Source organism: Trichosurus vulpecula, chromosome 7 (assembly GCF_011100635.1).
Source record: "Trichosurus vulpecula isolate mTriVul1 chromosome 7, mTriVul1.pri, whole genome shotgun sequence".
Lineage (NCBI taxonomy): Eukaryota > Metazoa > Chordata > Mammalia > Diprotodontia > Phalangeridae > Trichosurus > Trichosurus vulpecula.
The window spans coordinates 99,191,973-99,264,061 of NC_050579.1; positions in this window are offsets into that span (position 1 = coordinate 99,191,973).

Below are 72,089 nucleotides of genomic sequence, written 5' to 3' on the forward strand. Positions count from 1 at the left end.
CCAGTTGGCATAAAAGGCATAAAATATTTTTGTAGTAAGTCAATAAGTATAAACCTTAAATATTCTTTATCTTGATTTCAAATTTAACAGCTCTGTTAAAAAATAAGCTAGCATATTTTTGTGTGATAAATATTTGACGGAATTCCAGTTTAGCATATATCCCACTACCCAATATGGATCACAGGTGGTGTTAATGTACCATGATGCATTTTTTATCAGCCAAAGCACCAAAGAGAGTGGCATTTTGAAATTCAATGCTAATGAGGCTTACAAATTACAGAAAAGCTATTCTCATACTTTTCTGGGATTGTCCTCAAATTATGTCAACTTTGGTTACAAATGAGCGAAACAAAACAGGAATTGTCTCAGGGGCAGATCAGAATGAATACAATCAATGCTGTATGAAAGGAGCAACCCCAAGAGTGTAGTTTGCATTTCATTCAGGTGCCTTTTATTTGCAATGACCTTTGAAAAGAGGAAGCTTCTCTCCTTGCTCAGACCTTGACTAGAGCCTAGATTTAGGAAACTTCTATAACCCCTCCCTGCTCCAACACGCCTCTTCTCAGTCCCTGCTTTTTAAAGAGAAATCTTCAAGCTCCATGGTATGAGTACCTTTCCGTCCACCAAGCTACTCAGAAAGTACCCTGAGGCTTTGAAACCAAATGAAATAAGAAACATTTGAAAGAAAGGGTAAGTATTTCTGGGAGAAAAACACATCCCCACTATTTAGTTTTAGAAACACTTAGTAAATAAACATTGAAGGAAAAGGGATGGTAAATAATCTATTTATTAATAGCTTTTGTTTTGACATAATAGATTGTCTCCAACAAACATCCAAGCAATGTCCCCAGAAAGTGCATTACTCCAAAACGATTAGGCAAAACTGCCTAAAAGTGATTGGGACCTCAATCCAAGATTGTGGGAGCCTACCAGTTCTCAACAGAAAGATAGGATGTGCCTTAACTTTAACAATTTGGTCCCAATATTTTCTCTCTGGTAAATTATATTTAAAGACAGCTGAGTATAAAAGAGTTGTTTTGGGAAAATACTAATGTTATATTGGTACAACATTCTAGTTAAACATATTCTGTACTTTTTCTATTGTGGATAGAAATGACTCAGACTCTTGTAAAGTTCATAGAAAAGTGGTTAATGAAAATCATATCTTTTAATAAAATCTTAACTAAAATGGACCATTATTTTTTCTTATTATCCCCATTTCATGGACTATTTAAATCTGAGCTCTCTCTCTGTTGTATTTAGCTGAGCTCTGAGTGGGCTTCTGAACACAGCGAAATAAAGGCATTGCAGCCTCCACATGCATGTACTCACTGTAAGTATAAACATGCATGCCCAAACCATTTTTGCTAGGGTCAGTATTTCTTCTTTTGACATAATCAAGCTAGGATCACATGATCCTAGGCCTAGAACTGTAAGGGAGTATACAGAATTCATTTTACAGATGAGGAAACTGAAATTTGAATGAGGTCACCCAGGCAGTAAGTATGGGAAGGATTCGATTCCAGGTCCTCTGACTTCAGTCGGGAATCTTTCTATGCTCATTATGCTTAGATATGGAGATATGGATCGTAATTTCTAGTCATCAAATGTGAGAGCTCTATTGTGATGAGTGAAAACGTTTCATTCTGTAATTTTGTAACTGGTTTTGTACCTGTAGAGAGGAAAATAAATACACCTTTTCTGTAGACATTTTGCTTTCTCGTTAAGCAATTATTGAATAATGGCCATGTGTCACATACTATACTATGTGCAGTGGGAGTTATGGAATAAACATAAGCTTAATATGCTCCTTGACTTCAGCCCTAAGAGCAGAATAACATAAATGGACCAGCAGGGGAAAAAAAGATGGTATATAGGCTGTTCAAAAAGTCTTAGCACAGGTATGAGCTTTAATCCTTAAATCTAAGATTTTTGGAACACCCTGTATATGGAGATACTTGGATAGTATTAATTGTTCAACTGTGTGCTATGGAATGTAAATACAGGAGGAGTTCAGAGAAGATCAATAAGTGAGGGAAAATTTCTTGGTTTAGTTGGGCTTAGGTTGAGACTTGAAGGATGCTTAAGACTTGACTAGGTAGAGAAAACTGGAGAAGGAAATGGTAGTCTGCTGCAGTATCTTTGCCAAGAAAACCCCATATGGGGTCACAAAGAGTTGGACTTGACTGAAGAAGAATGATAACAAGTAAAGAAAAGGGTATTCTAGGAAAAGGGGGCAACATGAGTGAAAACTGAAATTACATCCCCATGAAATAAATTAAAGAATGAAAAAGCACTTATTAAGTACTATGTTTAAAGCACTATGTTAAGCATTGGAGATAAAAACAAGAAAGTAACAGTCCTTGCTCTGAAGAAACTCACATTCTAATGGGGAAGACAACAAACACATATGCAAAGTTTTAGCTGCCAAGTTAGATGGAAACGTCCCGTGGTCCTCAGGGTGTGGCAGCAAAGCAGAGGATAATGCCACTTCTTTGATAAAATTCTTTTATGATCTTTCAGATATTATTTGCAATGGCTCAGCAAGCTTATTTGCCAATTATTTTTAGGACCTGATGATATGGTTCATCTAGACCAGTTGATGTGAATTCATCAAGCACAGAGAGATGTTTTCTTATCTTTCCAGTTATTTTGGGTTTCAACTCTATTAGTGGCTTTCATTGCCTTTTCAAGTGTAGTGATTATCCTCCTTAGCAAAGAAAACAGAAAAAAAAAATCCATGCTCCTGCTGAGCAGATCTGCCTTCTCTCCATTGTCACTGGTGGGAGAAACAGTAATGACTGTTCTTTGCTAGTTTCCCCTTGCCACATTTTCCCAGTAATATTGTTTCCCTGGGGAAATAGAGCTTCCATCTAGATAGAAAGATCTTGGAGGTTCCTATTTTACCTAGTAAAGGAATGGAAATGGACCCAAGAGAATTCCTGTGCTTGAGGACCAATGTACACCTGAAGAGTTTAAAAGGGACATTTATTATTCCAATCTTTGAAATGCTTTCTCTCCAGTTACATGCAAGGCAGCTATTTCATCATGCTCTTCTTGTCTTTCTCTGTTCTATCCTAAGAGCATAGTCTTGCTTCTCATTATTTTTTTCCAGTTCTTTAGGGGATTGAGCACTGTCAGTTGGCTTTTCACCTATCCTTTTATTCTCATTCTACTTAATTTATACAAATGTGTATTTAATGACAAAGAATGGAGGGATTTCCCTCCTTGTTTAAGCCTTTTCCTTTTTCTTTTTTCCCTTGGATTTAGCTTTTATCCTGAACCTGTGAGATGGAGTGGGGTTGGGGGTGGGGGAGAAGAAGACCATCTATAGAAAAATTGGTGGCAGATGCCTTAGTTGACCTTTAGCACATGTTAACTTCACATGTCTATGCCTCAGATTCAAGGTCCTTTGTATTCGCTCTACCTCAGTCCCCCAGTATGACCAACATTTGGTCCCTATGATGTTAGTCCACTTCTGTGGTATTTCTAGGGTATTTCTGGAATCCATTTCCATTGTTGCCACCCTAGATGAAGCCCCCATTTAACTCTAACTTGGATGATTCCAATAGGCTCTTCATTGAACTTCTAGTCTCTCCTTTCTATTTATCCTGTGCATGACCACGAGGTTAATCTCTCTCTTGTTCAAAATGGTTCTCCATTGCCTACCAATACAATTCAGTTACATTAGTTTTATTAAATGCCATTGTGTGTCCAGCATTGTGCTAGACTCTGGGGATAGAAAGGCAAAAACGATTAGTCCCACAGGGAAAGATGGAGAGATGAGTGTATAAAAATATGTACCAAATAAAATACAAACGCCTTATCTTCTATTAAATGTAAATATAAGCCCTGAAAGAACTAACATTCTACTGGGAAGGTGGGAAACAATATATACACAGAAAAGTAAACAAAATATATGCTGTTAGAAACATACTTAGTCTAGGAATAAACAAGACTCATTGGAAAGCCAGGAAGGTTTTAATTATATTTTACATTTATTCTTTCTGAAAAAATGGGTACATCCCCTGAACAGAGTACAGGAGAGTACAAAGACTCAGACATTGGCTCGCAATTTGAATTTCCCACCTGGCTCTTCGTTGGCCAGATGCAGTGCCTTGAACTGTCTGCATCATGTCCTCCTCAAACAGCTCATTAAGCATGTCTGCAAGCCCCTAACCTTTCACTGGATCAGAAGTCTAGTTTCTGCTAGATCACAGCTGTGATTAGAACCAGTCACCTGACTTACATTCTCCTTATGGGGGTGGGGGGAAGTGCTTTTAATCCTGTGGAAACAAAACTCCTTCCATCTGTTTCCCCTGCCCCAATCTAAATTCCTTAGTCTCCATGATATGACCCAAATTATATTTCTATTTGCCACCACTTACCTTTACAAACCTAACCTTTTTGCTTAATGTGACTAATCATTGTCCTCTGAATATAGCCTTCACTTTTCTACCTCTAGGTTTTTACTTAATGTCATTCCTTTCATCAAGATACCTTCTAATCTCTACCTGTTCAAACCTTCTCATTCTCCAAGGTCCATCTCAAATGCCATACTTTTCATAAATAAATTCCTGATGCTTCAGCTACAAGGGCTCTATCTCCCCACTTAACTCATAGGATGATGGATGTCTTCATCATATTTGTATTCACTTTTTATTTCCTCTCTTAGACCACAAATTTTTGGGGACAGGGGCCTCGGTTTTGTTCATCTTGGTAATCATCCAGGGTGTCTAGTCCAGTGTTTGCACAGAGTAAGTGCTCAAGGGGCAACTGTTCAGTGCAGTGGATAAGGCATCAGCAAGATCTGAGTTAAAATCTGGCTTCAGATACTTGCTAGCTGTGCGACCCTGGGCAAGTCCCTTAACCCCTATTTGCCTCGGCTCCTCATCCATAAAATGGGAACACACCAGAGAAGGAAATGGCAAACCACTCTCTAGTATCGTTGCCAAGAAAACATGGAGAAATGTCCATGGGGTTGCATAGAGTCAGACATGACTGAAAAACAAGAAGAGTTCAATAACTATTGGATGAATAAATTAATTGAGTATTTTCACGAAGAAGAATTTTTAAAAAGTCACGTTGGTTAAATGCTTACTTCTCCACCTTTCCAAGCTAGGAGTGTTAGTGGATGTACTCAGAAGACTGACCAGGAATTGGCCAAAATGGTATAATTTTAAAATTGGCTTCTAGTCTAATACTTTTCTCCATGAAAACAATCAAACAGTCAAGTGGAACAGTTTATAAGCCTACTTGAAACAAATGAATTTGATTTGATTCACTGGGGGTCAAGGTATAAATATGCAAATAAAATGGTAGCTAGACAGGTGCTCTGTATTTCTGGGTTGACGTGGAAAGCTATATTTGTACTTTTGATCATACCACATGTGAATGGATAATCCAAAGGAGAGCAGCAGAAATTCAGCACTTTTAAAAAATTTTTTTTATTTAATATATTTAGTTTTCAGCATTGATTTTCACAACAGTTTGAATTACAAATTTTCTCCCCATTTCTACCTTCCCCCCCACTCCAAGATGGCATATATTCTGGTTGCCCTGTTCCCCAGTCAGCCCTCCCTTCTGTCACCCCACTCGCCTCCCATTCCCTTTTCCCTTCCTTTCTTGTAGGGCAAGATAAATTTCTATGCCCCATTGCCTGTGTACCTTATTTTCTAGTTGCATGCAAAAACTTCTTTTTTTGTTTTTGAACATCTGTTTTTAAAACTTTGAGTTCCAAATTCTCTCCCCTCTTCCCTTCCCACCCACCCTCCCTAAGAAGTCACGCAATTCAACATAGGCCACATGTGTATTCTTTTGTATAACTCTTCCACAATACTCATGTTGTGAAAGACTCACTATATTTTGCTCCTTCCTAACCTATCCCCCTTTATTGAATTTTCTCCCTTGACCCTGTCCCCTTTCAAAAGTGTTTGTTTTTGATTACCTCCACCCCCATCTTCCCTCCCTTCTATCATCTCCCCTTTTTTTTAATCTTCTTTTTCCTCCTTTTTTTTCTGTAGGGTAAGTTACCCAATTGAGTATGCATGGTATTCCCTCTTCAGGTCAAATTTGATGAGAGCAAGATTCACTCATTCCCCCTCACCTGCCTTCTCTTCTCTTCCTACAGAACTGCTTTTTCTTGCCACTTTTATGCGAGATAATTTACCCCATTCTATCTTTCCCTATCTCCCTCTCTCAATATATTCCTCTCTCATCCCTTAAGTTGATTTTATTTCTTTTAGATATCTTCCCTTCATCTTCACCTCACCCTGTGCTCTCTCTGTCTCTCTCTATATATATATATACACATATATACATACATACATACACATTCACATATATATATGTATATGTGAATATATGTATATGTATGTATATGTATATGAATATTCCCTTCAGCTATCCTAATATTGAGGTCTCATGAATCATACACATCACCTTTCCATGTAGGAATGTAAACAAAACAGTTCGACTTTAGTAAGTCCCTTGCAATTTCTTTTTCTTGATTACCTTTTCATGCTTCTCTTGATTCTTGTGTTTGAAAGTCAAATTTTCTATTCAGCTCTGGTCTTTTCACTGAGAAAGCTTGAAAGTCCTCTATTTTATTGAAAATCCACATTTTGCCTTGGAGCGTAATACTCAGTTTTGCTGGGTAGATGATTCTTGGTTTTAGTCCTAGCTCCATTGACCTCCGGAATATTGTATTCTAAGCCATTTGATCTCTTAATGTAGAAGCTGCTAGATCTTGGATTATTCTGATTGGGTTTCCACAATACTCAAATTGTTTCTTTCTGGCTGCTTGCAGTATTTTCTCCTTGATCTGGGAGCTCTGGAATTTGGCAACAATATTCCTAGGAGATTTCTTTTTGGGATCTATTTGAGGAGGCGATCGATGGATTCTTTAAATTTCTATTTTGCCCTGTGGCTCTAGAATATCAGGGCAGTTCTACTTGATAATTTCTTGAAAGATGATATCTAGGTTCTTTTTTTGATCATGGCTTTCAGGTAGTCCAATAATTTTTAAATTCTCTCTCCCGGATCTATTTTCCAGGTCAGTGGTTTTTCCAATGAGATATTTTACATTGTCTCCCATTTTTTAATTCCTTTGATTTCTCATAAAGTCACTAGCTTCCACTTGCTCCAATCTAATTTTTAAGGTAGTATTTTCTTCAATGGTCTTTTGGACCTCCTTTTCCATTTGGTTAATTCTGCCTTTCAAGGCATTCTTCTCCTCATTGGCTTTTTGGAGCTCTTTTGCCATTTGAGTTAGTCTATTTTTTAAGGTGTTATTTTCTTCAGTGTATTTTTCATCATTTTTTTGGGTCTCCTTTAGCAAGTCATTGACTTGTTTTTCATGGTTTTCTTGCATCCTTCTCATTTCTCTTCCCAATTTTTCCTCTGATTCTCTAACTTGCTTTTCCAAATACTTTTTGAGCTCTTCCAAGGCCTGAGACCAGTTCATGTTTTTCTTGGAGGCTTTTGTTGTAGGCTCTATGACTTTGTTGACTTCTTTAGGCTGTATGTTTTGGTCTTCTTTGTCACCAAACAAGGATTCCAGAGTCTGAGACTGAATCTGGGTGTGTTTTCACTGCCTGGCCATTTTCCCAACCAACTAACTTGACCCTTGAGTTTTTCAGTGGGGTATGACTGCTTGTAGACTAAAGAGGTCTATGTTCCACGTTTGGGGGGGGATGCGCCAGCTCTGCCACACAAGCACTCCTCCTTCCCCAAGAACTCCCAACCCGGACTGGGCTTAGATCTTCAGCAGGCTGTGCACTCCTGCTCTGATCTGCCACTTAATTCCTCCCACCAGGTGGACCTGGGGCCGGAAGCAACTGCAGCTGTAGCTGCCCCACCTCTGTTGCCAAAAGAGGTAGCCAAACTGGGAACTCCTTCCACTCTCGCAGCTTTTCCCACTAACATTCTCTGTTGTCTTTGGTGTTTGTGGGTTGAAAAGTCTGGTAAGTGCCGCAGCTCACTGATTCAGGGCACTAGGGATCGCTCCACCCGGCTCCTGGTCTGGTTGGTCCACACCGCTCATGCTGGTCTCTGCTCCGCTCCACTCTGCTCCCAGCTCCATGCAGGATAGACCTCACCCAGAGACCATCCAGGCTGTCCTGGGCTAGAGCCCTGCTTCCCTCTGCTCTTTTGTGGGTTCTGCAGTTCAAAATTGGTTCAGAGCCATTTTTTATAGGTTTTTGGAGGGACTCGGCAGGGAGCTCACGCTAGTTCCTGCTTTACAGCCGCCCCAGCACTTTCATTAAGATGATAGTCATGAAGTCTTAATGCCCTCACATTCTATTTCTTTGCCAACTCCTCTTTGAAAACCTAAACTGATCAGCCCTTCCCCCACAATCCCTCTTGTTCTGGACCTGACTCTTCTGTCTTGTCTTCCCAGGATGGATGCTATGTGTCCTCTCCTCAAATAAAGTATGTGTAATATATAGTATGTGTAAATGTACATGTGCATGTATGTGTGTAAGCAAACAACAAGCATGCCAACAACCAATTGTGTTGGTAAACAAAATGGGCTCTTAGCACTCAGTTCTACCAAGTGCCCTTGAAGAGTTTGGCCTTTGTTTCCTTGATTAGATTTGGGAGTCCTCGGTGACCTCCTTGCCTCAGGGGAGGGCCTAGTTTACACATGAGTTTGAGTGGCATGTTTGGGACATCACAGGCTTTTAGACTACATGGGTTTAAGTCACCTCTTTGTGATGATTCTAGGTCACATGGGTGAGTTGCATGTGTGACTCACCTTTGACCCTGAAAAAGATATAAAACCAGGGGTTGGCTTTCTCTTTTTCAGAGCTCTTACCCACAGCCATGGTGGCACGGGTGATTCTGGGCCAGCCCTTGTTATGAGCTCCCGGGCTGAACCTAGATGTTGGTAACTATGAATTGTATTTGGTCTGTCTGTCGATGTTTGTAATTTGTTTGTATTTGCTCTGAAGTTCAGGGTGCTGGCTTTTTCCCCTGAACTAAATGAATGGTATTTGTATGCTGAATTAAAGTAAACTTGTCAGCCCCTTAACGTTGCTTTCCTTAGTAAAGCAGATCAAAAGAACTTGGGCTTTGGCAGCATTCTTGTTGTTGGGCTTGTGTTGGTGTTTCACCCCCACAACAGCTGGTAGCCGGATTGTTGAAACACCAATCAACAAACATTTAAGTGCTTATTATATTGAGGCTCTGGCCTAAGTGCTGGGGCTACAGAGACAAAAGTGAAATAGTCCCTGTCCTTAAGGTACTTATTTTCTGATGGAGGATACAAAAACCACACATATGGTATATATGGAACACATACAAAATGTGAGTGTAAGGTATCAATCAAGACGTGCAAGAGGAGCAGAGTATAACTAGAAAAAAAGATGGATGAGTGGCAAAATAATAATAATCATAATGACAGCAACAACAATAAGGAGTGAGAAATAACCAATGGGTAGCAGTGGTGTCCACACAATATCAAGAGAACTCTAAATGGGTCCCCTTCACCAACATATTAGCTAGAAAGGAGGATTTAGGGGAGGACAAGAACAGGTATTAAACTGGAGCAGATGACATGTTGACTTGTGATCTGCTGTATTGGTGGTGGGGGTGTGCTGGAACCAGTTCTGAATGACTAGCAAGAGCTGATTGTTAAATTTTCAGTGTCATCATTTACAGCTTGGAAATTTGCAAACAAATCAAGACTTGATTAACGGTTTTGTTGATTGTCTGGACTTAAGAAAGTGATGGAGAAAATTATAATAGTGCAGAATAAATTTAAAAATTCCTCTTCCCCCTCTCCAGTTGTTAAGCATTCACTCATATACCACTGGGTGCAGACAGTACTAACTCTAACACAATCTCAGATCCAGGAAAGTATTTATATGTGAGATATATATGTATATACACACATACAGACAAACATATATACATATATGTATACACATATGTATTGTATGACAGTGCCTATATATTACAATATGCACACATATGCATATACAAAGTATATATGCATATAATATACATACACATGCTAATACAAAGTATTTATATATATATATATAATATACATACATATGCAGTATACTTTGATATTTTAAGAATACTGAGGGACAACTTGTCAAAGTGGATAGAAAACTAAACTTGGAGCCAAAAACATTTTGGATCAAGTCCTGCCTTTGACGTATACTGGATGTTTCCACCTGGGGAAGTCACTTAACCTCTTAGTGCTCTGATTTAGGCAACTAAGATTAAATTGGAGTGAGCAGTAATAGCTTCTTCACCAGGAGTTCCCTATACTTAAGCAAGTACAGTTCATTCCTTATCCCCTATATTAAAGTATATCAAGGTATCTGTATGTGTAAGTACGTATCTATGTGTGTATATAAAATATACAGATGGGTGTGTATACACACACACAGAGCTCCAGCTACTTACCTCCCCATAAATAAGTTAAATTATGCGATTTTTGGTAGCGTGTGTGCCCTCATATTTCTTTTTAGCTACTAGGCAGTTTTCCTGTGTTTGCTTTGTTTAGAATGGGATTCCTGAGGTTTTTATTCAACTGAAATAGTATAATCAAGAATAGTAAATCTAATTCCCATTGAATGAGAAATGGGTACACACTACAGTATAGATTAGGCTATAGCTGTGGGGTGCTTAGAAAGCATATTGTTGACTAGGAAATAAAAGCCATTCTATTTGTTCCCATTTTTCATGGCCTATTTCTGACAGTTACAAGGAAAAATACTCATAGACCAAGGTAATGGGGCAGATTCCTATATTCAGCTCTTTATGTCCAGCAATATAATTCAATTGGTAAATATATTTTGCATGATTTTCCCATAGAGCATGCTGCATTTAATAGTGTCTGGCACATCTGAGTGCCACATTGCATGCCACATTACGTATCATGAGATGTTTAAATCCTATTGAATACTTTGTAAAAGCAATTTCCATTCTGTTGTGTGCTTTTTTACAGATGGTGATCTGAAACAGTTAACACAGAGAGCACTCCTCATTTTACTTATCTCTGACTTATCTCTGTCGCACATGAAAAAACAATGTTTATGGATCAGTGTTTCTATTCATTCTTCTTGAGGCTGAGTCCTTTTCAGACAACATCTCAGATATCCTATTTGGATCTTGAGTGTCAGGTAGGAAATATGCTCTGTGTGTATGAAGAGGTGTGTTTATATACTTACTTGATTTGTGTCTTCAATAGTAAAATACTATTATATGCTTCAGTTGCTAATAGCTGCCACCTACAGGGGCCAATGGATTCCTTTTTTTTTTTTGTAATGGATCCAATATAAATAACATTTAAAAACTATGTCTGCTTTGCCCTATTTTAAGATCTATCTGGGAAACCAAGGCAGCCATGCCCATCTGCCTGCTTAAATCTATGCTATCTATTGGGTATCACCTAGAAAGTGGGGAAATTGGTGACTTTTTCTATTAGAATATGGAGATTTTATCTGCAGAAAAAGAGGTGATTAGAAGAATATTGAAAGAATTTGGAGTCAAAGTGGATATATAGATTGAATCTCTCTTCCCATGGTGATTCAGATCTCAGTGTGGAAGTGTAGGTATAAACCACTTGTCTTCTCTTCGTAGCATCAAATGTCTTCTTATTCTGGGCTACAATGAAGATATTTTTTCCAGTTTCCCATAATGCCTGAAGGAGGACTAGAATGAAAGATGATGAGCCATGAGTGAAAGCAATTGTTTCTTCTCTCAGACTTTATATGTAGCTGGTTTGACCGGAAAAGATAGGAGTTTCCAGTCCTACTCTATCATTTCATATTTAGTCTTCCTTCTCTTCGGGCCTCCTAATCTGTATTCTGACTTTCACTTAACTGCTATTCAGAGTCCAAGAATACAGGCCCCTCTATGAACACTAACTTCTTGATTCCATTTTTCCTTCCCAGAAATGGATTGGAATATGTTCTACAAGCCCTTGGGTGGTATTTAGTTTTCATCTCCTGTGGCACTCAGATGTGCCAGACACTATTAAAGGCAGCATGCTCTATGGGAAAATCATGCAAAATGTATTTACCAATTGAATTATATTGCTGGACATAAAGAGCTGAATATAGGAATCTGCCCTGTTACCTTTGTAACTGTCAGAAATAGGCCATGAAAAATGGGAATAGTCTTTTCAGTTGTTGCCCTCTATGTGTGAGCAATATTTGGAGTCAACTCCTGCCTTTAATGTATATGAGCTGTGTGACTTCGTTGTGAACCAAGCATCTCCCTAGGATTTGACAGTTGGATACAATTGGTACTGGAGTCAGAATTGGGATTAGAATTCTAGCTCTTCTACTTGCTGCTTATGGGATCTTGAACAAGCTATTTCTCTGGGTTTCAGTATCCTGATCTACAAATGAAGGGTCAAAGGTCCCTTCCAACTCTAAACCTAGGATCCTATCTCTACTCTCCCTTTCATTACCAACCTTCTAGTAGTCTACATTTCCTGTCTTTATGTCCTTATTACCCAGTCTGGCTTCTGGCTTATCATCCAACTAACAATGCTTTTTCCAAGTTGACTAATAATCCCCTTATTGCTGAATTCAACTGGCTCCTGGACCTCTCTGTGGCATCCGACACTATAGGCTCTCCTCTTTCTTTATACCCACCTTGGCACTACACTGTCCCCCTTTCCCTCTTGTTTCTCTGATCCCTGCTCTGTCTCTTCAGTACCCTCCTACCTTTATATGGGGGTCTTCTCTAAGGGTTGGTATTAACCCTCTTTCCTTTGTCCTCTATTCTTTTTCCCTTGGTAATTCCAAGCCCTTTCATGTGTTTAATTATTACCTCTATTCAGATGATTCATAAATCTTTAGCACCAGCCCCAATATCTCCTCAGAACCCCAGTTCTTGATTGTGAACTACCTGGGAGTTATCTTGACATGATTGGTCCCCTTGCCCCTCGAACTCTTACCTGTCCCAAACTGGACTCATTCCTCCACTAAGTCTGTTCCTCTATTTCTGCTGATAGTACAAACATTCTCCCAGTCACTTGGGCTTGTCATGTTGGTGTCAGCTCTGGCTTCTTTCCCCCACATTCTTTACATCTAAATAATTCCAAATCCTTTTAATTCTCTGTTTCAAAACCATCTCCTTCTTCAAATTCTCAGGGCAATCACCCAAGTTCAGGCCCCCATCTCTTCTTGCTTGGGATCATGATAGATTCTCAGTTTTCCAGTCTCCAGTCTTCTCTCTATATAATCCATTTTTCATACTGTTTCTCAAGTAATCTTTTAATGAACTGAACTGGTCCTATCTCTTTTCTACTATGCCTTCAGTGACTCCCCATTGCCTGCCAAATAGCATAAAATCCTGAACTGAGTGTTTGATAGCCTCTACAATGTGGCTCCAACCTACCTTTCTAGCCTGATTTCATGCTACAGTTCTTCACATAGTGACATTCTAACCAAACCAGCCTACTCTTGATTTCTTGTTCTTGCCCTGTTCTTTCTGTCCTTGTGCCTTTGCTAGTTTTTTCTACCATATTAAGAATGGACTCTCATCTCTCACATCAAACTCCATCTGTTGGTTTTTCTTTTCCTTTGATAACCAATTCATTGGCATTAACCAATTAACCCAGGAACTCAGCTGTTAAGGTTGTAGTCTTTCTTAAACTCACCTTCCCCCAACTGAAAGCACTTTCTCAAATTTCTCAGGATATTTTTCTTGTACCTCTCCCTTTCACTTAGTTTACAATAGAAGGTAAGCTCCTAGAGGTAGGACTGTAGGGTTTTTTTTGGGTGGGGGGGCGGGGTCTTTGCCTTTGGGTATTTATAAACATCATAGCTATGGAGGTTTCAGACAGGGACTCACCAGTCATTGAGTTGGCCTCAAGGTAGTCATCCCAGTTAGCCAAGCTGCTGGTATGGAGGTGGAGCAGGTGGGAGAATAAGTGGGAAGTGGAGAGTTAGCAGAATCATTGTTCCACCCGAAACTTACCCATCAATGAGCAGGCCCCAGGGTGGAGTCTTGAGCTGACCTAAAGCCTTGAAGGAAAATTAAGACCCTGATAGACAAAAATGAGGAAGGATAGTTTAAGTAAATGCAGAGAGGCCAGAGATGGAATGTAAAGTTTGAAAGAACAATGGACATTGTATTTGTTTTGACTTGAATAAGTTGTGTGTAAAAGAGAATAAATGTGGAAAGAGCCTGGAAAGGTAAGTCGAATGTGGCATTCTCCCTGGCTTCATAGTTGTTTGTGTTATATGTCTTTCTCCATTAATAGCTTGTAAATTTGTTAAATGTGAGGTTGGTGTTGTTTTTACCTTTGTATTCCTGCCACTTAGAAAAATGTTTTCGGTGGCAGTAGGGGCTTAATTAATATTTGCAGGATAGATGGATGAATGGGTGAATAAATGAAAGGACATAAATATAAAGTATTGTTCTTATTTAGTATAAAGTGCTTTGGAAATCTTTAAGCACTATGTTAATGCTAGCTATTATTGTAAGTTCAGAGATATTCACTTAATGGGGAGGCAGTGTAATTAGGTTCAGCATCAAAAGAGCACCCCGAGTCCTTAATCAGTAAGGCAGTGGGGGTTAATAATAATGAAGTAGTTTCCGTGAAGTTATCTGAATTGTTAGTTGATAACTCAACAATGAGGGAGGTCCCTCCCAAAAGGCGGCATGAGGTTCATCTACTGATTCTTGTTTTCTACTAGGAGATTTATAACAATACAGTTATCCATGATAGGTGTAGCTGTGGGACAGAAAAAATCTCAGCCCTGGTGCTTCTGGTTTATGAGCTAATGGAAAGGCTGTACAAGTAGAGCCCATTGGGTTGGGGCAAGAATGCCTGGCCCTTTGAATACTCACAGAAAAAGACCACAGTGGAAACAAGCAAGGAGTAATGCTTCAATCACACTTTAATACACACAGAGAGAACAGGCACTCAGCATGGGGATGAGGGATGGGCTGGTGGTGGGAGGCAGGCAGCACGGGAAAGAGGAGAGGGGCATAGAGAGTCGCTTACTTAGCCAAAGGTCCAAGTTGGGAGTGCTTGGGCATGGATCTGTTGCTTAAGGGATAGGAGATTGGGGGTCCCGTTATTATAGGGTTTTGTGGGGTGGACTAGCTGTTATCCAGCCACCTTGGCCTTAGTTCATTAACATATCAACAGCATCTCAAAGTTACCAACATCACCTTAGGGTTAGTTCATTTTCTTAACACTTTACTTCTTTTACTACATAAGTGTAGAGCTTATCAGCAAATTACAGACTTGAGGGCAGTTAGCCACTCAGTATCTGTTACACTGGGACTTAGCTGTCTTCCCCTAATTTAGTCTCAGGATGTGGCCTCAGTTAATTTATGAGGCAGTTGTCAGTGACTCCTATGCTCCCCTAATTTATGAGACAGTTTGAAAGTAACTGTTGTGCTCCCTTAATTTATGAGACAGTGTGTAAGTGACTTCCATGTTCTCCTTTACATTCTTACTTCCTACTATTGTTTCCTTATACTAACTACTTACACACTTACTGTACTAAGGGGAGGGGGTGAGGGGAAGAAGGGAGGAGTGGTTAGAAGGACAGGAACAAGATCCAATTTCAACACATTATCCAAATTTGTTAGTCCAGTAAAACTGGGAGACTCAGTAGATACAATAGGGATTGGTATAGGGAAAATTCAAGACCAGCCCTTGGTGTCTGATTTTGAATATGTCAGCCCACTCAGACCTATACTGGCATGTGTGGTTCAGGTTAGTCTACTAATATAGGATGTCCCCAAAATCTTAGTGGAGTTTCAACTTCAAGAGTTTTAACTTTAAGAGCTCAAAACTACACTAGGTCTTCTGGTATATGAATCCCTATTTCTTTGTGCTCTATGGGCAAAGTAGAATTGCAGTAGCTCAAAAGAAACATGAAATGTACAAATTTAGAGACATTTCCATCCCAAATGTTCATATGAACTATTTGTTCCTGACCTATGGTAGAGCCTTCCAAGCTTGTATTGGTCTGAGCAGCCACAGTTGGACACACTGTGTGTTGACCCAGACACTGTGATGTTATTTTTGTCTTTGAGCATGAAGGACAAAAATGAATGAATGTTTGCATCTAGATAATAAAATACAAGGGATATATGTATTCTGTCCTGAGAATTAATCCTAAACATAAGGAGCAAGAAGGTAGAAATAGAGGTGGCATGTGTTTGAAAGGTAAGTTTAGAATTAATCCTCTTCTTCATTTGTTAGTATCTACTGGTATTTTTTTTGTAAATGGTTGTTTAATAGGTCCTGAAAATATATTAATTATTCTTCCTTTTGGAAGTAAGGGCATTTATAATTCTTGGCTGGATTGGACACTTAGTGTCTTTAAATTAAAGTTTTCTTCTGTGGTTCAGGAAATTTTTATTTTGACTCAGCTTCCATAATTAGACATCACTCAGGTTTGGATATGAAAAAGATAATTGTTTCCTTTTTTCCCCTCTCCTGGTTCATTCCTAATATTTTTAATGCATCACCTTTCTTTCTGCATTAAATATGATGGAAACATAGAAGGGCCCTTAAATGAAGACAACACAAGAAGAACGCTCATTAGGAAGATGATGAGTGACTCCTTTTCACATTCCTTTGGCAATCACATTCATTTTTATCTGGCTGTACATACACAGGTGCACACACACCCTTACTGATTAGGGAAGCCTGGTAGCAATTTCTGCCCACAGTCATTTGATTTTATGTGATAAAAATGGAATACTGGTTAGTCAGTGAACTTGTCATTTCCTCCTTTGATGGCCTCTAGAATGTCACTGGACAATCATCTTCCTTGACTCTAGCTCAAAGCTGGTGATAGTCTAATATATCACTCTAGTACTTACCCATTTCTCTTTCAATGAGAATTAAATTTACCATGCTTATTTATACTTATTACTTATATCATTACTTAAACTTATATGTATATAATACATAATATATATTTATAGTATATACTTATACTAATATATTTGTACTTTTTACTTACATTATTACATATATATTCAATTTTGATTGAATTAAAGACCTCAGGAATACTTGCACCTATCATGGTCTCTGTGCTTGACTGGAGAAAAGGGGAAGAAGTAAGAAGTTTTTATCAGGTGACTGATGCACATATCAGAAAAATATGGCCTATGTGCAAATCAGAAGCCAATAAGATTAAATAGCTGTAAGAACTCTTGGAACCTACAATAAACCACAAAAACCTGCTTTCTGGATTGTGCTCAATGCTTCCCAAGTGACAGTAAACCAGCCTTTGGAAATACGTTTTTAATGGCACAAAAAATATCCATGAGATTCCAGGAGTATAATATTCAACAGAATGAAGCCCTGGCTGCCAAAGCAGAGCCCTTTGGCCAACCATGATAGAAAAGTGTTTATGGATGGCACTTTCCATAAGTCTGTGCCAACAGTTGTTCCAATGGAAATGAGACTTCTTTTGATCTTAAGCTGTTGTGGATGTTTCCACCATGTCAGAATGTCACTGTTCTGTGACCACTTGGCAAGTAGAAGCCAGTGGAAAAACAAATGTGCTATTCTAGCAGGGAGAGTCAGAGTAGAACTTTTGTCTTACTGGACAGTGAAAAATATTAAGATGTAAACTTTGCTGGGGCATTAGGATTTAACAACTTGTACACATGATTAGAAAAAATAAACCACTGTTTCTTCAGTTGTGACTGCTGATTTTAAAGATGTATATATTCAATCATGTATAATGTTCAAAAGAAGTTATTAACAGAAGTAAAAGAAATAGCAACATGAAAGTTGAAAGAAAGAATGAATATCACAAAATGCCTCTAACTTGACCAGAAGTTCCACTTAATGGAATGAATCATCGTTTCTTTGCAGTATGGACATCTTTTTTTTCTAGGTTTTGGAAATCTACAATTTCATCCCTTATTTCCTTCATCTCTATGGTCCAAATGTCCAAGAGTGGTAGCTTCATATTGTGCTGGTCAATACTACCTTTGTCTCTTCTTTTTGATCCATGTTTTCTCCTTTCACACAAAGTTGAATCCATACTTAAAATTGGACTTTGGTTGTCTTCCTTAGCTACCTTTCTCTTTTTCCTTACCATCCTTCAGCCCCTCTGCCCATCCAAATCTCATCCATCTGCCAATCAATAAACATTTATTAAGCACCTACTATGTTTCAGGAATTGTGTTAAGCAGTGGAAATACAAAGAAAGGCAAAAGTTCTGCTCTCAAAGGTGCATAAACTAATGATCCTAGATCATATGCTGTCTCTCTGGAAGCTTTCCTTGGTCACTTTTCCCCCCTGATATTTAAAGGACTTACGATCTATATCAGAATATAAGTACTTAATTATCCACTGCTTTGTATTGTCCACTACTGTTTCGGAGATATTAGTTTGGTCTTCCCTTAAAAGATAAGAACTACGTCTGTTAGGACTTCTTTATCATCCGTAGCACTTCAGGGCAGGTGAGTAGTAGGTACTTGTGGATTACAATATTGGCAGAAATAGAAGGATAAATCCTTAGGGCAGAGGATATTACCATTGTGTATCATGCTCAGGTGACAGTAGCCAAAGTGAAATAGAAGACGATTTAAGGTAAACTAGTTCTGGTTTAGTTTAGGGGAAATAGTAACTATAAACTCCCACCCAGATATTATATTCCTGTTTCCTTCACTTTGCTTGGGGAAACCTGATTGTATTAGAATTTCCTGCTTAGTTTGCTAGATACCAGTTATATCTCTAGCTCTTAATCTCTTTGGGATTGAGATCTGGATGCTAGACCTAAAACCTGCCTTATAATCTCTGCACTCTCTCTCAATCTCTCTCTCTCTCCATCTCTGTCTCTGTCTCTCTGTCTCTGTCTCTCTGTCTCTCTGTCTCTCTCTCTCTCTGTGTCTCTCTGTCTCTCTCTGTCTCTCTCCCTCTCTCTATCTCTCTCCCTCTCTCTGTCTCTCTCTCTCTGTCTCTCTCTGTCTCTCTCTCTCTCTCTGTCTCTCTCTCTCTCTCTCTCTGTCTCTCAAGTGCGTGCATTAGCTCATATTTACATAGCTCTCTATGGTGCCCAGCCCTTTTACATACATCATTTCATTTGATCCTCACAACTACTAGGTACTATAAGTAGGTACTATTCTCATTCCCATTTTACAAATGTAACAGGGTGTCTGCTTCCAGTGGAGGGGGAGGGGGGTTAGGAGGGCAAGATTCCCTAAAGAGAGAAAGGGTGGATTTACCTTCTTTAAAGACCAATAGTGACCAAGCCTCTTTGAATCAGCTCAGTGACATAGGTGAGGAAGTTAAAACTCAGAGGTTAATGGTTTACCCAGATTACTCAGTGTTGAGGGTAGGATTCAAGCCCTGGTCCTCCTGACTCCAAATCTTTGCAGATCTTTCCACTATACTATGCTGCCTCTAATGGGAAGGGGAGGTGAGAGTGAATTTACATATATATGTATATATGTATACATATATGTATGTACATATGTGCATGTGTGTGTATATATATACATACACACACACATATACACACACACACACACACATACACACACACACACACACACACATATATATATATGGTGTTTGTGTGTATAGATAGATGGTACCTAGTATGTTCCAGGAACTGTGCTAAGCACTTTATAAACATCTCATTTGATCCTCACAACAACCCTGGGAGGTAGGTGTTATTATCTCCATTTTACATGTGAGGAAACTGAGGCAGACTGAGGTTAAGTGTCTTGCCCAGGATCACACAGCTAGTAAGTATCTGAGGCCAGATATGAACTGGGGTTTTCCTGTCTCCAGGCCCTGTGCTCTATCCACTGCACCACCCAGCTGCATCTAAATAAAATGACAAGCAATAAGTATATTCCTGCAGTGCGCTTTAGACTATACTGCTGGACAAATGTGGAATCATAGCAGTCTATCTACATATATAACTGTGCACATATGTTATATATACACATACATACATGGGCATTTGTATATGTCTCATTTTGTACCTGAGTGAGTGTGTGTGTGTGTATATATGTGTTTTAAATGCTCCTACAGGGGGAACATTGTGAAATGCCATGGGAAGCATTATACTCAACCTCAATAAAAGGCTCCCCATTACAAACCCATGACTGGTATAACAATCCCACTCTAATTAAAGCACCAAAGCCCATCCCACCAATAGCAGGAAAGGACACACCAATATCCCAAGCACCTCTTTCTCCCCAAAGAGACGTTACTTTGTGCTGTAGACTCTTCAGAAAGGAAAAAAAAACCCACAGAGAAACAGACCCAGCATTTGGGACCTTCCATTATGGCAGAATAGCAGGGGGTGGGGGAATGGTATTAAGTGAAGGGCATGAAGGAGGAGTGGAGATAATGTTTTTTCCCCACCTTCAAATATAAAATAACGTGGTCTGACTCTTTGTAGTAGGTCCTTTACCTGTGAGGTTTTCTCTACCTGCACTGATGTAGTCTATCTTCCTTCCTCAGACTAGCCTGCAGTACTTGGTATAACCTAAATGGCTTCTCAGAGCACTTAATAATTCCAGAAAGAGGCATATAGGGGAGCCCTTATAAATATATAATAACCACCTTTGGATAACACTCAAGCATTTTTACTCCCAAAGACTGATGCTCTTGTGAAGGCCTCCACTTGGACCATCAGAAAATGGACCAAGTATCCACATTGATGATGTGAAAATGGCAAGGGCAGGAGGCTGGGTCCATTTCACACGACTTTGTCAGACCACTCTTTCATCAACTATTGATTTGATTGCAAGAGCCTTCATTTAGTGCAGGAATTCCACGGGTAATAATTAAATTTTCAAGAGATGGGATGGTAGGAGTGAGGAGGGGCATTGAGGAGGGAACAGGCAGCGTGTACAGTGGGTTCCAAGAACGTTAATGACTGCGTTCGAGTTACATAAAATTAACAGAAATTAGATCTATGGTTACAGAAGAGCCCCCTTTATTTCAAGAGAAGCCATTTAAGGATAACGGCTGGGGATTGTGGTTCAGTGGAGCCTTTTTAACTGTTCATTTGCCTGCTTCACTGATCACTTTGTGGGATGCTTTGGTAAATTCACTATATTTTAAAAATTAAGACATTTTCCCTTTTATTTGTGTTCCTCAGCTCTGCTGTGCTTTCTGGAGATCGTCACAGTGGGGATCGTGTTGGAATTCACCCTTTACCATGGTGAGCCTTGCTTAAACTAACAGTTCTTGCAAAGTGTGCAGTAATTAGCTGTTTTTCCCAATTTGTCTTGATTTCTGCCTAAAAGGCTCATTTCCTCCCCCCTCCCCCTTTTATGTAGTCTAATTTGAGTGTAGTTTCAGCATTTCCTTCCTACACAGGCCCCACAATCACTATAAAAGGTTACAAGAATTGTATTATCTCAAAGTAGAGATACCAGGTATACTGCTCTGATGGGGAACAGCAGTATTTAAAGGCAGAATAGCGGTGCCTGCAAATGACAGGTCTCTCCTTCCCTCCCCTCCCAGACATTTTGTATGCTAATGATCTTTTGATGGGTGGGCTTGACTTTTTGCTGCTAACTGCTGCTTGTTTTAGCTTGGATTTCAGAGGAGGGGGGAACTTCTTTCCAAGTAAAGGGTTGAAAAGTGAAGTCCATTCCAGCCGACTTCATATGATGCTGTCTTGGTGAGAAAGAGTTAAGATTCAGTCCATTGTCTGAGACATGTGTAGTGTTAGGAAACTGGGACATATAGACTCATACACTGGGGGACAACTGATTTCACTCCCTGCTGTCTGGCACAGGAATGAAATTGTAGCCGTGTTTGTAGCAGAAGGTTGGATTATGTATTCCTTTGCAGGAATTAAACCCCGCAGAACAATTTCTGCACAGTGTGGCATGGTGGAAAAAATGCTGGGTAGATGAAGGTTTTGAGTCCTGGCCCTGCCACACAATAGCTGTGTGACCTTAGACAAGTCTCTTCACCCCACTTAGCCCCCAATTTCTCTGTGAAAAAGGTAGATAACAAGTGATACTTGTACCCCCTACCTTGAAGGGTTGTTTATAAGGAAAGCACTTCTTAAAGTGTGCTATGAAAATGGGAACTGTTAGTACGTGTAAATGAAGGAGAACTTGGCTCATCCATGGTTGTTGTTTGTCGTCCTTTCTTGAAGAGGACCATGACATCCCGGAGGGGATGCCATGTCTCGCAAGTGAATTGGATTTGATGAATTGCAGAAAGATTAGTGCTATTGTGACAGATGCCAGAAGGGCCTTAAAGCTCTCACTCCAGGTCCCTTGAGGGTTTGAATTTCTTGAATAACAATAGAATAATGTAACAATGCCTTCCTAGGCCCCTACTATATCTTGTGCTAGGCAGTGGGAATACAAGTGGAGGATGACAGCGAATATTTCTGGTGCCCAAAATATAACACAAAACTAGGGTTTTTGGGGAAAAAAATTCTTTTTTGTAACAGACACCCATAATAAAAGAAGAAATATGAGTCAGAAGGGCAAAGGAAAGTGACTTTGCCTTCTTTCTTCAGCTATTGTTCTTGTTTAGATACATTTGCATGATGATCTAGAGATCTTGAGAGCTATATAAACTTTGACGGCTTATGAGTTTTAAGGGCAGAGGGTCCTTGTAAGGGATAGAGCCTGACCTGCAAGAAAATTCTGACTCTAAGTTGGATAGTTGTCTGGGACAACTGACTTCTATTCAGCGCCATAGTTAAAAGGATATACTTGATTTTAACCTGGGGGCACTCTGTCTTACTTTTACTAGGCTACCCTTAACAGAATGTGACGGCTCAAAGTCTCAGCTATTAGTAAAGAGCTGGAGAGGCTTTCTAGTAGGTGCACTTGAACAAATAAGATGGCCAGTAGGTGGTCCTGAAGAAGAATCTAGAAGATGGTAGCAAAAAGAAGACTGATGACCACAAGATGAGTGAAAACACCCAGAAGAGACAATGTAGTGTACAGGGTAGAGCAGAGACATCACATTTATCAGGGACTATGGAATAAAGAGGAAGAAGAGATGTGAAGCTGAGCAGAAAACAGTGTAATGACATCAATCCCCTCAATTACATCAGTACACCATAGAACATTGGCAGATTGGCAGTGTTTGACATATAAATTATTGCTTTAATTTGCATTTTTCTAACCAGTAGTGATTTGGAACATTTTTTCGTATGGCTATCCATAGATAGCTTGAGTTTCTTTCATAGAGAACTGCTCATATTCTTAAGTCTATCAATTGGGGAATGACTCCTTTTCTTATAAATAAGTCTCTCATATATCTGGGAAATAAGACTTTTATCGGTTGTTGCAAAGATTTTCCCCACTTAACTGTTTCCCTTTTACTCTTAGTTTTATTCGAATTTATTAAAAATATAAAACAACTTATACATTGACAACACTGGAGTAACAAATAACTTTTAAATCTATAAGAACTATCATCAATACCATGCCCATTCATGATTCTAGAGAATTGATGATGAAACATGCTATTTGTTACAGAGAGTTGATGGATTAAAGGTATAGAATGATATGTGTGTGTATGTATGTGTACAAATGTCTTATATTTTATTATGTTATGCACAAATATATGTATGAATATTTACACATATATGTGTGTGCATATATATGTATCTGTATCTATTTGTATGCAGCCATTGGGGGAGTTTACTTTTGGTTGATCATGCCTGTTTATTACAAATTATTTCTTTCTTTTCTTTTTTTTTCCCCAATGGGGTAGAGAGTAGAAGGAAGCAAAAATAGATTTTTATTTAAAAAAATAGAGGTGGGTGGGTGATGCAGGTGTGAAATATATGTACTTTCAAGATATTATTGTTTTATTAGTTTTATTGAGCTGTTACCTTTGTTAAAAGAGATTTCTCATGAAGTTGGAGACATCTGCAAATGTATGTAATGTAAAAACACAATTGAAAGTAAAAGGATAAAACAACACTGTGTTGTGTTCGATTTAGTGTTAGCCTGAGTGCTTGCATGGGATTTGAGAGTCATTTTACCTTTTCTTTAGAGAACTAAGTCACAAGCTAAATTCTAATGTTTATAGAGGAAAACTTGGCATGGGAGTGGGGAGGCATAAGTTAAAGTATTTGTCAATAATCCACCAATATGGAACCTAGTCTGTGTAAACCCCAGAGCCTTTGTTCAGAATCATGGTACATGTATGGTAGGGGGAATGTTCAGTTTACAAATGCCGTATCTGTTAATGCTGGTGGAATTTTGGGAACTAAAACTTACTTTTCCTTATTTCTCCTTTTCTAGTATAGCTCAACCCTTTCTATATCTCATCCAGAAGTCAGCAGAAAAAGAAATGGTTATTTATATTATACTTTAAGGCTTAGTCTAGGGGGAACTTTTCTTACAATGCCCCAATAAACTGGGGACTGAAAATGTTAATATCCTTACTTTATAGATGAGGAAACTAAAACCCAGAGAAATAGAACCAGAAAGGGTCTCTTCTACCTTGTTCTTGGTTGTACTGTACAAACAAGTCTTCCCAGTTATTGATACTATTCTTAAATAAATGCAGAAGGAAAAAAAATGGTTGAAAGAAGAGTGTTTGCTGAAATATGTAGAAAGGTGGAAAGCCTGAACCAAATATCTCCAAACTGCAACAGAAACCTTCTTCCCCTTTCCTGTCCCAGGGCTTCTACATTCTGATATCTGAGTCACCCTCAAAACTTTCTCTTTAAGTACCAGCAGCCAGCTACTGCCACATTACCATGGTCTTATCTGCCAGGATTGAGGGAGTTTTGTGCTGCCACAAATCCCTCCACTATGTCCCCTGCCCATTCCAGTCTCCCTCTTGCCCTCCACCTTGAAAGGTCTAGGTTTTCAGGCTATCACTTCTTGGCACAGCTGAATTGAACCGGTAAAGATTGAACTCTGCAGACCAGCTTCAGCGGTTCTACAGACCAGCTGCACTGGGCGTCTAAGGTTTTCCAACATTGTTGGTTAACTTTTTCTAGCCGGGGCAGTGGTCTCTTCAGAAGTCGTTCAATATGTCTCAAATTCTCTCCTTCCTCAGTGGGGCTTTGTGTCCTGAGGGGGTCTCTTCTCTGTTCTATTGCCCAGGTGCTCAAATTCTTATTAATAGCTCTGTTACGGAGATTGCTTTTTCACCACAGACTAGCTAATTTTGTCTTATATCAATGTGGGTTTACCTGATGGGGAAACGAGGGCTTTCAACCATAAATCTTTGAGAATTTGTTTAACCAAGAAATCTTTTTTTCATAGTTTGCTACAGACTCTCTCTTTAATGTGTTCATTGGCAAAACCAAAGAATTTTAGAGTTGTAAAAGACTTGAAAGGTGACTGGATCATAGATTTAGAGCTGGAAGGGACATTAGTACCATCTAGTCCAAACCTTTCATTTTATAGATGAGACAATTGAGATCCAAGGAAGATAAATTACTTGCCTGGTGTCACTCAGGTAGCACATGCCAGAGGAAGGATTTGAACTTGGGTCCTCTGACTCCAAATCCAATCTTCTTCTCATTGTACTAAGTTTATCTAGTCCATTTTACAGATGAGGAAACTGGATTCCAGAGAAGGGAATTAGTCACAGAGCTAAGCTTTGGACTGAGTTCTATAGGAAGTATTGTATGGTGGAACGAGCATAGGATTTGGAATCAGGAGTCCTGACTTTAAATTTGACCTCTGACCCTTACTGTGCGACCATGGGCAAATTATTGAACCTCTCTGAGCCTGTTTCATCATCTTTAAAATAATACTGAATACTACCTTAGAATAATGCTGAAGACTACTGAGAGGGTTATTGTGAGGAAAATTGTTGCATAAACCTTAAAGGACTACATAAATGTGAATTTTGGTTGTTTATTGATACCTGATCAATGGTGTGCTGGAGTTTTCTTATATTCTGCCAATTGTTAAATTTTCAGTGTGAGCAATTATGCTTTTGAAATCAACAAACACTACCAATCAGGGCGTGGTTTATTGTTACGTTGATTGCCTAGATTTAAGAAAGTGATGGGAAAATGTTTGAAATGTGGATTCAACTTAAAAAGGGTGTTATAGTACATCTTTTTTCCTACAGTGACAGGTGTTAAACATTTACCACCTTACCCCTATACCCAGTCCAGTGCCCATCTATATCTGTGTATACTTTATAGGACTTAACTGTGTGCCTTGAGAAGAGACTGAACTAAGTCAATTTGATCTATCATGATATTTGAATAATCTTTGAGGACTTAGCGAATTTCTCCTTCCCTTTTCTTCCTCTTCCTCCTAAAAGGAAGACATGATTGAGTAAGAGGAAGGAGGTGAAGTGGCGTTCTTCCTTCAAAGACGTAATTATAATTATAGATAGCATTTATACGGCACTTTCAGATTTGCAAAGCACTTTACAAATATTATTTAATTTTATCCTCACAACAGCCCCATTTTACAGATGAGGAAACTAAAGTAGAAGCCAAGTGACTTGCCCATGGTCAGACAGCTAGGATGTTTCTGAGGCTGTATTAGAACTGAAGTCTTCCTGACTCTTGGTCCTGTACTAACCACTGCATCACCCGGCTGCCTCCATCAATGCTTCCCAAAGAAGTAGTTGACTTTTAAAAAAAAATTTCTTTTTAAAAGAAGATGCATTTGTACAGTTTGCATGTAGACTTCTTCCTCTGGGCAAATAATAAACTTGTAAGAAAAGGGAAACATTTGGAAAAGAATTATTTAAACAATCAGGAGATCTGCTTGGAGCATTTTGAGCTGCCAGGATCTCACCGAATTTCTCCAGGCCAATTGTCCCCGAACAAAGTCAATGAGAATAGCTTCTAGATGATTTCCAATCCTGCAAAAATGACTTTAACCAAGTTGTTTGGTTAGGAGAAAAAACAGGATAAAGAGAAGGTCAGTTTTAGTAGGGCTCAGGCTGGCATGTTCAGGTTCACACACACACACACACACACACACACACACACTCACTCACTCACACGTACTCTGGGCCAAAGTGCTCCACAAATTAGTTAATTATGGAAAGCAATCAGTGCAAGAGTTTAAGGGCAGGTCTTTACTTGCAGAGGGGTCAGTAAGCATGAGAATAAAAGCAATGAAGCCCTTTTGATTTTCTCAGGCTGGCTGTTTTTTTTTTTGGGGGGGGGTGGGTAGTGGTAAAGGAGGAATCTGCAGATGTTTTCGAGGTCTTGAATATGTATGGGGACTTGGCCCCTTTCATTTACAACATTTTTAAAGCCATGTTTTGGTTCAGATTAATTTTTTTTAAACCCTGTGCAAATTATTTTTGGAATATTTTACTTAGCTAATTGGGTAGCGGAGCAAAAATAACAAGTTGTCAGATTTTGTAGGAAGGTGGCAAAAAGAATGTTTTTTTTTTTTTTAGAGAACAAAACAGAAAACAAATATAGTATTATTTTGCTAGAGGGATGCGGCTTATGTAAACCCCTAAATTTCTGAGATTTTTTTTCCCTTGAGTTTCCCTAAGCCTGGTAGGATTCCTTCTAGGCCCTTATTACAGTAGTTTAACATGTTTTAAGCTTCTCAAATCCAAGTTTTAAGATGTAACTCTACTTTTTAAATTAATTTGTTTCAATGATGAAACTTATTTTTTCTCCTTTCTACCTCCTCCCTCCTGGAGAAAAAAAAAAGGACAAAAATCTCCTAACAAATTGCATAGCTAAGCAAAACAAATCCCCTTGTTGTTCATGCCCAGAAACATGCATCACATTCTACATATTTAGTCCAGTACTTTTGTAAGGAAGTAGTTTGCGTGTGTCATCACTGTTCTTCTGGGAGCATGGCTGATCTCTGCTTTGATCAGAATTCTTTCAGAATTATTGCCAGTATCTTCTAGTGATGTCATCACACTGCCTTGTCCCTGCTCCCTGTTGGTTTTGAATTCTTTTCTACACATATCTTCATTGTATGGTGCTGCTAGACACATAGTCTAACAACAACCACAATAATAGCTAAATTTTCTGTTGCACTTACTATGTGCCAAGCACTGTACTAAATAAACACTTTACAATTATTATTCCATTTGATCCTCACAGTAACTCTGGGAGGTACGTGCTATTATCCTCATTTTACAGATGAGAAAACTGAGGCAGTCAGAAATTAAGTGACTTGCCCAGGGACACACAGCTATAAATGTCTGAGGCAGGATTTAACTGAGGTTCTCCTGGCTCCAGGCCTGTGCACTATCTACTGTGACACCTAGCTGTCCCATCTAGTCAAACTTGTGGTTCAGCTGAAATCTTTGGTTCTGTCTTCAAGGAAAGGATAGATTCTGCCATGCTAAGAGCTAGTAAAAGTTGTTAGGCTTTCCCTTCCAAATCTTTGGGAAAATGTAGAAAAAGTTTCTCTTGTCTTGTGCCCTTAGGCTCTTTGCTACTGAGGCCACTTCTCTTCCCAGCAAAATCTTCTCAGCCTAGAGCTCATTTCTTTCACCCCCAAGCCTTCTTCTCCTTCCACCATCCTAATTACTGTCAAGGGCACCACATACTCCCAGTCACCAAGGCTTGCAATCTCAGTGTATCCTCAACTCCTCATTCTCTTTCAACTGACGTATCCAATTTGTTGACAAATCATGTTGTTTCTACTTTCACAAAGTCTCATATGTTCTTTACACTCACCCAGCTGCACCCTAGTTCTAACTCTTACCACCTCTTTCTGTCTCATCTTTTAACTGGTCTTCCTGCCTCAACTCTCTCCTCACTCTAATCCATCCTCAATTCACCTATGAGATAGTTTTTCTAGAGTGTTGGTCTGACCATGTAACCATCCTCTCCGTTCTACTCAGTGATTTCCAGTGGATTCCTTTTGCCTCCATGATAAGATATGAATTCCTCTGCCATTTATAGCTCTTCATGACCTGGCCCCTTTCTGCCTTTCCAGTTTTCTTGTACTCTACTCCCTTCTAAGCACTCACTCTATGATCTAGCAAATGCTGGCTCTTTAAGGTCATCCTATCTCTGTGTCTTTATACTGGCTTTCAGAAGTACCTGGAATGCTCTGTTCCCTCCATCCCCCTTTTTTCTTTCCTGGGCGTCCTTAAATACTCTGCTCAAATATTACCTTCTGCAGAAGACCTTTCTTATTCCCTCTTACCCTTAGCTGCTAATGCTTTCCCCTATAAGACTCTTTTCCCTTTCCTTTGTATAGAGCTTATATATACTTAACAGGAACTTTTTTGCCCTTCTTTTTGTACCCTTCAATACAGAGTGGAGTCAGTGTCTGGATCATAGTACCTAGTAAATGCTTAATGACCTACTAACAAACATCAAATTTTTTGAAAATAAAGAACAAGGTCCTACAACCTGGCTAATGTCTTCAGGATTAATCTTTTATTTAGACTCCTCTTCCTGGTCCAAAAACTTGGATTCTTTTCTTAGTAAACTCACTTTGGTTTTTTTGTGAGTATTTTATAAATATCCCAATTTTTAAAATCTGGAGGCTATGCTATAAGCAAGGTAATAGTTATTGGCATAATAACTACCAATAGCTTTAGGGTTCAGGATACACTGATTTTTAAACCCTGTCTCTTCCATCATCCCATGTAGATGAAGGATAGAGAAAAAGCCATGTGTAGAGAGCTTCTCCCTTGACCTGCCAAATTGCTATTCTTTTAATATGTAGATGTATTTACTCAAAGTCTGAAAGATCTGTAGCCCTCCTTAATTATTAAAGTAGCCAAATAAGCAATATCATCAAGCATTAGATTTAATGAAGATATGCTATAGAGCAAACTTGAAAAGAAAATGAAATTAATGGAAAGATTCAGTACCTTTATCATTAATCCATAACTGTTATCAATAATAGCTTATTCTAATTCTTGTAAATTAATTGTTTAGTTTTGTTTTCTAATCCATTATGCCAGTCTCCATTTTATGGGTGAGGTCATCCCATTCACATTCATTCTTAGTCAGAGGTTAGCTCCAAAGTAATTTGGCTTTAACGGGGAAAGAAGCCTTTTGATAATGATAGTATTTCAAGATTTCAAATATTACTTTATCACTATTTGTATTCCTTCCACACATGCAAATTACATTTTTAAAAAATGTCTTGGCATATTATTCTCATTAATTACTTTGAACAAAATTTTTTTTCACCAGATAGCCAATCTTCTTTTGATGAATATCTTCTCAGTTAACTATACTGCTTCTAGGGCCAGACACATGCACGTATAGGTCACCAGATCTGTATTTGAAGCTTTTCTAGCTTGGAGTAGAACCTACCAGAGCTTTGGAAAGCCATCAAAAATATGAGGTCACCTTCAGTACTTTATTTGACCCTATTTGGGGTTTTCTTGGCAAAAATACTAGAGTGTTGTGCCATTTCCTTCTCCAGATCATTTTATAGATGCAGAAAGTGAGGCAAACAGTGTTGAGTGACTGCCTAGCTGGCACTGGGACTACAAAAAGAGGTAAAAGCTGTCTCTTCCCCAAGGATCTCACAGTGTGACTCGGGCATTCTGCAAGCTGTTTGATCAATTTCCAATTGGACTTTCTGATGGTTTGCCAATGTCACCACCCTTTGGAGGAGCCAATTAGGGAGACAACTTCAGTGGTTTCAAAATTTAAAGAAATTTGGATTAATAACAACAACTACACTTAATGTAATAATGTGTTACTAATTAACTACAACAATATAGTTGTAGTACCCTAGAGTTAGGTACCAGTCAATCTGAGCAGCACCCCAGCACAAAAGCCACTCAATATCAGTTCAATGAGAGTCCTATCCTATGCAATGAGCAAAGACCTACTGTTGAACTTATAAAAACAATGACACATAATAAATTAAAATAAAAATAACAATAACAAAAAATAGAGAGATGAAGAAAATGAGTCAAAGAAACTCTCAATATGATGAAGAGATATATTGGATGAAAGAATGCTGGGATAAAACCCCCAAAGAAGATGATAATTCTGTTAAAATTACAACTAGAATACCAGAAAAGATTGTTTAATTGCCCTAATATTTCCATGAGAGGTTAGAAGGCCTAATAAAAGATTTGAAAGAGAAGACATCATGGAAAATATAGCTTAGGACAGAAGCTGGGAAACCTGGACAGCAGTGGATATACTGAAAATAGGAATAGAAGAAACAAAACTCAAACTGAAAAACCACATGAGACATCTATTATCAAAAAAAAAAAACAATTGATCTAGAAACAAAATATAGAAAGAAGACTAAAAAAAAGTCTTCCAGAAATTCATTGTGAAAAAACAACATCAACTTTCAAGAATCCATAGAAAATTTCCAGGAAGCATTGACACCAGAAGCCAAAATAGAATTGATAGAAATTTGTATTTCCACCACAGAGAAACCTCAGATTGTGTCGCCAAAATCCAGAAAGACAAGGGAAAGGAAAGATATTGCCTCCAGTTATAGCTATGCATGGTGAACAGACTGGGTGAATCAGCCCATCCTTGAGGAATAATCCCCTTGTCATTTCCCTATCTCTTCTAGGTGACTTCCATGCAATAGAGAAGTAACAGAGTAGGACTCTGTGGAGATTTTCTGATTTAAAAAAAATACAGCTTTTTAATTTTTTCATACTGTGGCTAATATAAAAATATGTTTTGTATGACTTCATGACTTATCAATGGGTGGGCAAAGGAGTGGATGGTGGGAGAGAGTTTGGAACTGAAAATTAAAATAATTTTTAAAAATGTTTAAAAAATGACATTCATTTATTAAAAACAAAATTGAAGCACCCTTCTTTAGTATGATCAAATTGAACCCAAGAGCTAGTATTATTTTTAAGGGAGAAATTGGAACTTTTCCCAATAAGTTCCAGACTAAAGAAAGGATGCATATTTTCTCCAATTTTATTTTATATAACACTGAGAAATGCTAATAGTAGTTATTATTATTAACAATAACGATAAGACAAGAAAAAAAAATGAGGAAATGAGTATTGGCAAAGAGAAAACAAATTTTTGCCTATTGTTAAAAAGTATTATATGTAGAAAATCTCAGAAAAAAGTGAATAACATAATTAAGATGATTAATAGCTTTAGTAATTACCAAGTGTCAAGATATAAAATAAATTGGAAATAATCATCATTAATTATTACTAACAAAAAATAGGAAGAAAAGACAGGAAAAAAGATGCACTCTGTTGTTTAATCACTTCAGTCATGTCCAACTTTACGTGACCCTATTTGGAGTTCTCTTGGCAAAGATACTAGAGTGGTTTGCCATTTCTTTCTCCAGCTGATTTTACAGATGAGGAAGGTGAGGCAAACAGAGTTAAAGTGACTTGGCCAGGCTCATGAAGCTAACAAACCTTTAAGGTCAGATTTGAACTCAGGAGTCTTCCTGATTTCTAGCCCAGTGCTCTATCCACTGTACCATTTAGCTACCCTTCTACTTTAAATATGAAACATAAAATAGGGATTCAATCTGCCAAGGCATTCTCAGGACTTGTATAAATATAAATTCAATACACCTTTTATAGAAATTTTAAGAAGATAAACATTTTGAGAGACATTCATTGTTGATCATTCATCTATTCTGATATAACAATAATAATGATAACACCTAAATTAATCTATGGATTTCATGCTATAGTTCTATAAATTAACAGAATTTATTTGGAGAAAAAAGTATTAGTCTATTAAAAGATATAGTGGAAAAATGCAAGTTAGGAGGACCTACCATTATCAGATCTCAAACTAAAATTTAAGGCAAGAAATAGTATTTGTTAAAAATTTAAGGCAAGCCACATGATATTAGTTAAAAATAGATAAATAGATCAATGGAACAGGTAAGTCAATCAAGAACCAGAAAAAAATGAACTCATGCCAGATTCCCCTGATAGAATTTAGGAGTGTCAACTTGGCAGGAAGTTTCCATCGTCATCCTCAAGGGATCTGTCCTTGGCCCTGTGTTGCTTAACATTTGTGTCAATGACTTAGATAAAAATCCTACATCCTATAAGCCTACTTATAAAATTTGTAGGCAATATGAAGCTAAAGAGGATAGCTAACATACTGGATGACAGGGTGAGGATTAAAAAAGTTCCTGACAGGCCACAACATTGAATTGAATGTAATAATGTAAGCTTTCATAGGGATAAATGTAAGGCCATACACTTGGGTTCCAAAAATATATTCTGTAAGTGTAAGAAAGAAGAGATATGGCTACACTGAAATTCATCTGTAAAAAGATCCAGTAGTTTTAGTGGACTTCAGATTCAATATAAGACAAATGTTTGATATGGAAGCCAAAAGAATAAAGAGATTGCAGGTTTCAATGAGAGGTATATTAGCTAGGGTTTGGTAGAGCATAGTTCAATGAGCTTTGTCCTGTCAAGTTACATCTGAAGTACCATGCTTAGTTTTGGGTGCCATATTTTAGGAAGGATGCTAATAATGTGGGTAGCATTCATAGGAAGGCATTATGATGGTAAAGGGCTTGGATTTAATATCATATGAAGATCAATTTTAAAGGAGCTGGGATGTTTAGCCAAAGATTTGAAGACCCAAGGAAAAATGATGATGGCTGTCATGAAGTATTCAAAGGGGTATTAGTTCCAAGAAGGACTAGATTTGTTTTGCTTGGCCCTGGATAGAGGAACTAGTCATTCACAATTGATGGCACTTGTAAAGAGCCAGATTGAGACTTGAGGAAGGAAAAAACTTCTATTGGTTAGGACTGTTCCAAAGTAGACTTTGCTGCCTTGGGAAGTAATTGATGTCCACCCTCATGGAAAGATCTTCAAACAAAAGCTGGATGACCACTTTTCTGGCATTATGTGGAGAGGATTCCTTTCTAGGTATGAGTTAGACTAAATGATCCCTGAAGTCCTTTCCAACTTTGAGATTCTGTTTTTATGAAATTGGAAGGAGGAACAGTTATGGGATGGAACAAATCTGAATCATGTAATATCACACAAAAAAATTTCTGGGAAAACCTGTTGTCTGGCAAAAAACAAATATGCCTATTTCTACCCCACAGAAAAATACTACAATGAATTAATTCTAACTAGATCATCAAACTAAAAAATTTTTTTTTAAAAAATAAAAAATTATTTAAAAACTGGGAGAAAAAGGAACAGCATAATACTCTCATTTATGGAGATAATCCATAAATATCAAATAAAATAAATCTCTTAGCACATGAGATGGGCTTGTTTTTTTGAAGACAAGAGTATTTTAATTTTTAAAATAGTATTTTATTTTTTCTAATTACATGTAAAGACAATTTTTAACATTCACATTACAAATGCTCTCCCTCCCTCCTCTCCCCACCTCCCTAAAAAGGTAAAAATTTTAAATAGGTTTATATATACATATATGCAATCATATAAAATATGTTTCCATGTTAGTCATGTTTTGAAAGAAGAAACATACTAAAAGAAAAAGACACACACAAAAAAGTGAAAATAGTATGCTTCAATCTGTATTCAAACTCCACCAGTTCTTTCTCTGGAGGTGGACAGCATTTTTTATCATAAGTCCTTTGGAATTGTCTTGCATCATTGTATTGTTGAGAAAAGCTAAGCTATTCAGAGTTGATCATTGCACAAGGTTGCTCTTCCTGTGTACAATGTTCTGGTTCTGCTCATTTCACTCAGCATCAGTTCATGTAAGTCTTTCTAGGTTTTTATGAAGTCTGCCTGCTCATCATTTCTATAGCACAACAGTATTGTTACATTCATATACCACAACTTGTTCAGCCATTCCCCAATTGATGGGCACCCCTTTAATTTCTAGTTCTTTGCCATCACAAAAGGAGTTGCTATAAATATTTTTGTACATGTAGGTCCTTTTCTCTTTTTTATTATCGCTTTGGCATACAGGCCTAGTAGTTGTATAGCTGGATCAAAAGGTAGGCATAGTCCAGTTGCCCTTTGGGTATAGTTCCAAATTGCTCTCCAGAATGGTTGGATCAGTTTACAACTCCACAAACAGTGCATTAGTGTTCCAATTTTCCCACATCCTCTCCAACATTTGTTATTTTTCTTTTCTGTCATATTAGTCAATCTGATAGGTGTGAGGTGATACCTCAGAGTTGTGTTAATTTGCATTTCCCTAATCAATAGTGATTTAGAGCATTTTTCATATGACTATAGATAGGTTTGATTTTGTGACATTTAGAAAGTTTGAGAGACATAGTTTCTGAGTAATCATTTTATTAATAATGCTAGCACTTATTAATAAAAGGGTCAGTGACACTCTCAAATGCCAAAGACACATCACAGAACCCACTCAGTGCTTATATGTCCTGGAAAGGATGGGTGTTCCTGAGCATGGCAATTGACTCTGATTGGTTAAGAGGTAATCCTAGAGAATGAATGAGAGGTGGGCTATGTTCTGATGAGGGTCTTGGGGTACATGACACTAAGCACCCAAATCTTGGTGAAAGAGACTTAGCAATTTCCATATCAACCATCTGACAAGGGGGAGAATCCACATTTCCCCAGACTTGTTGGAGTAAACACAATGAATAGGAATATACCCATTTGCTTAAATTTAGACTTTATTGTCTTTGATTAGATCTTAGTCTGGGTAAGTCTTTAGCTAAAATTTCCCACACTGGTTGATTTTTGGATGAAGTAGCAGAAAAAAGGAAAAAAAAAAACCTTGTTCCTAATTAAATAATTATTAATTCAAGACAAATAATCATTTTCTCAATTTCTTATTCTGAAAAAATACCTGTTCATATCCTTGACAATTTATCAACTGGGGAATGACTTATATTCTTGTAAATTTGACTCAATTCTCTATGTATTTGAGAAATGAGACCTTTTTGGAGACATTTGCTGTAAAAAAATTGTTTCCTAGCTTTCTGTTTTGCTTCTAATCATGGTTGCATTGGTTTTGTTTGTGAAAACCCTTTTTAATTTAATATAACCAAAATTATCCATTTTGCATCTCATAATGTTCTCTATCTCTTGTTTGGTCAAAAATTCTTCCCTTCTCCATAGATCTGACAGATAAACTCTTCCTTGCTCTCCTAATTTGTTTATGGTATCACCCTTTATGTCTAAATTATGTGCCAATTTTGACCTTATTTTGGTATATGGTGTAAGATGGTGGTCTGTACCTAGTTTCTGCCATACTGTTTTCCAGGACAAAAGTATTTTACACAACAAAAAGCAAGAAAACAAACTGAGAAAATAATTACTTGATATTTCAGATGGAGGTCTGACATTCCAACTCAATAAAGAACTGACACATTTCTATAAGATTAATAATTCACCTTCTCCAGTGGAACAGTCATCAAAGGAAACACAAAGACAATTTTAGAACTAGGAAATACAAACTGTTGATAATGACACTACAGTATCCTCATATTCCTGAAAAATAAGAGAAATGCAAATCAAGATAATATTAAGGACACAACCTTATGCTGAGATTTTTTTAAAAAAAGGAAAAATCTGATGTTGGTACTGCTGTGGAGAAATAGGCACTTTAACATATTGGTAGGGGAATTATAGAGCAATGCAACTATTTTGTAGAGTAATGAGCAATAAAATCCACCAAACTGATCATATCTTTTGACCCAGAAAGTCCATTCTGTAACTATCTTGACATCATATAAAAGAGCAGAAAAGGAACTATCTGTACAAATATATTCACAGATGCTCTATTTGTAATAGCAAGAAAACCTGCAGAAACAATCAGTTTGCCCAATGGTCAGAGAATAGTTGAATAAATCACAGTCTTAATGAAATGGAACATTATCGTACTATAAAAACAGGAGACATAAAACATAAAAGGAACCATGTAAAGATCTACAGGAGGTGATGCAGAATGAAATAAGTAAAACTGGAAATGTATACATGTGGACTACAAGTATCTTTTGAAAAAAAAGGAAGCTGGAAAGAAAAAAGAGTCAAAGGAATGGAAAGCATCCTCTATGTTTGCTATTCATTTGCCTCTGCTTTGCTAAAGGCTAAGTAAGGTTTGGGGGAATATTTTATCCTTTGTTTTCAATGGGATTATTTTCATTAACAGTCGTTAAATTATGATAATTTAAAACAGTTGAACAAATCTGCATGAGTTGCTGTTGTGATCTATTCTCATCATTGATATCAGTGGAACCACTACCTTTGGACCTTACCATGTTAAGATACAATGTTATATGAGGAAGTGAAAATGATGTGAAAGGAACTGAAGTTAAAAGGAAAAAGGTTGACCTACTCAAATGTGTATGAAGACAATCTGTGCTGGAGGCAACATAATTTTAAAGGCACTTTGGAATCTCCTTTCACAATAGCTCAAAGAAAGAGAAATTCTAAAAGAATGGAAAAGATCACAGGTATTATTATGCAAAAAAATGACTAACAAGACATCAGTAGCAGCTAACCTCTAAGCAGACTTTATGATCTTCATAAAACTATAACAATGGTCTATTCATGCACCAAGGATATCCTTGATGAAAACATAAGAAGGGAACTATTCCTGAAAGATTTGGAAACTGAAAGTATCCATAATATTTCTCTATAGGAAGTCATAGCTTTATAGTCAGACAATTGACTGAAAGGTGTTAGGAACACAAGATTCCTATATGTTTATTGTTTACAAAAAACACATTCTAATTGATTGAGTAAAATGTAGCTTTAGTAGAGACTTCTCCCACAAAGTAAATGGTATGGTATAGTGGAAAAATGGTCTAGTTTGAACTATATCTCTAATGCTGGTCATATATAACTTGGAACAATTTTATCAGCCCCAGTTTCCCCATCTATAAAGTGAGGAAGTTGGACTATGTTGCTTCCATGGTTCTATGATATTATATATCTGTTAAAATCAAATATGTCCTCAATGAATGCAATCACATGTTAACTTTGTCCAATGAGCTTCTATCCATAACAATTGAGGCATAGAACAAGGAGATGTATGTGGACCAAACAGTGGTCCACCACTGTCATGAAGCCATTAATCAATAAGGATTTATTAAGCATGGATAGAAAGCAGTGACAGAAAGAGTCCATGCCCTCAAGAAACTTAGGGAGGAGGGATCTCCCAGTGATTATGAGGTTTACTCATGTATTTCTGTTTGTGGATGACATTGTAATAATTTCATGCAGTCTGAGAGTACCAAAACCACCTTCTTGCTAATCAAAAGAGATTGGTCTAGTAATACACAGAAGAAAAAGATCAAGAATACGCAATGCCCAGAATATAACATGCATTTGGATGGGAAATCCATTGATTCGTTCCATCAGTACATGCATCTTGGCTAGACTCTCGATCAACAATGGTTTATGATGAGATTTGAAAAATGTAAGAGAAGAAGTCTGAATCACATGTGGGATATTTTGCAAAGCTTTGAAATACACATACTTAAATGGGTTTTTATGACTTAAGTCTCCATTTTCCTGTGATATTATTACTCCTTAACCTTTCCTTGTCTTTGAATTTCCATGTTTGATTTTGAGATCTGGCTCATTGTTTTTGGGAATGTGTAGAAAGAAATTAAAATATTAAATGTTTGTTTAGGTTATATGACTGAACTATTTGCATAAGAAAGTAACATTGTATTTATGACCAGGGAGTTTTTTTTTTCCAAAGCAAGTAGAGAGACTTTAATAGAGATAGGAAAAATCTAACTGTTGGCTAGTTTATTAATTTGGGGAACCTCACTTAACTTCAGGTCTCAGTTTTTCTATATGTAAAGTTGGAAAGTATATAGATAAACCATATTTGGAAAATATTTTCCTTTTTTTAATCTGATAGGTAAGGTAGGCACTTAGATGTTATGGAAATAAGAATTTAAATATCTATATTGATTTTATAGGCATTTGGAATGAATGGAATCATGTGGGAAAACTAATAAGATGCTTATTGTTGGAAAATTGCTGAGTTCTTGGAATCTGTTATAAATCAACATGACACAGTAGAAAGAACACTGGCTCTGAAATCAGAGGACCCAGGTTCAAATTTCCCTTCTGATGTTTACTACTTATGTGTCTTTGGGCAAGTCACTTAATCTCCCTGGGAGGCATCTACTCTTATAAGTTTCTAGTAGACAGCCTTGGAGGGAGCAAGACTATGGCTCTCCTAAGAGGTATGAGCAACAGCTGTTACCTTCAGCTCTCACATCTCACTCGCCATAATATATACCACCTCCATTCTGTGTTTCACTTCTTCCTTGTATCCTAATGACACAAAAAAGCAATACCCTCTGGGTAGGGCATTTCACATCCACTGATGACCAAAGGGGTCAGACCACCAAATTTTCCAGCTAGTCATTAATTCCCAGGATGGAATGATAGTTTAATAACATTAAATATGGAATAAGGAAATTATGATATATAAATCATAAAAACATAGACATATATTGCCTGGGCCCTAAAACTAAATGAACATTTCGGTGCTTTATACTTTGCTGAATCCACAGTTTTATATTTATGTGAAACTATTCGCAAGGATGGGAATATCCAGAGGTTTCAAAGAGTTTGTTTTTGTCCTTGTATCTCTATCCCTTTGCATAGTGTTTACCACATAGCATGCATTTAATAAAAGTTGTTGATTGATTGTATCTATTTCAAGAAATGGGATTGAGAATAATATTTCCCCCATTCTTACCCTTATTTTTGTCCATTGTCCTTTCCTTGATAGAACTGTGGAAAAGTGTTTCAACTACTTTTTTGGTAGCAAAACATATTTATCAAAGAGATTCTTTCATCCCTAATGTTCTGTTTTGTGATTATTGAGTTTCTCCAAGATTGGGGTTTATAGTAAAATATATAGTTTGAACTTAACTAAAGGCCACATTTATATTCATTGTGTAGTAATGAGGAATTATAGACTGCAGATTGAAATAGATATCCTCTGAGGTCCCTTTCAGCTCTGGATCTATGGATCTATGAACCCATGAAGTAATTAAATAGAAATCTTCCCCTCAAGATTTCTATGTAAGTCATTTGAAAAAGAACTGATTTCAATTTCAACTTCCCTCCATTTTCTGGGCCATGTGAGCTAATGGAAAGGTGCTGATGAGCAACTGTGCAGCCATGAAATAGAGGGAAAGGAAATAAAAGATGCTGCCTATTTGGGCATAGTTGTCTCTTAGTAAATCAAAGGTGGGTTGTAGTGAGTTCAGCATAGAACTCTGAAGGAAAAAATAAATCTAAAAACTAGGATAACCAGTGAGCTAGGAATTCTATTACTCAAGTATATCCTGGGCTGCTCTATCTCTGGGTCTTTGTTCATATGGTTCCTGGTCCCCAGTGTGGTTTTCTCCCTTATATTGGGCAGTCCAGCTCGAAAACACCTTTTACAAAGAGCCTTCTCATATTCCTATCCCTATGAACCAAAGCTATCTCTCCCCCTTTTAAATTTTCATAATAATATGTACCTTTCTGCATTCTACTTTGTATTATATTTATTGATGTATGTATCTTATCCTCTTCCCTACACCAGTATAGTAGCCAACAGAGGCCATGTCTTGACTTTGTGAGGCATTGCATATAGTAGATTATTGAGTTTTGATTGAAATGAAACAAAATATAGGAGTTACGATCTTTGATTACAGTGGTTTTGCCCCCCCTTTTATATTTTCCCTATCTTCTTACACCTTACACACCTCTCCATACTCTCTGATTCAGTGACACTTGTCTTTCAGTTCCTCGAATGACTCCAGAGATTCTCACTGACTGTTACCCAATTGTTAGAATTCTTTCCCCCCACGTTCTCTGCCTCTTGGCTTCCTTCGGGCCCCAGGTAAAATCCCAATTTCCTTAAGAAGCCTTTCCAGACCCCCTCCTTACTTCTCATGCCTTTTCCCTGTTGATTATCTCCACATAATCCTGTGTATAGTTTGTATATAGTCAAATATATCCCTCATAAACTATGCATTCCTTGAGGGCAGGGATGATCTTTTGACTTTCTTTGTGTTCCTAGTGCTTGGCACAGTGCCTGGGACTTAGTAGGTGTTTGATGTCTATTGACTGACTGCCTGTTATTGTGAATATTTGAACCATCTGACCATTCCCGATCCTCCCTCACACCTTGATTTCTTTCTGAGGTAGTGCAGTCTAATAGAAGGGAATCAGCAGACATGAAATCAGATGACCTGGTTTGGAGTCTAACTGATAATTTTACTTTGGCAAATTATTTAACACAGGGGTGGGAATAAGGGAAGGCTCTTTGAAAAAGGTATTGTTTCAGCTGGGCTGCTCAAGATTGGTGAGAAAGCCAAAATAGGTATCAGGAACCATATGAGCAAAGACCCGGAGGTGGAGCAGCCCAGGACATATTTGGGGAATAGAATTTCTAGCTCACTAATTGTCCTAGTTTTTAGATTTACATTTTTCCTTCAGAGTTCTATTTTAAACTCTACCAGATTTATTAAGAGACAAGAAAACAAAAAAAGACAAAAAAGAAACACCTATAAAAAGAGTATGGTAGGGTAGTGTAGTGGATAGAAGGCTGGCATCGGGGTCAAGAAGACATCAGTACAGATCCTGCTTTGGGAGCTTACTGTTGCAACAATCTGCTAGCAGATGGTAAGTAAGTAGTACGACCCACCGACAACCAGCACATAGAAAGCTGCCAACACACATTCTTTTCATCTGCTTTACTAAGGAAAGTAGTATTAGGGGGTTAACAATCTCAATTTAATCGAACATGCAAATATCATTCACTTTGTTCAGGGGAAAAAGCCAGCACCCTGAACTTCAGAGCAAACACAAATTACAAACATCAACAGACAGATCTTGTCTCATTCAAATCTCGATTCATGATTCATAGTTACCAGCGTTTAACAAGGTCCCAACATCCGGTTTCACAAGCTGGAAGGCTCTTAACTACAGCTGCCCAGAATCTCCACATCAGCACTCCACCAAGAGTGAGAGCCCTTGCAAATAGTTCTGTCCTAGCTTTTTATACCCTCTTTAGTCGCCATCGAATGTCATCTGAGCGACCAGAACTTAGGCTTCTACTATTGGCTCTGGTCTTAGCAACTCCTCTTAGGACCCTGAGGGCTTCACGCCCACACAGGCTTAAGCACCTAGTAGACAGGGGTTGGGCCTGGGGCTTTGCACCTAGTAAGGCTCCATCCAAGACACTTAATTAATCGTTTTAAAACAGTAAGAAAGTCCCAACTTAATTGATACTAGTTATGGGTCTGTAGGTAAATCACATAAGCTTGCAGTGCCCCAGTGCCTCTTTAACTAGACATTACAGATGAGTTGTAGATCAGTATCAGTAGAAGAAACTTTATCTTGATGATATCATAGGTCCAGACAACCACCGCCCCTCCAAAGGGAGTGGAGGGAAACATATACTAATTTGTTGTTGTTCAGTCATTTCTGTCATTTCTAAGTCTTCGTGGGCCCATTTGAGGTTTTCTTGGCAAAGATACTGGAGTGGTTCGCCATTTTCCTCTCCAGTTCATTTTACAGATGAGGAAACTGAACCAAACAGGGTTAAGTGACTTGCCCAGGATCACACAGCTAGTAAGTGTCTGAGGCCAGATTTGAACCCAGGAAGATGAGTTTTCCTGACTTTAGGCCTGGCACTCTATCCACAGTGCCACCTAATTGTATACTAACACTTGGCTGATTATTTTAAAACGTTTTTGTGTGGATCAAAGGAGATAGCTGATATTTTCTAATGCTTCATATTGCTATTATGCCAGGAGAATGATTGAGCAAATCAATTAATTTACCCTACCCCATCTAAGATAAATGACAACTTACTGGTCCTTATAACTTAAAGTGTTGGGATTTGTTTTTATTGAATCAAATAAATCACAGCCATTCTAACCAGGTGTGAAAAAGACTTGGCCAATTTAGATGTCTCTGATGAGTCATTTGATGAACTGTAAGAGTTGTTGCATAGGAAGGATGTTTGGATTGGCTGAGGAAACTTGGTCATGTCCAAGGGGTCATTGAGTCAGAGATGGACATCTGGTTATAGAGAGAAGACAGAACTTCTTCTGAGAAAGAATCATTTGGGTAGGGTGGGGGTGGGGCTGAGGGGGTCTGTGGAAAGAAGGATAGCACCTTGGGCTTTAACTTCAGCCTACTTTTTTTCTCCCTCTTCCTTGCTCAAAGGAGGATCCTGCAAACTTTGTAGGCTCAGAAGATTATCATCATCCTAGTGATATACTTGAAAGAGCTGGTATCAAGAGGCAAGGACAGACTTTTTTATTTGGAAATAATATGAATAATTTAAAAATAATTTAAAAAGTAATATAAATAATTTTTAAAATAATATAAGATAAAAACAGTTTTTACCTTAGTAAATACCCTTTCTCTAAAAGCTACTCAAATCCAACTGACTACATGATTTTCAATCAATAATGATAGCAGGAAGGATACCACTGGGGACTCATTAGCATGGTAACTCCACCCCCAGCCCCTCAAGGCCACCCCTAGACCCCCAAGGTAATGTATTACTTATGCTCCGACAATCCCACTTGTCAACGTGAGTTTTAGGATAGTAGCTCCGGAGCCTAGGAGACAAATGTATTTATTCCTTTTCTCACAGTCTAAGTGAGAATCAAGTTGTAAAGTGAATACTGGGCATTTGAAAAATATAAAAATACTAAATATTTATCATCTTGAGTACATACTTTGCAAAACACTTTGTTTGCTGCCAAATGTCACTAAGAGACTCAGTTAGCTGTAGTTCAGGAACCAAAAATACATTCTTTCCGCCAAGGCTTTTTAATCTGTTCTAAGTTTCCCGGACGCTCTCTTCTCCCACAGACTAGCCTAGCCGATAAAATCATTTAACAGTGTAGGAGCAATCAAGCAGCACTGTACCAGGTAATAGCCCTGTTTAAGCCTGCAGGGGATATACCTTGTTGATTGCAACCTCCTGGAACCTACACTCAAATATTGGCAGGCATGTAAACCAACTAACTGTTGGAAAAGGCAGTCAAACATTAAAAGTAGAATCACAGACATAAAAAGGCATTCTATGTTCTAAGACTACAAGGGGAATGGGTGTCCCTATTTCACTGCCCTCACAGACAAGAAAACCATACCAAACTCTTTTTGTAACATTTAAAAAAAATTTTGAGTTCCATATTCTCTCCCTCCCTCCCCTTGCTCCTTCCTGAGAAAGCAAGCAATTTATATAGGTTATACACATGCAGTCATGCAAAACAAATTTCCATATTGGTCGAGTTGTGAAAGAAAACAGAGCAAAAAAAAAAAGAAAAAGAAAGTTTAAAAAACTATGCTTCCATCTGCATTCAGACTCCATCAGTTCTTTCTCTTGATATGGATAGTATTTTTCATCATGAATCCTTTCGAATTGTCTTGGGTCACTGTATTACTGAGAATAGCCAAGTCATTTATAGTTGATCATTGTACACTATTGCTGTTACTGTATACAATGTTTTGCTGGTTCTGCTTACTTCACTTTGTATCAGTTCATGTAAGTCTCTCCAGGTTTTTCTGAAAGCATTCTGCTCCTCCATTCTTATAGCACAAAAGTATTTTATCACAACCATTTACTCTAACTTGTTCAGCCATTCTCCAATTGTTGGGCATCACATTTAGGATTTTAAACCAACTTTAGTATGCTTTGCACAATAATAAGTGTAGTGAATTTCTGGGAGTTAGCTTTGTCTCTTATTGAGGCTCTGAGAGTCCAGCACTAAAATCCCACTGGTTTCGGGTGCTTTTTACAGGAAATTAGACTTGCTTCAGTCCCCTCTTTCCTCTCTGCCACAAACACATTAACCTGCTTTGAACTTTCGCTGGCTTCAGGACTTCTCGTAGTCCTGGACAGGATAGAATCTTTTACTGGTATTTCTATTTAGCTCTATTGATCATTTCTTCATTGAGTTCCCTTTGAAATCTTTGCTGAGGGGTTTGTCTGGGGAACCATGTCCTAGAGAGAACTTACATATCATTTCATTGTTCCCTCACCTAAAAAAGTCTATGGTTCCTGTAGAAGTGGATGACGGTAATGGTGAAAGTTCACAAAATAATAGAACTAGAAAGGACTTCAGGCATGATTTAGTCCAACCTATACCTCACTAAGAATCCCTTCTTAAAACTTATTTGGCAAATAGTGCCTGACCTTTGTTTGAAGGCCTCTAGGGAGAGGAAATCCCGAGTCTGGAATCAACTCATTCCGAGTCATTTTTGGAGAGCCTCATTTGTTAGGAAGTTAATGTTTTACATTAAGCCTGAATTTCATTCTTGCAACTTTCACTCAATGTTCCTAGTTTGAACCTACAAATCTAATCCCTCTTCTGGGGCAGCTAGGTGGTACAGTAATTAGTGTTGGGCTTGAAGTCAGGAAGATTCATCTTCCCAAGTTCAAATCTAGCCTCAGACACTTACTAGCTGTGTGACTTTGGGCAAGTCACTTAACCCTATTTGCCTCAGTTTCCTCATATGTAAAATGAGCTGGAGAAGGAAATGGCACATTCCATGATTTTTGTCAAGGAAACTCCCAAAGGGGGTTAGTTATCATTCAAAAAACATTTATCTAAGCCCTACTATGTTTGTACTAAGGGTACAAAGATAAGTTCTCTTTTCTCTATGTTAAACGTCTGCCTTTTCTTCAACTGAAAGTCTCATAATGTGAACCTGGGCCCTTTGCTTTCCTGATTGCCCTCCTCTGGACTCTCTCCAGTTTATCAATATTTTTTTCTAAGATGTGGCTCTCAGAACATGATACTACAGATGTGGTGTGACTAGAGAAGAACAAGGACTATTACTGGGTGGCAACTAGCAACCAAGTCATAGCCCTGCTCTGTTCATTATCTTTGCTTTCATTCCATCTGCTCTCTGGCCAAGTCCCCAACATCCTGCCAGGATCCCAAACTCTGTATTTAACTAGTACATATCAACTCTTCCATACTAATCAATTCCAGGTGAAACATTGAAACCATCATCATTCCAGTTGATCCCCCCTCCCCACAAACCCTCACTCTCTAATGTACAACCAGAGCACAGTCTCGTAATCACCGACTCCCTTCCCACTCTACCATGCTCTCTACTCTCAAGCTAGTCTAACTACCAATTAACCCATACCGGCCCAGGGGCTACTTCCTGCCATTACTAAATGCCTCCATGAAATTCTGAACACCTGCTTTTCCCTTTGGAGCATCATGGGAACACCTGTTTCTCACAAATCCTTTCCTGCCTCTCTATGTATTTGTCCTTTCATTCAGAATTCAAAATCGACAGTCTTGTACCTCCTGAGATATTCCCTTCTGCCCTCAAGCACATGCTTTTAGGTACTCCTTTCCTTAAGATATTAACTAAACATATTGAATGTGTCTACTGCAATGTTTCTTTGCAGCAGACAAGGAGCTAAAAGTATGTTATTTTTTTCTTCTTCATCCCAACCAAAGTCTTGGTGAAAGGGAGAAATCAGAAGACAGATAGCAGAAAAGTTTTATGTCTCATATCTGGTGAATAAGTGTTACTCAGCATGTTACCCAGCATTCTTCAGGAGGAATATGAACTGAATTAGTGTCATCCTCTCAAAACTTTGTTTTTCTTTCTCTCGCTTTTGTTCTCTCTCTGTTTCCTTCTCTCTTTCTTTCTCTCTCTCTCTTTTCTTCCTTCCTTCCTTTCTTTCTCTTTCTTTCTTTCCTTCTTTCTTTCTTTCTTTCCTTCTTTCTTTCTTTCTTTCTTTCTTTCTTTCTTTCTTTCTTTCTTTCATGGCTGGTGGAATAGATGTGGGAGCAATCTAAATTTCTCCCTTCATCTATTTCATTCCTAGAGCTTATGCTTAACAGCTAAGTATGGTGGTAGAACATAGTATAAGTATAGGTGGTGGAACATAGAGACAAATTGTCCAAGTAGGCAAGATTCAAAACGAGGCATTTATCGAACAGTATTGCCAGGCACCATGTTGAACACAGCTACAAAGATGAACAAGAAAAAAATCTTTGCCCTCAAAGAGCTTACATTCTTTTGGGGGGAGTCAACATGTGGGCATCTACTTTAATACAAAATATATACAAGGTAAAAGCAAGCTAATTTTGTGAGGTGGAACTAGCAACTGGGAAAGGGGAAGGATTCGGACATAAATGTAAATATCTTCAATGATGGGTGGCAGATGAGTGATATATACAAGAGCTGTAAGAATTCAGAATAGAGAAAACATACTTCTAGCTGGAGGTGACCAGAGAAGATGGGACAGAGTTTGTAAGAATTAAGTTTGACCTTTAATTCAACAAATATTTATTAGGCACTTACTACATACAAGGCCTTCAGGGATGAGCATTATTTTTGAATGATAGAGATTGTGAGAATTTTCTGTTCTTAGACCGGGAGATTGAGGTCTACCTTTCCCTTTCCCTTACTCTATGGTAAGCTATCTGAATTATAACATCTTCAGTTATTCATTTCAAGTGCAAACTCTCTTTTTGTTCAATGTGTAGAACTTTATGAATAGGTATCCAAATAGCTAACGTTATCACAGTGAAGATTACAATAGAGTCATGAATATTCCAATGCTTTTTAAAAAATTATTAGCAGTGACTGTAATCAAGCCCTCAGATTTAAGACAAAAAGAAACCACCAACAATATTGGTGTAAAAGCGTTGGTCTTACTTAAGATGAATTCTTTAATTCTACCATCCTGAGAGTGAGATAAGGGTCTTCAAAAACTCTGATATAATGGAGCTACAGCAATGGTTTGGGAATTCCCTAGATGCTTTTCCTTTTGTATCTTACTGATGTAGGAAAGACTGTCCTCTGGGACAGACTCCGAGAAGTGTGTTCATAGTGTTTTCCTTAGTTAAGTCTGATGTCTCTGAAACCTGCCAGTCCAGTAGCTCAGGGTTCGAAGAATGGTGAACAGCTGAAAGGAAATGCCTTTGATGAATCTCTGTCACAAGATAAGCTCCATCCCTGACAGCACCTTCTGAGTCATTCATTTTTCCTACTGATGTTCTTATGTCAGAGGTTGTGGATACTTGATAGACCCAACATCTAAATCCACATTGTTTTACTTTCAGGCTAGCAGTCTGGGCTAGGTCATGGGTAGCTGCAGCAGAAGGGGTCAAAAGACGGTAGGTTAGGAAGCCTGAAGTTAAAGAATTTTTAGTTACCAGGGGTCATGAGTAGGTTGGATATTAGAAATTCAGGTGATAAAGTGTGGTTTGGAGAAACAAACAGATTCTAGTGGTAGGAAATTTACAGGAGGTCAGAAATCCAGGTAGGTAAGACTAGAGGAAGAGAAAAATATCAGTAGTCAGAAACAAGCAAGAGGTCAAAAAGCCTGGTAGACATGTCAGTTAAGTCATAGCCTCATAGATTAATAGAAATGCAGAGTTATAAGAGGTCTCAAAGATCATGCACTTCAAATTCCCAACCAGAGCATGAATTCTGACTAGAATTTCTCTCATGAGTGGGTTATTCAGCCTCTGCTTAAAGGCTTTCAGTGATGAGGAATTCACTAGCTCCTAGTTGGCCTATTCTAATATTAAATAGCTCTAATTATTAGAGAGTGCTCCTGTTGAGTTTGTGCATATATTATATCAGATAGAATTTGTGCTTTGGTGTGTGTATATGTATTTTTATACATAACATATAGATATACAAATATATCTATATACAAATAAAATGAACTAACTGGGTTGTCATCCCTTTGACCCTGAGTTTTTGGAGGGAGGGAAGGAGGGAAAGAGGGAGGGAGAGAGAGACAGAGACAGAGAGACAGAGACAGAGACAAACTGACTGACTGACCAGGATCAGCCTAACAAGTGCAGAGATCAGGCATAGTTTGATTTATTGGTAGCTTTTACTGTTTTATGGACCCATATCTTGATATTTGGAGGGTACAAGTAATTCCTGGTTTAAAGGTTGGTGTACAGAACCATTTTCACTTTTGTCTTTGTATCTTGGAGTATATACCTTTGAAATATCTTTGTGTTACATTTGTCCTCCTTAAGGCAGCTAGGTGGCTGCTAGATGAGTGTGTGTGTGTGTGTGTGTGTGTGTGTATGTGTGTAGAGAACTCCAACTTTTTTCTTCTTTTTCCCCTGTTCCAAATACTAGAGATTATCAAGAGCTCTAAATTTTTTAAAAAATATGGTAGTAAATGAAGTTTGATAAGATTTGAGTAGGTCAAGAATGTAGGGGCACATGTTCTGGGATGAAAATTATTTTTAGTATTTTATTTCTAGTATTGACTTGTTAGATTCACAGAATTTTAAGGCTTGAAAGAACCTTAGCTATATCTAGTCCAATCACCTCAGTTTGTATGTAAGTACATGGAGGTACAGGGGTTTAGTGCCATGAGTGAGGTCAGTGTGGCAGAGACAGAAATAGGTTTCCTGAATCCTTGTCCAATGGTTTTCTGTTATAATATCCAGCCTCTTGGCTTATTACTTACCTTCCATGTCCTCATTTCCTTTCTCAGTTAAACTAGTATAATGCCACTCATCCTCTCTAGTCTTTACAGGATTTTATGAAGCTTAATTAACCAATATATAGAAGATGCTCAGAAAATGTTGGATAAATTGTACCCAAAGTACTATCATTACTATTATGTGATTTGTCATAGAGAATGTTCAAGAATGAATAAATAGATGAATAAGCATTTGGTAAGCATTGTACTATGTGGTAAACACCATACTGTTAGCAAGTGTAGTGCCACAACATAAACATGTAAAACATCTACTGAAAAAAGGAAGGATAGCATAAGGAATCTATGTTACCGTGGACTGGACCTTGAAACACAATGATAAAGTAATTTAAAAATGTACTAACATCTCTGAGAGGTGTGAAGAGAGTGTATTGAATTTGAGTCAAAGAGAATTATTCTGGCATTATATAAAAGACTGGTAAAGCCTCATTTAGGATATCATTTTCAATTCTTATCACTTTATTGTAAAAAGGATGTTGTATAGAAGGAGAAAGTATAGCAGAGGGCAGTCAAAATGATTCAGGGACTCGGGGAACTTAGTTATACTGAAAGCCGAAGGACCGGGGCTTGTGTTCTTTGAAAAATAGACTAAGAGGTAATGCCATTGAGGGATGCACAATCCTAAAGAGAAAAGGAAGAATAGATACTATGAGGCTACTGTATTTAAGCTTGTATTAGAAGAAAGAAGCAGGGGGCAGAAACTAAAGCTGTATGCTGCATAGAAGCATATCCCTAAAGGAATCAGGCAGAATTTCTTTACACAGAGAGTAGATAATATATGTAGCTGACCATTAAAAAATTACTCTTGCCTCCTAGGAAGGTACCCATGGGGATGCTTAGTGCTACTGCTTAGACATTGTATTCTTCAGCTCTGTGTGTCTGTGCACAGAGGGTACTTTGAAATATATTACCACAGTCCAAAAGAAATACTGGCAGGAAACCCATAATTTGGACCATAATTTTTTGGAGGTGGGGTTGTTTCAAGATAACAAGGTATCACTTGGGATGATTTTTTTTAATTCTGAAAATGAGAAATTGAACAAGGACATATCTTTTAAGAAATTGAATGGTAAAGTTGTCCAAGGTAACATATGGAATCCAGAACAAGGGCACAAAGGACAACAAAATTGAGAGAGCTAACCAAGGGTGTGTTTGTGTGTATGTGACTATTAATCTGACATCTTTCCTGTATTCATTATCTAAAGAGTGTACTATCTTCCTGCTGCAGTCATTTTTCAGGATGTCTCTCCTCTCAGGATTGGAGGTGTTTTCTTGATGCCAAGGTGGAAATTCCCAGGAAATACTAAGAGAAGTGTTTGAATTATCCCATAATGGAGAAAGAATAAAACAAGGATGAGTACATAAAGACTTTGGTATCTGCTTTAGGGATTACAGATATCCCTTCCTCATTGCAACTTTCCCTATCACAGTTTTGGTAGATTGTGTGTTGGCATAAGAAATTAATTGGGAATTTTGGGGAGGGGGGAGTTTTGAAGAAACCAGAGATGACATGGAAAAAGTTTAGGAACTCAGAAATGCCTAAAATATATTCATAGTATTGTATAATATCAACCCAAATTTTATGACAAGGTAAATACCCCATGAAAGAAAAATAAAAAATTCAGACTTTTTCTCATGAAGGTGTTTCAACAATCCAGCTAGCAGCTGCTGTGAGGGTGTAAAATCAACAACAACCAGCTCACAGAACGCTGCAAGCCCACGTCCTTTTGATCTGCTTTATTTAAGGAAAGCAATGTTAAAGGCTTAACGATCTTTCTCTCTTTAATCCAGCATACAAATATCATTTACTTAGTTGAAGGGAAAAAACCAGCACCCTGAATTACAATTCATAGTTATCAACATCTGAGTCTTCAGCCAGGGAGCTCATTACAACGGCTGGCCCAGAGTCACACACCACTCTTGTTGTGGCTAAGAGCTCTGAGAGAACACTAACCTCTGCACTTATATATCCTGTTCAGGGCCCCAAGGGCCAGACCTCACCCAGGCTGGGCGTAGAAAAGTTCCCCCCCCCTTCCATATCACATCAGATACAAATCAATGACTCCCAATTGTCTCAGTGCTGAGAAATACAAAAACATTCCCCTTTATCTGCCCCATTCAAACAAAGGCCAGAATCATTAAAGGTCAACAGCAAAAAGTCCCACCTTAATTACTATTACAGAAGGGAGGGGCAAAATTTTTTTCACAGATTCTCCAAATCACGGGGGCACTGCACCTCTAAATCCCACAATGTGGAAAGGATAACTGTATTGCTGTGGTCAGGGATTGAAGGTGGAAGTAAAATTCCCATAGCTTCTTTCACACATCTAGCACTAGGTGGGCCTCCTGCTTTTGCTGTTAATATTTTTCCCTCAACCTTGGCAAGAAAGGTTGGAATTCCATTACTTTTCCCTTAAGTATTACTCTATATTTTCTCTGAGAATTAAGTTGGTTTTTACCCTTCCTAAGGGCGATAAAAAAGGATTAATCAGTTATATGTTTCAAAAAGGCAGGGTGGGGTTGTCTGAGGAATGGGACTAGGATGGTAAGGGGACTCAAAAGCAAGTTATTTAAGGATTGGTTGAAAGGACTGAGGGTATTTAGCCCAAAGGAGAGAAGACTGGAGTGTGTGAGGGGGCAGGGCTGATAATTATCTGGAAATATTTGAAAGGTTATGATGTACAAGGTGGATTATATTTGCTTTACTTAGCCCCAGAAGGCAGAACTAGGATCAATGGGCAGAAGTTATAGGGAAACAGATTTTAGCCCAATATCAGGACCTGCACACATACACGCATCTTATATCAGTATATTTTTAATCTATATATTATATATGTATGTATGTATAATCAGAGCTATCCAATGATGGAATGGCCTGCCCTAGGAGTTAGTGGTATTTTTTCTCATTTTTCTCATCTTCTCATCCCATTCTTCTCTTTTTCAATGGCGTTTAGATAGAAAAAAAAAATTCCAGGACCAATCACTACCCTGCTATTATTCTTTTATATTTAATTTCCATAGGCCCTTTCTCATGTGGGTATAGAAACTCTTTTGTATATAAGCGTTAGTATATGAATTTATCTTCTGTAGGCGTGATGAAAGGATCCTGAATATGGTTCTAGGAGCAGATAGGAAAGCAGGAAAACAGATTAAAAACAGGGAATTTTAGAATTTTACCTGATGATCAAGGAAAAACCTTTTTCAGAGTCTATCAGCTGGGAGTGAATATAGAGGTCAAACTGTAATTGAGCATGTTCCTCATCCTGTTCTCGAGGAATTATGATCTTCACTTCTAACTCTTTATATTTTGAAAGCATTTTATTTCATGTTTCTTGGGCATTATTAATGAATAAAAACCATATATTAAGCAATTACTACGTCCCAAACACTCTTCTGAGTGCTGGGGATACAAATGGAAACATGACATGGTCCCTTTTCTCAGAGAGATCACAATCAAATTGGAAGGGCAACTACTAATTAATAATGATAATGATATTTACATAACACTTGAGTTTTTGCAAAGAGCTTTTACATTTATTACATCCTTTGTTCCTTAAGACATCTCTGTGACGTAGGTGTTATTATTATCCTCATTTTACAGGTGAGAAATTGAGGTTGAGAGAGCCTAAGCAACATGCCCAAGATTTAAACTCAGGTATTCCTTTCTCCATGCCCAGCACTCCACCCACTGCACCATCTAACCAGCAGGGCAGACAGAAAGACGTGGTGTTCCATAGGGTGCAGCAGCAAGACTCAGGAGTTCTTAGAATGTCAGATGTCATTGCCCAGGATTCTAGAGGACAGAGAGGTAAGGTAGGTAGTAAGGCCTGGTAGAACTTATAAGGGGCATTGTTAGGGCAGATGGTGAGGCTAGCTGTCCTTTTTGACAGAAGGGATTATAGTTGATGCCTCCTTGGTCATCCAAGCATAAGTGCCCATGTTCCTGATCCACTATCTTGAGGGAGGGGGAAATGGTCTGCAGATTGGAGTTAGAGTGAGGTCACTGGGTAATCTCTGATGGGATGGAAGTGATCAGCAATCACATGGGAGGAGGTGGTTAGCACTTGGTGGTACCTGGGTAATACGAGCTGAGAGGGGGAAAAAATCCCTCTGGCTTATTCCTGCTGGGCCCTTGGGCTGCCCGCTCTGTCCTGGGCAGTCAGGCAAGTGCTAAGTCAGGGAAGGGGAAAGATCCTGGCCTCCCACAGGTCCTTCTCCTCCACCTCCTCACATTTCATGTAAGGCTTTTTTTTTGGCCTTCCAGTGCCTAGCACAGTGCTTGGCACATAGTAAATACTTAATAAATATTTGTTAATTGATTGACTTCTGTTCTCCTTTTAAAATCTGAGATCTGGTGATTGTATTTTGCCCTTTTCTTCAGATGTTAGAAGCAGAGCTTCAGCTGGGATTTATCTTTTTAAATGGGACCCTAATTTTGGGGTGAAAATGGGGAATTTTAGAATTGTACTTGATAAGAAAAAAGCTTTTTTCAGAGTCCATCAGTTGGTGGTGAATACAGAGCTCAAATTGTAATTGAGCATACATTTACCCATTTGAACGGATGGTAAGAAAAGATACCTTCCCATCCTTTGTACTAAAACCCTGTGATTTTGTGGCTCTTCAGAAAATTTCAAAGTCTCATTTGACCCATTCATTCTTTACTGCTTATTCTTGCTTCTCTGTATGCCCTCTGTGTTCTGGTCCCAAAGTCAGACCTACACTGCAATAGCAAATGGATTCCATCTTTACCATTTGAACAACACACAAAAGTATAGGTCAGATCTTTAATGCTAATAGTTAGGAAGCCTTTCACAAAAGAACAGGGTTGTCCAAATGAGTTTCCCTCTGTCCCTGCCTCCATCTTTCTCTTTTCCAGTTGGTTCTGTGGCATTAGTAGTCTGAACTATCTAAGTGACCTGTCAATGACACCTTCCTGCATATCTCATCTCCAATCTCACACACAAAGCGCTGACAGTACCTTTAAAAATCTCAACCTGAGAAGGGGTGCCAGGATTGCAAATGAGTCTTTCATACCATGTAGAGAGCTGAACGCACTTACAGAAGCAGGAGCCTAAAGCCAAAATAACTCTTGGGTGCCTGGAGCCTAGCTTTCCTAGTGTTTTGTTGACAGTGAACACACACCCCGCTGAGCAGCACTTGCTGACACCAGGAGATTTAAATGTGCAGAGAGAGGCAGACCCAAAGGCAGCTGATTTGAGAGCTTAGAGCAGAGTAGATGATATTGCCGTAAGTACAGTGAATTATTTTTACGTAGATAATTAATACCAGAGAAACAATATAGTGACAGAGAGCATCCCAGGAGAGAAAATTGTCAGTCTATTCATTTATTCTTTTTCAACCAAATTGATGGGATAGTCTGCTGCCTTTCCGGATTCCACACGGATGATGAAACTGCAAACAAGTTTCATTTAAATAATGGGCAAATCTTCCAATTAGTCAAAGCCTAATCTTCATGCCTTAAAAATGACAAACTGTACTCAATGCTGCCTCCATCAGTAAAAGGGAAAAAAAAATAAGCCCTGAGGAAAACCCCCAAATGAAAATATTGATCAAAGAAATTTAGATACACAGATTCTACTGCACATTAATCTAGGGAGACCTTTACAAATTCGATGACTGTCATAAAGATTCATTAGTCAGCATTTAACTTGCTATTTAAAAAATATATGTTTATTGTTTTGTTTCTAGGAGGCCAAACTTCAAGAAAATTGGAATATTATAGTCTCTTCACTTAATCGATGGGAGCCCCTGTCCAAGGAATAGGTATAGCTGATAGAAATAAGTTCTCCTTTAAAACTTAATGCTTTAAAAATAAAATTTTCTTCTATGCATTCAAGAGTTTCTGCCACTGAATTCCCCTCTGTATCAGGAACTTCCTTTAAAAAAAATCAAGTATGTACAAGGTAATCAGTCTTAATTTACTTATGTTACTAGACATATATTATAATCTTATTTCAGCAGTATGATGATTAATTGATCAACAAGCCTTTACTAAAGTGCCTACTATGTGCTACGTAGTGTGCTAGGTGATATAAATACAAATATGAAAGTGAGATGGTCCTTAAGAAATGCATGTTTTTCTAATAGACAACATGTTTATAGGTAAACAAAAAGTGATTATTTTGGAGCACAAAATCTGGGTAATGTTTCCTCCTGTTTTCTATGCACTTGTAACTTGTTTTCTGTATATTTAAGAGGAAACAGGCCCAGGGACAGAATTGTGGATCTGGAATTAAGAGAAATACATTTTGTTCTGACTTTCACTACAACACTGACCAACAATATGTGACACTGACCAAGGCATGCCCCTTGCCTCCATTTCTCAGGTTGTGAAATGTCACCATTATAAATTGACTTCTGTTTTCTAAAGTGGTCCTTGGATTTAACCTTTCTGTTCTGTTATAATATCTTATAACAAGCATTGCCTGTTTTGGACAATTTTGTTAAGATTTTAACTAGTCTTCCTATCCCTAGACTCTTCTTGCTCCAGCCCATTGTATACATGTGGCCAGACAAGCCTTTTTCAAATGCTGTATTCATTGTAATGCTTTCCTGCTCAAGACCATACAGTGACTCCTGCTTATTCTATTGAATGTAACCTCCTCAACCCACTGTATCTTTTCTTTCTTCCTCTACCTTTTCAGCTTCGACTGTTGACATTCCCCAGCAAAGCCCCTCCACAACAGTTCATCTGCTTCAATGTTTAACATAGAACATGCTAGATCCTGCCTGCCTTTGAACTGAGAGGTAATGTGGGATAGTGGAAAGTCATTCAGTCATTCCATGAAGAAACATTTATTAAGTGCCTACTATATGCCAAGCACTGGGGATACAAGAAAGGCAAGAGACAGTCCCTTATCTCAAAAAGCTTATAGTTTAATGGGGAGAAACAATATATAAACAACCATACACAAACAAGATATATACAGGATAAATTAGAAATAATAAAAGGAAAGAGAAGATGTGGGTTTCTAGAGGTGGAGCCAAGATGACGGAGTAGAGAAAACACTCATTTGAGCTCTCCCAATGGTTCCCTCCAAACAACTTTAAGATAACTGCAAAAATTGAATTCAAGAGTGGCAGAGCCAAAAAAGAAGGACAGAATGACATATTCTTCTAGCCTAAGACAACATAGGAAGTCAGAAAGATCTGTGGCATAGGGGAGAAGGCTGGTCCAGAGCCCATGTGGTTGAAACACCAGTGGTAGGACTAGGTGTTGGCAACAAAAGCAGTAGCTTCAGGCACTCTCAAGCCAGAGATGATCACACCACCTTGACTTCCAACACTTCCAAATCCCCTGAATTAGCTCTGAAAACAGAATTACAAAAAAAAATCATGAAGGTTGAGACAGAGCCCTGTCCTCCTAACCCTCCTTCCTCCACTGGGAATAGGGTCCAACATTAAAATAAAGTTCCAAATCAAGGATAGGGTGGGAAAATGAGCAAACAACAAAAACAAAGAACCTGACCATGAAAGTCTACCATGGTGACATGAAAGATCAAGATATAAACTCAGAAGAAGAAAATTTTGTCAAAATAGCTACAAAAAAGCCTCCAAGAAAAAATGTGAACTGGACAGAAATGCAACAAAGATTCTCGGGAGAGCTAAAAAATTGTTTTCAAAATCAAACATGAATGGTAGAGGAAAAATTAGGGAAAAGATGAAAGCAAAGGAAAAAATTCATGAAAAGACAATTAACAGATTGGTTAAAAAAGCCAAAAATACTGAAGAAAATATCACCTTAAAAATAGAATTTGCCAAATGGAAAAACAGGTACAAAAATGATGGATAAAATGAATTCCTTAAAAATCAGAATTGGCCAAATGGAAAAACAGGTACAAAAGCTCAATGAAGAAAACAAATCCTTAAAAATTAGAATTGGGTAAGTGAAAACTAATAACTCCACGAGACCCTAAGAAACAATTCAAAAGTCAAAAGAATGAAAAAATAGAAGAAAACATGAAATATCACATCCAAAAAACAACTGACCTGGAAAATAGATTGAGGAGAGATAATCTATGAATTATTGGATTATCTAAAAGTCATGATCAAATAAGACATCATATTTCAAGAAATTGTAAAGGAAAACTGCCCCAGTATTCTAGAACTAAAGGGTAAAATAGAGATTGAAAGAATCCACTGATCACCACTTGAAAGAGATCCCAAAATTAAAACTCCCCAAAATATTATAGCCAAATTCCAGATCTCCCAGGTCGAAGAAAAAATGTTTTAAGTGGCAATAAAGAAACCATTCAAGTATTTGAAGCGGATTTAGCAGCTACCACATTAAAAGAGCAGAGGGCTTGGAATATGACATTCCAGAAGGAAAAAGAGCTGGGATTATAACCAAGAGTAACCTATCCTGAAAAACTTAATATAATCCTTCCAGGGAAAAATGAATATTTAATGAAATAGAGGACTTTCAAACATTCCTAATGAAAAGACAGAGCTGAATAGAAAATTTGACTTTCAAATACAAGACTCAAGAGAAACAGAAAGGTAAACATGAAAGAGAAATCATAAGTGATGGAATAAAGTTGTTTACATTTCTATATGGAAAGATGCTACTTGCAACTCCTAAGAACTTTACTATTACTAGGGCAGTTAAAAGAATGCTACATAGAAAAAGGGTGTGGGAGTGAGTCGATTATGTTGGGATGATGTAAAAAAATGGACATATGAGAAAGAAGGATGTCCTGGGAAAAGGGAGAAGAGAGAGGAATAATGGGTAAAATTATCTCACGTAAAAGAGGCATGAAAGAAAGAGCTATTACAATAGAGGGGGAAATGGAGGGGTCAGGCAATGCTTGAACCTCACTCACATCTAAATTGGTACAAAGAGGGAAACACACACACACACACACACACACACACACACTCACACACTCACACTCACACACACTCACACACACTCAATTGGTAATAGGAATCTACCTTACCCAACAGGGAAGTAGGAGGGGAAGAGGATAAGAGGAAGGAAGTGGTGATAAAAGGGAGGGTAGATAAAAGAAGGTAGTGGTGAGAAAAAAACAGACTTTAGAGGGACGGGGGAGGGGGAGAGAGAGAGAGAGAGAGACACGGAGGGGGAGGGAGGGAGGGAGAGAGAGAAGAAAATAGGATAGAGAGATAGGATAGAGAGAAAAACACAGTAATCATAACTGTAAATGTGAATGGGATTAACTTACCAGAATATGGAAATGGATAGCAGAATGAATTAGAAACCAGAATTCAACAATATGTCCTTTAGGTGAAACACACTTGAAACAGAGGGACACTCAGAGTTTAAATAAGGGGTTGGTGAAGAATCTATTATGCTTCAGGTGAAGTAAAAAAGGCAGGGGTAGCAACCATGTTCTCAGACAAAGGAAAAACTGAAATAGACCTAATTAAAAGGGAAAACCAGGGAAATGACATCTCACTAAAAGGAAAAATAGACAATGAAGTAATATTAATTCTAAACTTACTATGTACCACATAGCTTAACATCCAAATTCTTAAAGGAAAAGGTAAATAAATTATAGGAGGAAATAGTAAAATTTTACTAGTGTGGGACTTCTACTTCTCCCCCTCAGAGATAGATAAATCTAGCCATAAAATAAATAAGAAAGAAGTCAAGGAGATGAATAGAATCTTAGAAAATTTAGATATGATAGACATCTGGAGAAAACTGAATGGGTATAGAAAGGAGTATACCTCTTGCTCATCCGTACATGGCACTTTCACAAAAATTGACCATGTAATAGGGCATAAAAACCTCACAAATACAGAAAAACAGAAATATTAAATGCCCAATAAATGGCTGTAGAAGCATGGCTTAAAAGTAATTGCAAACTAAATGATCTAAGCCTAAAGAATGAGGTCAAAGAACAAATCATAGAAACAATCAATAATTTCATTAAAGAGAGTGACAACAACGAGATAACAGTCCAGAATTTGTGAGATGCCCTCAAAGGAGTACTTAGGGGGAAATTTATATCTCTAAATGCATACATCAATAAAAGAGAGGAAGAGCAGACCAATGAAATGGGAACTAATAAAAACTAGAAAAAGAACATTAAAAATCTTCTGAAAATCAAAAGGGAGAATAATAAAATTGAAAGAAAAAACCCCATTGAACAGTTGAATAATATTAGGAACCGGTTTTATGAAAAAAACTAACAAAATTGATAAACTGTTGGTTAATTTGATTAAAGAAAACTCAAATTACTAGTATCAAAAATGAAAAGAGTGAATGCATCACCAGTCAAGATGAAATTAAAGCAACTATAAGGAGTTATTTCTCCAATTATATGCCAGTAAAACTGACAATCTAAGTAAAATGGATAAATATTTATAAAACTATAAACTGCCCAGATTAATAGAAGCAGAAATAGAACACTTAAATAACCATATCTTAGAAAAAAATTGATCAAAAACCAAGTTGCTTAAGAAAAAATTCCCAGAACCAGACGGATTCACAAATGAATTCTACCAACCATTTAAGGAACAATTAATCCCAATGCCATATACCTGTAAACTATTTGGGGAATAAAAGGTAGTAAAGGAGTCCTACCCAATTCCTGACACAAATATTGTTTTGATACCTAAACCAGGGAGAACAAAAACAGAGAAAGAAAACTATAGACCAATTTCCTTAATGAATATCAATGCAAAATTTTAAAATAAAATATTAGCAAGAAGATTCTAGCAATATATCACAAAGATATATCATCTATATCTATACCTGTATATCTATATCTATATCTATATCTATATCTATATCTCTGACCAGATGGGATTTGTACTAGAATGCAGGGCTAGTTTAATATTAGGAAAGCTATCAGCATAATTGACCATATCAATAACAATAACAAAAAAATCATATGATCATATCAATAGGTGTAAAAAAAGCCTTTGACCACATGCAACCCCCATTCCTATTAAAACACTAGAAAGTCTTTCTTAAAATGATAAATAGTATCTATCTAAAACCAACAACATGCAGTAACATCTAGAGTGAAGCAAGGCAGTCTATTATTAACATTATTAATCAACATTATATTAGAAATGTTGTCTATGGCAATAAGATAAGAAAAAGAAATTGAAGGAAAAAAATAAGCAACGAGGAAACAAAACTATCACTCTTTGCAGATGATATGATGGTATATTTAAAGAACCCTAGAGAAACAACTAAAAAACTAATTGAAACAATAAACAGCCTCAGCAAAGTTACAGGATATAAAAATAAACTCACATAAATCAGCAGCATTTCTATATCCTACCAACAAAAGACAGCAGGAAGAGATAGAGAAATTCATTTTAAAATAGCTACAGATAATATAACATACTTGAGAGTCTACCTAACAGACAAATCTAACAATTCTATGAACAAAATCACAAAATACATTTCACACAAATAAAGACGGATCTAAACAATTGGAGAAATATTAATTTTTCATGGGTAGGCTTAGCCAATATAATAAAAATGACAGTTCTACCTCTTAATTATTTGTTCAGTGCTATACCAATAAAATACCAAAAAAAAATTATCTTACAGAGCTAAAAAAAATCAGAGCAAAATTAATTTGGAAGAACAAAATGTCAAGAATATCCAGGGAATCAATGAAAAAAAATGTCAAGGAAGGTGATCTAGCAGTTCCAGATTTCAAATTACATTGTAAAATGGTGATCAAAATGATATGGTGCTGGATAAGAAACAGAGCGGTTGATCAATAGAATAAGTTAGGTACACAATGCACAATACTAAATGACCATCATAATCTAGTGTTTGATAAATCCAGATATCAAACTTTGGGGGTAAGAATTCAACATTTGACAAAAATTTCTGGGAAAAGTAGAAAGCAGTTTGGTAGAAACTGGGCATAGACCAATGTCTCACACTGTATACCAAGATGAGGTCAAAATGGATCACTGATTTAGACATAATAGGTGATATCGTGAACCAATTTGGGGAGCATGGAAAAATATACCTGTTAGATCTATGAGGAAGGAAAGAATTTATGACCAAATAAGAGAAAGAGGGGATTATGAGAAGTAATTTAGATAATTTTGATTGTATGAAATTAGAAAAGCTTTTGCACAAACAAAATGAATGCAGCCAAAATTAGAAGGAAAACAGGAAATTGGGAAAAAAATTTGTAGTAAGTTTCTCTGGCAAAGGCCTCATTTTTCAAATATATGTGAAATGGAGCCAAATTTATAAAATAGGAGGCATTCCTCAGTTGACAAATCATCAAAGGATATGAACAGACAGTTTTCAGAAGAGAAAATCAAAACTATTAATAGCCAATTGAAAAAAAATGCTCTAAATCATCACTAATTAGAAAAATGTAAATTACAAAAAATCTGAGATGTCATATCACACCAGTCAGATTGGCTAACATGACAGAAAATGAAAATGACATGTTGGAAAGGAGGAGAAAAAAATTGGGAGACTAATACATGGTTGGGGGAGTTGTGAACTAGTTCAACCATTCTGGAGATTGGAACTTTGCCCAAATGTCTATAAAACTATGTACACCCTTTGACCTAGCAATACCACTCCTAGGACTGTATCTCAAAGGGATCAAAGAAAAGACAAAAGGACATTTTTGTACAAAAATATGTAGATCAGCTCTTTTTGTGGTGGCAAAGAATTGGAAATCAGGAGGATGCCCATCAATTGGGAAATGGCTGAACAAGTTGTGGTATATGATTGTAATGGAATACTACTAATGCTATAAAGAACGATGAACAGATATAAATCCTTTCCCTCTTTTTTCTTTCCTTTCCTTCCTTTTCCACCTCACCTGTACCATGTCGCCATTCTTTCTCAATATTCTTTCCAAAGGACCACTCTGATTGTTTTTTTCCTCACTTCTTGTACTTGAATATTTAAAAAAAAAAACAAGCATCAAGCATGCATGTCCAGTTCACCAAATCAAGTTAAAGCTAGGTTAGCTTCAATGCGTTATAAAGCTTAATATGATGCAAATGGCCAAGAGGCTAGAAAGGGCTTTCTCCCAAGGGTCTGGAAGAGTTAGAAATATGATATAGAATGAGGATGAATAGTAGAATTGTATCCATGATAAGACTGGGGCAACTAACTAACAAATAGAATGTAAACACCTTGAGGGCAAGACCTTTTTTCATTTTGTCTTTGTATCCCTGTGGCCTAAGATAGCACCCATAGTAGGAGCTTATTGGGTGGAGGCAAATGTACCAACCCCAATGGTCTGTCTACTAATTCCAAGACCAGGATACTCCTAAGAGAATCTCATAGATTTGAGTTCAAATCAGGGAGACTTAAAATGCAGCCTAGAAAGTTTGTTTCTACTGACAATAGGTGAAAGGAGACCAAATGAGGATGCAGGCATCCTCCATTATCCTAGTGCCTAAGAAGCCATACCAACTTTGTTAACATCCTATCCTACTGCTATCAGATATACAGGCCCTGCAAAGCAGTGCCAGAGAACAAGGGAGTGTCCTCTTGTGTGATCAGTATGACTTAAAATCAGCAATGACTCTTCCTCAAGGTGTGTGTACATATGTATAGGTGTTGCAGTGGGGAAACAGCATAGCAACCAAATGATAAGATGCCCAGGGAGAAAGAAAAAAATGAAATTTGCACGATAATTTTGTTGTATATTTGAAAGGAGTAACAAGTTGTACATAGTAAGTTTGCAGTTTCATGTGCAATCATCTTTTTTATTATACTATGTTATAGAAACGCTTGTTTTATTCCATAAATTAAAAATAAAAATAAAAAAGAAACAAATAAAATAAGAAATGATGAGCAGGATGAGCTTGGAATAACCTGGGAAGGCTTGTATGAACCCATGCAAAGTGAAGCGAGCAGAATCAGAAGAACGTTGTATGCAATAACCACAATATTGTAAGGATGGTCAACAGTGAAAGACTTAGCTGCTCTGGTCAAGACAATGATCCAAGACAATTACAAAGGACCCATGATGAAAAATGCTATTCACCTCCACAGAGAGAGAACTGATGAACTCAGAAAGCAAATTGAAGAATTCTTTTTTAAACTTTCTTTATTGTTATTATTTTTGTTTGTGCTTTCTTTTGTAACACAACTAATATGGAAATATGTTTATCCTGACCTCACATGTGTAATTAAAATCAAAGTGCTTGCCTTCTTAATGAGGGGAATGGGCAGGAGGAAGGGAGAGAATTTGGAACTCAAAATTTTAAAAAAGATCATTAAATTATTTTACATGTGATTTTTTTACATGTGAAATCACATGTGATTTACATGTGATTGGGAAATATTTAACAAAACAAATAAAAATACATTTAAAAACTATAAAGGGAAGGCATTAGCATTGAAGGGGATCAGGAAAGAATTTTCATAGAAGATGGATGGGATTTTAACTGGGGAGTTAGGGGAGATCTAGCTTCAAATACAATTTCTAATACTTAGTAGCTATGTGACCATGAGCAAGTCATTTAACTTTTCTAAGTCTCCGGTGACTTTCTCCAACCAATTAATCGATAACTCTAAGACCCTAAGTTATAGATGGGTTGCAATCTGCATGACTGGAGGGACTCCTCACCATTGATGGATGTATTGATTTACGTATATGTTTTTCTTCCTTACATAAGGTCGCAGATTTAGAGATGAAATGGACCTTAGAAGACATCTAATCTAACTCTTTCCTTTTACAGATGAGAAAACTGAGGCTCAGAGCTGTTTCGTGAGTTGCATAGGGTTATGCAGCTGCTAAGTATCAATTGCATACTGTGATTTGAAAGCCAACCCAAAGATCCCTCGTTCTACCCATTGGTCTGTCTTCAGAGGCCAAGATGAACAAGTTTAATCCCTTTTCCACATGACAGCTTTTCAAATATTTAAACATAGTAATCATGTTTCAAATGGTTAACTTACTCCCACCCCTGCTTACTCTCTCATTCCTGTCTTACTGAATCTCTAACCACCTAATAAAAACCACTCCTCCCCAAACCCTAGCTATCCACTCCCACATTCCCAAGTACTTCAAACCTCCCTCCCCATGTTGCCTTTCAATTCAGCCCACCCCTTTCATCTTGTCTTCTGGGATGCCTGCTCTATAATTAGCAAATTTTCTCTCATCTTGATTTTCACTCATGTTCCTATTATTTTATGGCCGCTGGGTGGCACAATGGATAGTGCTCTGGGCTGGGAGTCAGGAACACTTGGGTTCAAATCTGGCCGTAGACGTTTACTACTTGTGTGAACCTGGGCAAGTCAACCTCTGTCTCTCTCACTTTCCTCAGCTGTAAAGTGGGGGAAATTATAATACCTATCACTTAGGGTTGTTGTGAGGATCAAATGAGATGAATTTTATAAAGTACGTAATGCAGTATCTGTCATATAGTACCCCTTTCTCTTCCCCTCACTACAACCTGGCTCTTTCCTCTTGACATTGCATTCCTCTTTCCAGTTCTGGCTGCACTCTCATTCATAACCCCTGACTGACTGTGATGGGGGAATCAGAATCCTTCTTTTCCTCCATTGGTACTTCCAGATTTGCTCTCTATCATCCCTCATCAACTCCCCTTTGTGTTTCGTGCAATCCAGATTTAATTCCCACTCCAAACATTGGTGGATTGAATCATTATTTACTGATTGTAGCAACAATGTGGCTAGCAGCTGCTGTAGGGGTGTGTAAGACCAGTAACACCAGCATACAGAAGGGCTGCTAACACAGGTTCTTTGATCTGCTTTTCTAAGGAAAGCAGCTTTAAGTGGTTAAGAATCTCAATTTAATCAAACATACGTGTATCACTTAGTTCAGGGGGAAAAGATCAGCCCCCTGAACTTCAAGACAAATACAAACAGAAATTACAAACATCAACAGACAGACCTTGTCTGATTCAAATCACAATTCATAATTACCAGAGAAGCACCAACATCTTATCTGTCTGAGTTACAAAGCCAGGGGAGGCAGTTACGGCTTGCCCAGAGTCTCGACACTCCTTCCATGAGTGTGCCCCAAAAGTCAAATGCCAAGCTCCCCTCAATTATATCTTGTTTGGAGCCCTGAAGGCTCTGACCTCACCCAAGCTAAGTGTGTGAAAATTGCCCATCCCCAGAATCACATCATACACAAGTCAATGATTCCTGATTGTCTTAATGCTGAGAAATATTCCAAGTCAAAGACAGTAAAAGGTTTCCCACCAATTCAAACAAAGGGGGGACTTGATAGTCTTAGCATCCCAAACAGGAAGAACTGGGAAAAGTCTGATTGCCATAATACTGATCCCCCAGGACATTCTACTGCATTTCTCAATAAGTACAACTCTTAGCTCAGTCTTCCTCTGTACTCTTTTTAGGGGATTTTAGCATAAATGTAGGTGTTCCTTCACAAACTCTAATTATAAATGTCCCAATCTATTTAACTCCTAGGACTTACTCCTTCAATGAAACTCTGCTATACACAGGGGAGGTTAGATTCTTGATCTTGCCATCACCCACAAATGTTCCATTTCCATATTAAAGAATTTCCAAACTTCTTTGATCATCATTTTATCTTTCCATCTCTCCCTCCCCAAGCCTTACTTCTCCTAAGCCTACTTTTCATCCTTACTGTGATGTTGAATCTCTTTATCCCTTGGTACTATTCCAGACCATCACCCTTGTTCTGGCTATACTCTGCTCCCTGCTCAATCTTGATCCCATGGTGAACCAGTTCAATTCTACCCAAAGACCTTGCCCCTTTGTCCTGAGCCTTGCCAGACAATGCCCTTAGATTACTCTCACCGTCCACTTCCTTAGATAGTACTTATGTACTGCTGAAAGGAACCATGTTGAGTACACTACAGATTTGTAGTATCTAATCTCAACTGGGCCCTCACTGTAGTAAGGCAGCCCTAATACCCCTCCCTAATCAATTATCTATCTCACTCACAGCATGGTGTCTGTTTTTAACTCTTCTCACTTCAAGTTTCCAGTGCCACCTGATACTCCCACCCTCCAAGGAGAGGATCCTCGTGCTACTCTGAAAAATTGAGGCACTGCCAGGAGTTTCTCCTTCTTTCCTCTTTATCTCATCACTGTAACAGAATACCTCAATATCTCTTCTTTCACTCCAGTCTCTAATGATAAGGTGACCCTTTTCCTTACCAAAACCAATGGTACTACATATACCCTTGATCCCATCCAATCCTATCTTCTCCTGTGGATTGACCATACTATCCACTCTAATCTCTTCCTATCTACTCTCCCTATTTACTGGTTAATTCCTTGGTGCATTTGTAGGCCGAGTCTGACACCAGGCCTGTCAAGTACCTCAGGTTTGGAAGTGAAATGAGACACTCATAGCTCATCTCAGAGTTATCAAAAAAAAAGTTTACTTAGCCACATTAAAGGAAGGACATGTACACAGTAACAGCCACAGTGTGTGATGGCTGACTTTGATGGACTTAGCTCTTCTCAGCAATGCAAGGACCTGAAAAAATTCCAAAAGACTCATGATGGAAAATGCCATCCACATCCAGAAAAACAAATATGGAGTCTGAATGCGGATTGAAGCAGACTAATTTCTTTTTTTGTTTTGTTATGCTTTATGTTTTTCTTTCTAATGGTTACTCCTATTCATTTTAATTCTTCTATACAACATGACTGATGTGAAAATATGTTTAATAGGAAGGTATATGTAGAGCCTATATCGAATTGCATGCTGTCTTGGGGAGGGGGAGGGAAGAGAGAGGAAGAAAATTTAAAACTTATGGAAGTGAATATTGAAAACTAAAAATAAATAAATTAAAAAAGAAAGGATTAGTGTGGGCCTGTATGGTTAAACACAAGTTCAGGGCAACACAATTCAGAGCAAATTGGTCACCTTGTCACCATTGTGCATATTGCCCTTGATCCTAATGACTGTGGAATGTTAGGGCATGATCATGGGCAGTCCTGTCCTCCATTCAACAACAATACACATTTTTTAAATGCATATTGTATACATAACATTAAAAATAAAGAAATGACAGGAAGAACAATAAAGACATGTCAATCCAGGATATAGCAGTGATTTAGCTAAGCACAAATTTCCTCTGCTAATATTGGGTCATGCTGCTATTCTAGCATCAGAAACTTGAGAAAGCACCTCCAGCCCTTCATTTTCTGGCTGTTTTTGTATTCAGACCATCAGGCAGTGACATGGATAACCTGAGCCTTGGTTCCCTAAGCCATTTAAATATCAAGGGATAGTTTGAATACCTTTTAAGGAAAAACTAGACTAACTTGCATTTAATAGGGCTTTAGGATATCATATCTTCCACAGCTGCCTGCAAACGTGCCAAGTCTGCCATATTCCTAAGAACCCTTGCTCTAGTCTACCATACCTATGAGCTGTTGTCCTATAGCTCTCCTCTCCTTCTCAACTAGCTTTCTTGAAAAAGCAGTCTACTCCTTAAAGAACTTTCCATTGCTTTGAATGTTACCTGAAGTATGAACCTCCTCTATAGTGGGTGAAGGCCCTGTGGGAAACTAGGACTGTTCTACTTCCCTGATTCAGCCCCAGCCTGACTGCTCAGATCCTAAGGCAGCCCAAAGGCCCAGCAGAAGCAACCCAGAGGGAGTCCTTCCCCTTCTCAGCTCCCACTTTTCAGATCTCCTAAGTGCTGAACAATACTCTCCACCTCCTGATCCTTCTTCCCTATCCCATTGGAAATGGTATTTCAACTTACTTTGTTCTCAATCTCTTCTATGTACATCATTTCAACTTAAAGTACTCTTTCCAAAGTTATCAATGATTAATTGCCAACTCTAATGGCCTTTTCTTCATCCTTGTCCTTTCTTAAGCTTGCTTTAGCATTTGACACTCCTAACTACCTTCTCCTCTTATATACCCTTTCTTCTTAGTCACAAAAGTGACTATTCTTTCTTGGTTCTCCTCCTCCCTGTCTGATCCCTCCACCATTTTCTTTGCTGGATCTCCATCCATGTAGTACCTATTAACTGCGGTTGTGTGCTCCAAGGCTCTGTCTCGGGCTTTCTCTTTTCTCTTGATGTCACTTGGTGATCTTGTCATAGATTCAATTATTTTCTTCATGTAATAATTCTTGGATCTAAATATCCAACCCTATTTTCTCTCCTGAATCTTCAGTCCTCTATCACCAACTGTCTATTATACTTTTCCAACTGGATGCTCTGTAGAAATCAAATTCAACATGTCTAAGAGAGAACTCATTATCTTTCTCACCAAGTCACCCCTCCTCTGAACTCTGTTCCTGCCAAGGGAAACATCATCATTCCAGTCACTCAGGTTCTCATGACTTAGTGTCACTCTTGATCCCCCTCTCTCACTCATCTTACAGACCTAATCAGTTGCCAAATCTGGTCATTTCTTTCCTAACCTCAGCATCTTTCTTATATGTCCATTTTTCACCTCCCATGCAGCCACTGCCCTAGGTCAGACCCTCATCACCTCTTGCCTGAACTATTACAATAGCCTTCTAATTGGTCTCCCTCGTTTGTCTCTTTCCCTCCAATCTACCCTCCATACAACTGCTTAAGTTTAAGAAAAAGTGTAAATCTGATCATGTCATCTTCCCACTTGATAAATTCCGCTGGTGACTATTAACTCTAGGGTCAAATATAAATGCCTCTGTTTGGCATGTAAAGCTCTTTCCAACTTCTCGCCTTCCTATTTCTCCAATCTTTGAACACATTACTCCCCTAGGTACACTCTAGCCATAATGTCCTACTGGCTGATCCTTACATATGATGTTCCATTTTCATACCTTTTTTGTTGGCTGTCTTTCCAGCTATGATGTTCTCCCTCCTTAACTTCACCCTTTTTTGAATTCCTGAATTCCTTTCAGCCTCAGCTCAAGAACCAAGACATCTTTTCTGATCTCCATACCTGTTGGAGCCTTTTCACTAAGGTTTCCATACATCTACTCTATATTTATCTTATATGAACCAATGTATGTATGTATTTTCTCTCTCAATAGAATCTAAGTTTCTTGAGGGCAGGGACAGTTTCTGTTGTTGTTGTTTCTTTAACTTCTCTTTGTACCCCTAGCACTTAGCACAGTGCCTGTTACATAGCAAGTGATTAATGTATTATTGTTGTCTGACTTAATGATGCTTCTTCCTTGGCTGTTTGTTTTCTCCAGACTAAAGATCTCTCTGTCTTTCACTTGATCCTCATATGCCGTGATCTCAGCCCCTTTACCTCTCATGTAGAAGAATTAGATGTGTGAGGTATGACACCAGAAAGGAGAATTAGGACAAGTATGTAAAGGTCAAATATAAGGAAGAACATTCCTAACAATTGGCACTGTTACCCAAGACTTATATATTTTTTTCCAAGCTTATAATTTTACCACCAGTAGTAATGTTCAAGTAGAGACTGGATGAAAAAGTCCACATTGAAAAGAGGACTCATGCTTTAGATAGGTATTGGACCAGTGGACTTTGAAGGTCCTGCCCAATCTAGGCCTCTGTCCAATTTTAGGCTACCGTTCTTAGTAATTCATATTTAGCACAAATGAGTTTATAACAATAGTACCTTTCCCCTAATAAGGCCCTAGATAATAGGATATAGGATTGTTAGATTTCCCTGATTCCTGCTCCAGGGCTTTTTCTATGATGCTCTGGTTCTCTCAGAGATCAGAGATAATCAAAAAAAGCCCAGAGCATAGAAAGCTGCTTAGGCTTTAATGGAATGTCACAACTGGGATCACTGGAGGCATAAGCCAGGGGAGAAGGCCCTGAATAGGAGAAAGAATTAATGGAAAGTTGCCCCAAACAAACTTCACTTCATTCATGCCTTGGAGTGACTTTAACTCCACTCTTACTGCTTTTGCCTGTGTCCATCTCTGGCAAAAATGACCTAGGATGGGTTAGGTTGGAGAATACAATAACTTGGCTTCTCCACAAATCTCTCTTAACTCCCTTCAGTTAATGTGTAAGGCTTTCTAGGATGTTTGGTATGAATAGGGGTGGGTAGGGGGGAGTAAGTTAGGTATTTCATGCATCATAACTAGGGTGGGGAAAATGGGACTTTGTCCCAGGGTGGTGAAATTTAGTGGGTAGTGCTTCTAGCAGCTTAGAAACTACAGAATCTAAAACCTAGCTATTAAAAATAATTAACTAAAGTAGGAAACTACTAATTTCTTGCATGCTCCTCTGACCTCTTAACCCTGGCAATTTTGCCCTAGGTAAGCTCTTCAGCCTTCCAATCAGCCATTCCCTCTCTATTCATGCCAGTCTCCCCAGAAGCATACAAAGATGTGTTTAATGTTGTTTATTTTTGGCTTGTTATATGCTGTTTACTCTGGGAATGAAAGTGTCTGGTTAGACTTTGGATTGGTAGGACATTATTTTTGCCAATGAGTACAAACCTGGTCAAAGAGGGAAAAGGAACCTCTTCTTGATACCAAGGTAAAGTACATCTAATCTTTCTTCAATACATTCTTGTGAATTCAGCCACAACTGTAACTTTTATAGATGAGAAAACTGAGACAATAGGAAATAAAGCCCAATGGCCTAGGTTACCTACTCTTAGAAATTTAATAAAACCATTTAGCTTCTGAGATTTAATCACAAAGACTTCAAAAGCTGTGTGGACATGTCAAAGCAATCATTGGTTTCATTTCTTTCAGTCAAGCCAATTGGTCAGTCAGTATAGAAAAAAAAATTCAAAAGAATTACACTGAATTGAGCAATTATTTGAACAAATGGCCAACTCAAGTAGCATGATTGAATCAGTTGCCTCATGTGGGAAGCTAAATCATATGACTTCTTTATGTTGTAAAGATGCATTACATTCTACAGTAACTAAAATGTAGAATTTTACACAAAGGGATATGATAAAATGTTATAATTCCTCCCTTAATACTTCAAAGATCAATTATTTTGTCAGTATGGATACTCTCTACACTGGTATAGATTTCAATCTCTGTCAGTTTTGTTAATGGCCATTGAAGAGTTGCTATGTTCCCAGAATTCATTAACTTATGGATGGAACACTAGATCTAGAGTCCAGAAGGTCTGTGTTTAAATATGATCTCAGTTACTTACTGGCTGTATAACCATAGGCAAGTCACTTAACTTATGTCAGCCTCAGTTTCCTCAACTATGAAATGGAGGATAACAATAGGACCTACCTCACAGGGTTGTTGCGAAGATCCAATGAGATTATCTATGTAAAGGGCTTAGCTCAGGGCCTGGTACAAGTTGTTGTTGTTGAGTCATTTTCAATTGTGTCTGACTCTTTGTGGTCCCATGTGAGGCTTTCTTGGCAAAGATAATGGAGTGGTTTGCCATTTCCTTTTCCAGCTCATTTTACAGATTAGGAAACTGAAGCAAACAGGGTAGTGATTTCCTCAGGGTCACGCAGCTTGTAAGTGTCTGAGGCGAGGTTTGAACTCAAGAAGATGAGTTTTCCTGAGTCCAGACCTAGCACTCTATCCTCTCCACCATCTAGCTATGCCTACCTAGCACATTTATATTATGTTATGTTATATTTATTGTATTATATTAATTATTATAATATATAACAAATTATAAATATTTGTCTCTCCACTCACTCCATGACCATTCTGGTGATGGGCCTCTCCAAATTTAGCTAGACCGTTCCTTTCATGACATGTCGTCCAGTGCTGACATTTGAATTGTACAGTGATCAACTTAATAAGCAACATATGCAAATGGGAATGAAAAAAATTAAAAATACTTGAAGAGGAAAACTGAACAGAAACTCTTGGAGGGGAAATTTCAAAGCTAAGAACAACCATGGTAAAATGTCTTTTTTCAAGACAACCATGCAGTCGTTGATAGCTAATGTTGGGTGAAATGCAACTCACAGTTCAGCTAATGTTGAGATGTCC